The 72089-nt window shown below is 39.8% G+C and overlaps 2 protein-coding genes across 4 annotated transcripts in view; one reads left to right on the forward strand and one right to left on the reverse strand.

The window, feature by feature from the left end:
- Window positions 1-1742: 1742 nt before the first annotated feature.
- LOC120561416 (ectonucleoside triphosphate diphosphohydrolase 2-like) lies at window positions 1743-20392 on the reverse strand. Of its 2 annotated transcripts, none has more exons than XM_039804527.1 (9): window positions 20211-20392; window positions 14003-14120; window positions 10918-11068; window positions 10611-10770; window positions 5781-6008; window positions 4681-4953; window positions 2804-2923; window positions 2429-2563; window positions 1743-2268 (listed from the first exon to the last, which is right to left on the reverse strand). In XM_039804527.1, the coding sequence occupies exons 1-9, from the start codon at window positions 20325-20327 to the stop codon at window positions 2062-2064; spliced, it is 1509 nt and encodes a 502-aa protein (XP_039660461.1). In that variant the 5' UTR covers window positions 20328-20392; the 3' UTR covers window positions 1743-2061. The 2 variants fall into 2 exon arrangements, with proteins under 2 accessions (XP_039660461.1, XP_039660462.1); XM_039804528.1 differs by lacking the exon at window positions 20211-20392 and adding an exon at window positions 16370-16518.
- Window positions 20393-68911: 48519 nt separating this feature from the next.
- fgf17 (fibroblast growth factor 17) overlaps window positions 68912-72089 on the forward strand; it is a 7671-nt gene continuing 4493 nt past the window's right edge. Inside the window, exons 1-3 of one of the 2 annotated variants that reach the window (XM_039803770.1) lie at window positions 68912-69373; window positions 69480-69516; window positions 69765-69942. In XM_039803770.1, coding sequence (XP_039659704.1) covers window positions 69342-69373; window positions 69480-69516; window positions 69765-69942 — 247 coding nt within the window. In that variant the 5' untranslated portion in view covers window positions 68912-69341. The remainder of the gene's footprint in view (window positions 69374-69479; window positions 69517-69764; window positions 69943-72089) is intronic. The other variant, XM_039803771.1, reaches the window with a different exon arrangement.

Here is a 72089-nt window from a genome sequence, read left to right on the forward strand (position 1 = left end):
TTTACCACATATCCCCATATCATGTCAGAATCAGATTCAGAAAAGGTTTTATTGCCATAGTAAGTCACACTTACGTGGAATTTGCCTTGGTGATTGGTGCATACACAATAAACATTAATATGATTTAAACAATAAATATAGGAACATAAACAAATATGAAAGGAGGCAGAATGGGTTGAGTGACAATGCAAATATATATATATTATATGCAATGGGCAGGTGTATAGTCCAGGATACAGGTTAATGAAAAGTGTAGTGACAAGGAGGGTTGGGGGTGGGGGTGGTGGGGGGAGTCTGGAGCCATGTTGTTGAAGAAACTGTTTTTATGTTGTGAGATTTTGGTCCTGATGGACCGCAGCCTCCTGCCAGAAAGGAGAGGTTTAAACTGTTTGTGTTCGGGGTGAGAGGGATTCCTACACAGAAGCGACCTGGGTCCAAATTTCCAACGTTTGCAATGAATAGGTTTGGGAACAAACGCACTACTGGGTAACTGATATGGTCCAAGAATAGTTACTTTGTCAGGCAAGTTTTCTGATTTAAAATGCAACATATCAGATCTTTTTTCACACCTTTCTCTGTCACTCATCCTAAACATGACTTTTTACCACTCCTCTACATTCTACTTTCATCAAATGGAAAGACATCAACAACACCCTTTACTGGAACTCATCTATTAAGTGGGAAACATGACACCTAACTAAACTAAACTCAGTAATTTTGAGTGCACACACACACATCCAACAATAACTAAAAAATCTTTTGATATTAAGTAGTTTGACATTGTCAAGTTTGTTCTTAATCCAACTTGCGACTTTATGTTTCAACCATAGACTGTGAAAAATATTTAACAGTCTATGGTTTCAACCCACAAAACTCCAAAACTGCCCTTGCTCCCAGTTACATTCCAGCCAAGTGGACTTTTTGTCATTTTTGTTATCGTCACTGTGATTTAGAAATGGATTATTTTTTCTTCTTCTCCTCCCTGATTTCTTCCCACTGCTCCTTTTAAACTTGTCGACCTCTATCCTCTTCCTACGTCAGAGAGCCTCCCTGTTTTTTTGTTGCTGTTTGTAATTGTTTTGTCTGAATCCTGACCTTTAAATGTGTCATTCATAAGAGTATTTGTGTTTTGTGAATGATAGTTATAAACGTGTTTAGAAATTATAAGGATCATAAACAGGATTCCATAGAAATGTTTAATTGTTGTTTGGTGGCTTCAAATTACTTTAAGCATTTAGGAACTGTGTAATAATTGCTCTTAATGGTGACCAATAAGTCCTTTTGCCACTGAGAAACGAAAATAGACACAGTTAAGTCAACATTATCTTTAGAACCTATTGTCTTAGCCAGCCCCAGTGAATACAGTAAAGATATTAAATGTTAGAGCCAATAAACATCTATCTGCTCATAAAGTCCTACTGTAGTTATGCCACTAGCCGTACAAGACGTAACTGTGACAAATCTATTCAGCTGATTGAAATTAATAACTAAAATAAACTAAAACATCTGCCTCCACATAGACTGCTATGATCACAGTTCAGAACTCATTAGAATGTACATGATTTTGGTTTTGTTACTTTGTTAATATTTTTTCTTTCAGAATTTGTAGGCAGTTGTTTTTGTTAATATTGCATCAGGCCTCTTCTGAAGCACATGTGGGCTGTTCCTGTCGCAAGAAAACAGAAAAAGCCAACTTCTTTAATATGGTCATCGTAAGAAGGTGTAATATGTAACGAATTAGAAACACTTACAAAAAACATGGTTTATTCTGTAGTTTAATTTTACACACACTGACATGAGTCTTCACAAGCAAAAAAAAAGGCTGCTTTGTTGATTTCACTTACATAGAGTACATAAGGCATAAGAAGCTTTAATGTCATTGCAATACTCTTAACAGTATTACAACAAAATTACATTGGTACTCCCTGAGTATTAAAAAGCACAACAATCAAAACAAACAATAGGGCAAAAAAAAAGTTAAAAAAGAAGAAGCATTTTCTCTAAAAGAGTTACACACTAAGATGAATATGAGTTGGGCTGGGAGCTGTGTCACCCTTGCTCTTATATGATGGCTTCTTTATTTCTTGTGTGTCTGTAGACCATGAGTAGGTATCCCAGTGCAATGAGGAGGATGGCGATGAAGAGGAAGAGAATGCCAGCCCAGGGCCCTAGGGGGAGAGCCTTCATCAGTCCCAGTCCCTCTGCTGGTACCAAATTGCTCCGATGCAGCATGTACCCCAAAGCCCAGCCTACAGATGCTCCTCCCGCCTGCAAAAACACACGAGGGGACCCACTGAAAGCACACTGAAAGCACACCGTGGACAAGCCTATAGATTTCAGTGTTAACCTGAATCAATAGTTTGAACACAGACTGAAATCCCTGCAAATGGTTAACAAAAAGGTTTCATTTATTTCCTTTACTTCTGACCTTTTTCTGAAAAGAGATGGACGGAAGGGACTGCTCGTTGAATTTGTAGCCCTGCAGTAAGAGGACCTGGATGAAATTGGAGACGGCGCAGACATTCTTCATGTGTTTCTCTTTCTGATTTGTCCTTTTAGTCATCTATGGGTGGAAATACAGTCGGTTAAGATTTGTATTAGGTTATTCAAATCTCTATCAATTTGATCTTATCTACAATCACTGTAGACATTTCTAGAATATTCAATGGTATAGCAGATGACACAGGGGTCGTTGGGTTGAAATGAGAGTCTACTGGCCTATCTGTTGGTTTTAAACAGGAACATGTTTGAGAATCCTCATTTATTAGGTGCTGGGCTCAGAGAGCTGTGTTCTCAAGAGTACCTCTGAGATGGTCATGTTGCAGATGAGTCGGATTGCCGTCTCCAGTCGACTGGGGGACGTGAGAGGGATGCTGGTGAGGTTGGTGATGTAGCTGTGAGCGAAGAAGAAGGCAGAGAATGCCTGTAGGGAAGATGGGACACTGGGTTAATCCAGAGTTACACAATCGTCCTGAGATGGTAAAGATTATTTTTCAAACAAAGACACTGGAAAACAGTATGTTTTAGAAGGTTTAGACCCTCATGACAGATTTCTGCCTTTCTTTCCCTTTTTTTCCCCATTATTTTACATTCATTTCACAGGCACTTTTGTATAAAGTGACTTACAATTTTAAAGGCTGCCTGTTTTACATCTGGCTGGGGGACTACCGATGAAAATTAGCACTTTTGAGCTAACTCGGGAACATTTACATTGTTTCAATGTTGATTAATGTTCACTGTCCCCTTTCAAAAATAAAGAAATTGAAAAAAAAAATAAGTTAATTCAAATTCAAAAGGAACAATAGCTAGATGTCTTTAAAAATTGGACTTGCAACCCTCCCAAATAACCAGTTGAAAGTGTGCTACAGTAGAGACATAGGTGGAAATCGCAGGGGAGGCGGGGGGATCAGGACCCACCCCATCTGAGGGTTGTCCCCCCCCATAAAAATATCATTAAAACCACACTGTGTATTGTATATAATATATACTTCAAATAATTGTGCAAGTACTAAAACAATACAAACACAAACAAGGCGAAAATTCATTCTAAGTTTAGAAACATTTTGAGTCCCCGGTTAGGTCTACTGCTTGGTTTCTCCCTTTACATTAATGGTACACATAATTCTGGTGGGACTCGTGGGAGAGAGTAAGTCAGTAAGTAGCTAGGCAGGCAAGGCTGTTTTATTCACTTTAAACATTGCGTTAAGTGATTATTTTCTGTAATACAGATGATGCTGAACTGAGAACTGCCTGATACTGAGTCAAAATTATGTTTTTCTCCACAAGTCCACTATGTTAGCAGTTATAAAGTTACTTAGCTTGTTTGGTAGCTTATTGGATAACTAGCTTGCTAATTCCACCCACCGGTTATAGAAAATGAGCTGAACAAAGTGTCACTCATCTGGCGAGAGCGTTGTGCTTTTCTATCTTTTGTATATTGTACAGCTGGGGAAAGCACTGTCTTTAAAGATAATGTTGAACACTCCCCTATTATTGCTATCATTCCATGACCCACAAGTTTCGTGTAGGGGAATGGATGGATGGAAGCCACAGCGTACCCCCCATTACACCACTGAATGTTAAAAAAAGAGAATGGGGTAGGACAATAATATGGGGTGGAACTTTTTTAAAGTTCCTTTGGACATAGTCTCGCATTGCCAGACCTTCCTCCACAGCGTGGAGGGTCTGGCGAGTCCACGGAGCATTCCAGGATGGGAGAAAAACGTGCTCTGGTTTATTGGCATTTCTGTAAACCAGTTACAATCGTCTTGGGCGGCACTAAGCGCCGTACGGAGTAACATCGCCTGCGAAATAGCCTCGGGAAGGAAGTTGTTTTGGTTTAACGTGTACATTCAAAGATTGTTTTAGTCGTGCAACTATAAACTCAGATTCAACAGATAGTCTAGCTAGCTGTCTGGATTTACCCTGCAAGGATCTGAGGAGCAGTTAACCAAAGTCCTCATAAATCCACCGGAGTTTAAAATGCCAACACAAAGAAGGCCCAAGGCAACGGATATCCAGCCTAAATGAGTGAAATCCGGTGGAATTTCCGTTGGCAAAGGAGCAATCCCAGAAGAGGAACTACTTTGGACATAAGCTTGAGCTTCAAAATGTTTTGACTGAGAATGAATTGGACCTTTTGCTGCTTCAGCTATAGGTCTGTCTAAAAGGCTCCCTCACCATGAAGCTTCCTTTCACGTTGGGCTGGAAGACTCCATCAAAGGAGCACTTGGAATAAGAGCAGTTGTCGAAGGAGAAAATCTCTTTTACGCTGTCCAAGCATTTCTGGTAATCTCCTGTGCCCACTACTGATACAGACATCTGGGGGTCAAACTTGGCAGGTCTGTAGCTTTTAGTACACGGAGAATCAAAGACATCCTTCCCTAGCTTGATAGATGTATTGAACTGTTGTGGATAGCAGGGATTGGACACTTGAGGCTTCACACCTTCAGTCTGAAAGAGTCAAAAAAAGATAAAATTGAAACATTCTGGTAAATATGAAAGGAAAGTGCAGCATATGACAAGTATAATTCCAAGTGAACATGGTAGAATAGGGAAACATTCACAAATTGCCAGAACTTTGTAATGGTTGGTAGTATATACAGTATGTGCAATCACACTTGTATGTATTTCAGTAAAAAGCACATATTTACATTGCCAGCTTTATCTCCACCTCTTTTTAGAATAGAATTAACGGGGTTACCTTTAGAATGACAACCAACCCAAATCCAAAAAAAGAAGGTGCACTTAAGAAGATGACTTCACAACTTATATAATATCATGTTCTGAAATGTTCGAAATTTTGGGAAATACTTTAATTTGCATTTTGCCGAGAGTTTGATGAGAAGTTTGAACCTGCCAGAAATGTACAGGTGTTGATAGGTGGATTTTGTTCTTCGGACAGTGCCAGCTGCCAGGCTAGCTGTACTCCATTGCCAGTCTTTATGATAAGCTAAGCTAACCTAAATGGCTGCAGACATTAGAGTTGTATTGATCCTCTCATCTAACTCTCTGCAAGAAAATGCGTTAGCCTATTTTCCAAAATGTCTAACTATATAACTAAACTATTCCTTTGAGCACGTTTGGTGCAGCAGGTTGGTGTAGTCAATGTTGAATACACCCTTTAACCAGAGCACTCTGGATTAAACATCCTTGTACTACAGAAAGACTCTCAGATGGCAGAGAGAAAAGAGAATCCTTAAAGCAGAAATCATGAAAGTCTTGATATTTCTCAACAACAGCCATGTAACTGTTAGGCTTATAACTTTTTTTAACAGTACCATGATAAGATGAGCCAGCAGTCTCCGCAGGAACTGGTCTTGGCCGTAGCATAGGAAGCTCTGGGTGTATATTCTGTAGGTTTGTCCATAAAGCTTTAGCTCCATCGCATTATCCTTGTCCTCCACCTTTTCCGAGGTCTCAAAAGTGATCTGTGTGGAAGCTCCGCCTAAATCCAATGCTCCAATTGTCGCTCTGCCGGGATTCAGCCAACGCCCGACAAAATCATACTGAATGGCAAGAAAGGACACGTTAAGACGTAACAGTTTGAATTGATGTAGGACAATAGAAATATTCCAATTCTGAGCAGAGTTTACTCTGTGGGGAACATCCACTCAAAAACACTGACACTTTTAAAACCCCTCTGTGTGGAATTGTGTTTGTTAGCCATGCAACCAACATGAATTCATAGCAATATCCGTTGGTCACAGTCTGTCAGTCGGTCCATCACTGCGGTTCAGAGTGACACAGCTGATGCATTGCCATGGAATTTTATATAAATAGCCATGGTTCCCTGAGGATGAATCCTAATGATGTTGGTGATCCTTTGACTTTTTTTAATTAGCTCCACCATTGTGTAAAATTTCCCATTCCCTTCAGCCTCAGCTGTAGGCTACTTTGTGTTTAGTGCTAACCTAAGGATCTGTACCAGGTGTCCAAGTGCAAAACAACAGTCCACTTTGGGTGATAATGCACCCTATCAAACTTCCATGTGCTTGTGGTCTTAAAGGGTAACTACCGTTTTTTTTAACTTGGACCAACAATCTTTGAAACTTGTCCAGTATTAAGCGTGAACGCTGTAACCTGCAGCCACAGACCGGGCTGCAATGTAACCCTATGGGGCAAATGTTCAGCATCAATTTGGTGCTGTTTTTGCCACTAAAAGGCTCCGATTATTATAAGTGTGTGACAACATTATGGAAAGGATCCCTACAGAGATAGACTGTTTTAAAACCTCTTTGAGACCTTTCTGTTGAACCAGAAACAGCTCTGAGGTCGCTAAACCCACCAGTCTTCAAAACAATACTTTTAGCGTGTATAGACACAACATATTTTTACATGTAAATCGGTAAACTATGTATTTATTTCAACCAAAACTGGAGTTGTGATTGTTGGAAAAGTGGGAAGACACCCAAAACGGCTTTTCATAGTTTTATTTTGTTTCTGTCGTCTTTGAATGAAGTGTAATTTACAATGCTAAAATTACTGTTTATTTACATGGAGTCTGGTGGGTTTAGCGAACGCAATTTCGCGGATGTTTTTATGTTTAAAAAAAGCATTTAACTCTTTAACAATAAGACGACCTCCCTAGAAATCCTTTCCATAATGTTGTCAGACACTTAGAATATTAATCTGAGCCTGTCAGCGGCAAAACAAGCACTTTTGTGAAGGTAAATACAAACTGGACAATTGCCCTATTAACTTAGACACAAAAACATAGGAAAATAGGGTCCAGGTTGAAAAAAAACGGTAAATCTTTTAATGACACTTGAGCGCTGTGGACGCCCACCAAGCGCCAGGTTCAGGTCCGAGGTTTCTGCCTGAAGAAAGTTTTTAAGATAATGCTATGATTTGAAAGAAATATGTCACTCATGTAGGCACTTGACAACTTGCAAATACTTCAGGTCGGGCTTTTGGGACAGACCCTAAGATAGCAGTTTGGGGAGGACGGGATTGGACGACACATCCCACAAACTATTTATTTTTGAGCAGGGGAATCGGTCTTGGGGGGGGACAACTCACACCCTCATGTGAGGAGTGTGGATGCGGGGAGGGGCCCATGGAGAATGCCTTTCTACAGGGCCCAGAATTCTCTGCTGCGCCCCTGTTTTTGAGCAAACCACCACCTTTAAGAGCAACTCCAACCAGTGGCGGTTCTACACGGAGGCCTAGGGAGGCCAGTGCCTCCCTAGAAATGTCCCTGGCCACCCCTGTGGCCCCCCCGTGCTGACCAAATAAAAAGATTATTGATTTATTATGATTTTACACGCGAGCGCCAAAAGCGGAACTAATGTGCGACGCAACGTTCCACACGGGTAAATTAGAGCGGCGCACCCAAACACTGTAGCCTGCCTTCCACGCCCACATGTGGTGCTGCTCGTTGAATGAGACACTACTCTTGGAGAGAGGAGCTCCGATTTCTCCTGTTGCAAGAGTCGAAGGTAAGCAAATCAATTTCATCTGTAAGTGACTTGTTGTTCTTGCACATAATCGTGTTCCTTTTGTTCCTCACACTGATCATGAAATCAAGTTTGTAAATGTCTGGTCTCGATATGTTTAGAACTTAATCATATTTAAGCAAACTCATCGAAGCAGAAGTGAATATCCAAATGTCAGTATCCTTGCTAGGTCTACACAATGTTGTGATGTAAACCACGTAACTTCATCCGTCTTGGCTGTTGCATTGCAATAACAAATACATTTGAGTAAAGTAATCAACAGGCTATCTGCCCGTGTTAAGTAGGGAGGGATGGTTAGGCAACCAAATGTAATGCTTACCCCTACGTTTTTCTTCTTCTAATAGTTATCATGAAACGAGGAAGGGATATAGCGTCTTTTTCTGCCCCAGTAAACGACAAAGTGAGAAAAACAGCAGTGAGAGAAACAAATCAAGGTGTTGGAGCAGGAAGAGGGAGAGCCAGAGGAGTCGGTGGAGGTTGGAGAGAGGGCATGTGATGAAAGTGAGGGCTCTGACACAGAGAGGGAAATTCCAGAGGGTGAGGAGGATGAAGAAGAGGGTGAGGAGGATGAAAACATACAGGGACAGAGAGAGAACAGCCAGGGGGACAGCAAGTGGATCAAGTACTGCACCATCAGGTTTGTGATGAAGAAGGTTCTTACAGCTTTTGCAAAGCAGTGCAATTACTATTTCATTGTAGGCCTACTGTGTGTCCTTAAAATGCTGCTTTCTGCTGTAAATTATTTTTTTGTGTCAATGTGGCTTGGTTTCCTTTTTTTAAGTAAATACTTGGTCTACATTTTGAAATACATGCAGATATACATGCATACAGTGGTATTCATACGTTTAGAAACCCATGCTAAAGTTTACTAAAAAGAGGAATTAAAAAATATTCTTTTGGAAATTGATCTTAGTTAAAGAAAAAAATTAGGAAAATCCATCCTCCAATTTTCTTTGTGAATGAATAATGACGTAAATAAATAAATGTTCATCCTTAAAATACAGGGGGCATAAGTATACACACCCCTATGTTAAATTCCCATAGAGGCAGGCAGATGTTTACTTTTAAAGGCCAGTTATTTCATGGATCCAGGATACTATGCATCCTGATAAAGTTCCCTTGGCCTTTGGAATTAAAATAGCCCCCCCACATCATCACATACCCTTCACCATACCCCCCACATCATCACATACCCTTCACCATACCTAAAGATTGTCATGGTTTTCTGTTTTTAGTTAGCCTAATAGCTAAATGAAATTAGATCTATATCAATGCTAATAAAACCATGCCAATCTCTAGGTATGGTGAAGGGTATGTGATGATGTGGGGGGTATGGTGAAGGGTATGTGATGATGTATGAGGGTGAAGGGTATGTGATGATGTGGGGGTATGGTGAAGGGTATGTGATGATGTGGGGGTATGGTGAAGGGTATGTGATGATGTGGGGGGTATGGTGAAGGGTATGTGATGATGTGGGGGGTATGGTGAAGGGTATGTGATGATGTGGGGGGTATGGTGAAGGGTATGTGATGATGTGGGGGTATGTGATGATGTGGGGCTATTTTAATTCCAAAGGCCAAGGGAACTTCATCAGGATGCATAGTATCCTGGATCCATGAAATAACTGGTCTTTAAAAGTAAACATCTGCCTGCCTCTATGGGAATTTAACATAGGGGTGTACTGACTTATGCCCCCTGTATTTTAAGGAAGAACATTTATTTATTTACGTCATTATTCATTCACAAAGAAAATTGGTGTCCTTAAAGGTTGGATTTTTCCTTTTTTTTTTTTTTGGCAAAAGGCATTAAGATCAATTTCCAAATGATTTTTTTTTTTTATTCCTCTTTTTAGTTAACTTTAGCATGGGTGTCTAAACTCATGCATACCACTGTAAGTAAACAAATGTTGTAGTTGTGCCCTATGTTTACTGTCCATCTTTCTACAGATATCAGCAAGTCCAAGAATGATGTACCAGTACAGCCCAACTTGAATATATTCCCAACCATTTTGATGGGGGACAGAAGACGGAGCTTCAGGCCAAACTGGTCTAATCTTCATCCATGGCTCGAGTATTCTGTCATGATGGACTCTACATATTCCTATGCATGTAGACGTTTTTAATTTTTTATTGCCCTACCTCTCTTGCACCTGCACTCATTCTTGTACAAAATAAATGTTTATATGATTTTAAAGTAAAATAAAGTTTATAATCTTTAAATATAATTTGTTGCCATTTTTTTATGTGCCCCCCTGGTTAAACACTGGCCCCTCCTTGGCCCCCCTAGTAAAATTTGTCTAGAACCGCCACTGACTCAAACCAGCAACATTTGATGCTCATCAAAACACCTGCACATTGTTTTCTATATAAAACCACATGGCGACAACATCTTGAAAAGCATCATGGGTTGATGCGTGTCGACGTACACCAATGTCCTATTTCACAGCATTGCAACGCACATGCAGAAATTTGTATCACCTTTGCCTCCCAGATCAGCACATCCTGGCCACTGTTCCTTGGCTACTTCTGTCGTTACAACGCATGTCTTGCACAAGTCAGGCACTTTCAATTCCTCCACAAAGGGGTTTTAATTTAACAGGGTTCTTTCCTCTGTGACTTTCTATATGTTGAACAGAAAAGTCAGAGAGCTCACCTTGACAAAGTTTTCAAGTAAGTAGTTGACTGTGACCCAGCCGTACGCCCCCTCCTCTTGTCCACTCAGGATGGTTGCCTCTTTGAATTTGAAAGGGTAAGACCGCAGTTTGTTTTCCACTTCTTTCAGTAACCGCTGGGTCTCTGTGGCATTGACTATGCTATTAAAAAGTGGTGAGAGTTAAATAGGGAATGAAACAATATTTATTTCCTCCGGAGATCCATTTTAGTGCATTCATGCATAATTGATAAGAAATGTGATATAAATAATGGTGCAATATCCTTTCTTAATAGGAATTTCTACTGACTTCAAGAGTCTCATGCCTGCCGTAGCTCCCAGCTGGAGTGGAGTTTGGTGGTGCCTGGATTTGGGGATATCCTTCACAGCTTGTTCCATACAGGCTTTCAGACTTTCTGCTGCTCCACCATGAACACCCGCATAGCTGGATATCCCTCCACCTTGTCAGGAAGAGAAAGCAGTTCTGCTTACAAAGCACTAAGCCTGACCTTCTCAAAAGCTGGACTTCCCTGTCTTTAAGGATGAATGACTTACTGGGAGAAAGGCGAAGTTAAGGGTTTCTAAGGAAACTCTGAATACAAACAAGGAACAACTGGCATCTGGTAAGGATGTAGAGCACTTAGGAACAAATGTCTTGCACAACACATAGCGTGTTGACATTGCGTCTGTAATATTCTGATATAGTTATTGGATAAGTTTAGGATGGCATTGTGGAACTGAAAGTGAGAATGTCTTTACCACCAGGGCAGTCTGGAGTTAAAGCATTGGTTCAGGCAAATTACAAATAAACATATTTTCTCCCTTACTTAGTTTTGAAAATATATCTTTGTATATCTCTTAAGATTTTTAATGGAGGTGAATGGAATTGTTGGAAATTTAATTTTTAATTGTCATTTTTTTATTGCTGTAAAAGCATCGCAAGTTGTATTATGATGAATTTTAAGTTTCCGAGATGGATGGATCTCAAAACTTGGGCAAATTAATCCAAAGTGAACTGCCTGGCTAGATACCACAAGAGGTTAATGAAAAAATATTTGTTTTGGTTATATCAACCGTAACGGTAATTAAGGGTTAGACTGACCTAACATTAACACAGAGATCTTCAACAGAGGGTCCATGACCCATAAGGGGTCCTCAGAGTTACTTTAAAAATTTTAATATGTCTCAAAATATACATCAATATGAATCCAACATATTAATAGCAAAGATAAATTGGCCTATTTAGGATAAGCTTACTATATATGTAAGGTAGCCACTATGATAGCCAAACATTTAAGCTTAAGGATTCACTGTGCCTTCCAAATGTATGTTACATGTTAAAACATGACATACTGTATAATAACCATTTATTTTAATATTTAGTTTAATATCTACTTTAATATCTACTCAATTGTATACAATATATGCAGTAAGGGGTCTCTCGGTCTCTCTTTCAGCTAAGGGGTCCCTGGCCTAAAAAACGTTGAAGACCCCTGATTTAAAATAAGGGTACAAATCATACACTCAAGTAATGTTTAGCTAATGCATGACTCATGATGATTAAATGCATTAACTACTGCAGAATGTATCAATGAAGGATCAAGTCACTATGACTTTATGTTCAGATCACCAATTAAGGAATGTTAATTCACAGTGACTTCATACAGCCATATCAGCTGGATACCACATACATGAAAGTTTATTTCAGACCGATGCATTTGCTCCACCTTCCTGAAAGGAGAACAGTAACTATTCTCATAGAAATATAAAGCAATTTTTTCTCAATTCTAGTCTTTTCTCCTCTAATATGTCATTTGGCACCTGCTAGATGATTCTGGTTTGGTGCAGCAACATGTAAATGTTTGCATTGGACAACCAGTTTGATAATTAAAAAAAAGCTTTATATTTCCGTGAGAATAGGTATTGTTAACTTGATCGCATCAATTAATGTATTAAATAACTGTGAATTAACATTCCTCAATTGATGATCTGTTAATGTAAACTAGGCCCAGAAAGTAGTAAGTAGTAACTTTATTTGCTAATGGTGAGCAAAAGGAATTCCTGACAAATCCATCCTGCAGTAATTCATGCATTAAATCACCATGAGTCATGCATTAGTTAAAGCCACTGGAAACCCAAATCCACAATAGCCTTCTAACTATGTCATTTAGGATCTTATATACATAATAATAAGTATCTACAAGTATTACTAATTAGTTTCAATCCAAATTCGAAATAGTCATTTAAGTTTCTGTTAAAGGGTAACTACCGTTTCTTTCAACCTGGACCCTATTATCCTATGTTTTCTAATGTTGTCAGACACTTAGAATATTAATCTGAGCCTGTCAGTGGCAAAACGGCACTTTTGTGAAGGTAAAGACAAGCTGGACAATTGCCCTATTAACTAACTTACTTACAGCGATCTTGCTTATTACTGGACCAATGTCAAAGATTGTTGTTCACATCAGTTACTTAGACACAAAACCATAGGAAAATAGGGTCCAGGTTGAAAAAAAAAATGGTAGTTACCCTTTAACTTTCCTGGTATTGGGTTTTATTAATTGGGCGTGGTTATGCACAGATATTTATTACGAATTTTATGCAATAAATTCCGCGAACCAATCGCATAAAAATGTACGAGTCACGTCACTTGTACCATGCAACAAAACCACTGCTCCCGCTCAATCTGTCTCTTTCTGAGTCAACTCATCTCTCCTTAATATCAAGCCTTTCATATTTTACATTGCCTTGCTATCTATCTATCTATCTATCTATCTATCTATCTATCTATCTATCTATCTATCTATCTATCTATCTATCTATCTATCTATCTATTATCTATTTCTTTGTGCCATCATACTTGTGTGTGCTGTCTCTTGGTGCACATCCACCGGTGAAGATGACAACCTGACATTATATTATTTTCCGACCGCGGTGGACTTGAGGAAACAGTGGACCGCGTTTTTGGTGAGGTGTGGTGGAGTAGTCCACAAAACCTCCTGCATATGCAGCGCCCATTTCCCATAGACCAGTTTAAAAATTACTTATATGATTTTGTACTGTTATTATGAAGTGTTAACGATTCATCTGTGTGTTCAGGGGAGAGTGTGTTTGTCCCATGTTGGTGTTTCCACTTTAAGAACATAGTTCTAAGAAAATGCTGAATACTGGTTTCTTTTTTTTAAAAATACTTCTTTGCCCTGAACAAGACCTCTCAAGCAGTACTTCCTTCCAGACTGCAAGCTAACCACAACTAGCTTGACAATCAAATACTGACTGGACTTCCTGAATCTTGTCAGTATCAGTCTTTAAAGCCTCAACCAGGCAAACCTTATTTTAAAGCAGTGATGCAGCCTTTATTATGCCAGCCTTCTCACCCACTGGGAGCAGCTTACCTTGTGCATTACACTCGCTGTGCTGGGTAACAATACCAGTGCCATTTTGCTTGTCAGCCGGCCATTTGTAGATGTACATGGAGGTGTGGGATGAGCCTGCATCTAGAACAATTCCATACTGAAACAGACAGATTACATGTCATGTCAAAGCAACTTACAATTGCTATATACGTCAGAGGTCGCACGCCTCTGGAGCAACTAGGGGTTAAGTGTCTTGCTCAGGGACACATTGGTTGATGTATCGCAGTGGGAATCGAACCCTGGTCTCCCGCACCAAAGGCATGTGTCATATCCACTGCACCATCACCACCCCTATGGCCACAGATCATTGGATCACATAATGCTGCTTTTTTTGAAGTGTCATTCGTTTTTTGTCATGACAAGTTATGGTTAGGGTTAGAGTTAGGGTTAGGGTTAGGGTGTCATGTGTTCATGACAGTGTGTACACTCTTATGAAGATACCTTCAAGTAAAGTGTTACCGAAATTTGTTAGACTGCAAAAAAGCAGGTTTGGCGAATAATTTCTCCTAGATTGTAAGTTAATGCACGCTCCATTTCAGTTGGTGACGTTTGTTGCCTATCGTGAACACCGAAGGCCAAAACTAAAAAAGAAGAGAAGGAAGCATAACTGATAGCATCATGGAAGCACCTGGTGCAGGCTCAGCCGTCAACATGTCTCGCATTGCCAGACCTTCCTCTACAGCGCTGCGGAGGAGGGTCTGGTTAATCCACACAGCATTCCGAAATGAGAGAAAAACGTGCACAATCATCTTGGGCGGTGCTAAGCGCCGGACGGAGCCCCGGTGCTGCTGCAAAATAGCCTCGGGTGGGACTTGTTTTGGTGGAACATGTGTACGGTCTGGCGAGGGTCAGTGACTCAAATCTGTTCGGTGTGATGAGGTGACTAGAGTCTCTCAAAATCTGAGGAAAATCTTTTAAACTGACCTTTTGTTGAGCTGAAATGAAGACAGATTCAGCAACTGCATGGCCTATTTCTCGCTTAAAATGTTCTCAGAAACACGTTTCAGTGAACTATTTTAGTACGAGATATGAGATCGTATTCTGAACGGCCGCCATGACGCGTTCGTCCAATCAGCTGCAGGTTTTCATTTCTTGGGCAACATTACAGATTAGCGGGGGGGCCAGCAAATGTTTTACGTATTAAACAGAACTGACACTTCGCTGCAACACAAACAAATATATTTATTCACCTCTATTCACGCACAATGAGGCATATTTTGATTTCGTTTTGATTGCACTGTATTTTTGAGGAACTGTAGGTCTACAAAATTAATTTGACAAGAAATTCTTCATAGGGAAACCAAAACCCAAAGTAGGCTATAGTATGAAACCATTCATAATGAAACTAATTGCATATTTGCCTCAGTGGCAAAGTTGGCAGCCTTGCAGTGTGCATTTGATTTTTCTTGGCTTTTGGAAAAATAACTCCAAGGCTGGGTTACACTAGAACGGCCAGGACGGTCATTTTGAACCGTTTTGAAATTTATATGTGTAATAACTTTGCTAAATAAAAAAATACAATCCTGCTGGTACCTGGCTTTTCCTAAAAGAGTCTGTATTTTCATTTAAAATAGTTTTTATATACTGTACATTACACAAAAGGCAAAGAAAATACAATCACTTTGACCTATTTTGGCCATACACTGTCATATTGACCGCTCGGATTATCGCGGTTTTGTTTTTAATCTTTTGCGTGGTTGAAGATGCATCTTGGTTGCTTAGTAATAATCATAGTCTCTGTCAGAGAAACGTAACTAGCGGTCTCGAGTAACAAGTGTGGGCATCACCGATGGGCCGAAGGCAAAGCCAGAGTCGGTAACGTAGGCTACGGCGTGGATGGTTCGGAATCAGAAGAAAAGCACCGGGCGCTCGCTCTGTGAAAGGCGCAGTACGCCTACACGTAGACGGTAGCTGTCTACCTGTTCATATAACTTTATACATGCTACAACTGGCTGGAATCATTGCACACAGCTGAGAGCGGAGTTTATGGAGGAAAAAAAGGGCAGCGGCGCACGGTCCGAGCTGCGCTGCGCACCGCAGCAGACACCAAATCGGAGGCAGTGCCTGCCAGGTTAGGTTAGGTTATAAATGTTCAAATAGCATACTTGTAATTGTTATTTGGCTGTGGATTATATTGAATGAATTTCCCCCAATATGTTTCATGAATGTATGAAATAATCACGGTTTAGCCTACTAGGCCTATGCCATGATATGATATCAAGGGCGATGTATTGAATCAACAGCCACGTGCAATTTAGCTAGCAGGTGAAGGTGAAACTAAAATGTGCAAGAACTATAGACTAATACAGGCTTAAATGTACTGACAATATAAGTTATACGACTTACAGTTGTCAAGAATGCACACATGCCATCTCAACCGGGTCCTCCGGACAGCCTGTCTCTTTTTTCTTTCTCCCTTTTCTCCGAGTGGCGCGCGTGCCCACTCGCGTTGTGAAGCGCGTGTCTGTGCTATTCTCCGTCGACGCGCTCTTTACAATAACTGCTGATAGACGGCTTTTTGTGTATATATTTCTGATACCGTGGCGGGAGAAGTCTAACCGTGGCGTACCGCCACTTGCCAATCAACATAGAGGAAACACTGGGAACGTTGTGGATATAGACCCCACAATAACAGACGACGATTACCCCGATGATAGCGGTGAACGGGGTGGTGATGAAGATAACGTTACACACCTGTTTCTGTAGTTGCAAGAAATGTTTTTGTGCGTTGGAGTGGAAGATTCTTCCTCACAAAGAAAATTAAAATTCTGTTTCTGTTTTTCTTTATGTTAATGTCAGACTTTGAATTTTATGTTTTAGGATGTGTGGAAACCCTGAATATTATGCTTTACTATGAGATGCTTTACTATTAAAGGCTTAACCCTCTGAGGTCTAAGGGCATTTTTAGATATCTTCTTGAATTCTCCTTTAAGGTTTTTTGCATATAACCTGATCCCCATGTGTTTCATATCAAAATGTTCAGAACAAACTCAGCTTTCTGTATAGTAACGCCCCAAAATGTTCCACATCAATGTATAAATAGATAATTTGGCTCTAAAGCGGAAATAGCTCAAGTCTACTGTGAAAACTTACCCACCCTTAAAGTGATGGTTCGAGGTCTAATTCACCGGTCTTTGCAACATGATTCGCACAAACCCCAGAAAATTTTTTCACCTGGGTCTAACACTGGGCGTAGTTAAGCGTGAGTAGCGTTAGCCGCTGAGTAGCTTAACACGGGCTTATGGACCCACGTTTGTATCTCTTAAATGACCCCAGCCAATAATGCCCGAATATGTACCAAAGGTCTACACTAGTATATATGGGTTATGCTCTCATAAAACGATGGATTGGAAAGTTTGTAAGTACACCAGAAGTTTATGAACACTTGCCTGCTCTCTTCTGCTCTCTGTTGCTGTTGCTGCTGCTGCTGCTGCTGCTACCTGCAGTTAGACGAGTGCTTAGGGCCGTCTATAAATTACTACACCGAAAAGAGATACAACAAAAATATGTATTAATTTAATGATTAACTAAGGTAATGTCTCCAAACTTACATCAATTATTACTTGTCTCCTGCTAGTTATATTACAGCACTTACTTTAAAAAATAAGTTAAATAAAAAAATATTTTTGTTGCATCTCTTCGGTTTTGTAATTTGTAGATGTCCCTAAGCACTCGTCTCACAGCAGCAACAACAACAGCAGAGAGCAGAAGCCAGCAGGCAAGTGTTATTTATATAAACTTCTGGTGTACTTACAAACTTTCCAATCCATCGTTTTATGAGTGCATAACCTATATATACTAGTGTAGACCTTTGGTATCATTTCGGGCATTTTTAGTGGGGTCATTTAAGAGATACAAACGTGGGTCCATTAGCTCCTGCGCTAAGCTATTCAGCGGCTAACGCTACTCTAGCTAACTATCCCAATGTTAGACCCAGGTGAAAAAAGCTTCTGGGGGGGTGTTTGGCTCGAGGTCATGGTGCAAAGGACCCTAGGGTGAATTACTCCGAACCATCACTTTAATTGTTTTGGTGCTTGAAATGAGTTTACAAAAGTATTAGGTTCACAAAAGTAGTGTAATATATGAATAAAATAGTAAATAAATGTCTGAAATAAAAAAATGTAATATCGCTTTTTGAGTAGGACTGTTGTCACACATCGCTTGGACTTGCCGGTGTGTCTTTTGTCCACAGAGGGTTAAGTACAGTAAATATCAGATACTTTAAGACTTTTACTCAAGTCATATTGTAAAAGGTGACTTTGACTTTTACCAAAGTCATTTTTTGGTAAGATACTCATACTTTTTCTCAAGTATTGCTTTCGAGTACTTTATACAAGACTGGACATACCTCACAGCCCCTCTGATAACATAGGTTCACTGACTACACCTGTAAAAACCAAATTGGTGTTACATTTGATTTAGTGATGTATTTGTATTAGTAGTTGTAACTACTCTGTGTTGTACAACTTGCGTAGGCTTGTTCTCTTTAGTTTGCACCTTCTGTTTCTGGGCAATAGACAGGATGTGGCTAGACCTCCAACTGACAATTTTGCAACTTCTGTACATATTCTTTTAGATTATCACCTTTTTTGGTTGAACTCATTGTTTTTGCAAACACATACTTTCATGAGACTAAATGTACAGATTAACTGATTTGCTATAGAGCCCTGGGTTATGTTGTTATGTATTGTGGTGTCTTAACTCATTCTGCAATGTTGACTTTGTCTGTCTTTGTGGTCTTTTGCAATGACAACTTCAAAGCATCACGCTCTTCTGTAGGCAAAGGCAGCATAAGGCAGAATGAGACCAAGTTCTTTTCAAATATATTTCAGCAACATTAACAAAAGGATGAGCACATGAATAATGTTCTCAGAAAAAAATCTCAAATAAAACACAAACAGCTTCTTTTATCTCGCACTCTTTGTCTGTTTCTTTCTTGTCTTGTCTGCTCGGTGGTGCTTTGCATCGCTTCCTCCCTAAAACACACCTTTGAATCCGTTGAGCTTAGCAACTATCACGCAAAGTGGTAAGAGCTGCGTGTTTCATTTTGAGAATTCAGCAAACACACAGACAGCTGAGCAAGTTAAAATCAGGACACATGACGTTCAAAACTGACCATTGTCTATGATGATGACACAACAGCTGAGAGGTTTTTCAGCAACAGTAACAAGAGAAACACATATTTGAACTTGTGTTCTAATCGAACAAGCTACTTGTAAATTCACTATGTTTTAATGTAGCCTAGTTGTGGGTGGTGACATTATATGTAACCCAGAGTTAGGGAATCCATTTAAATAGTCAGTGTTTTAACTGTAACTGTAAAAAAAACAACAACAACAACAACAACGTGCCCCTAAAGCATCCCCTGCTTTATCGTCTATTTTAAAAAGAAATGGGAAAATAATTTACTAAATGAACAAACATGCTGTTTTGAAGAAGACTTGGCTTCACTTTTCAGACCTAGAAGCTTAGTCAATTATTTTTTACAGTCTATGATTTTAACATACTACACCAAAAATGATTGGGGTGGTGACCGAGGCTGAACCTTATTATTTCGCATATATGTTTCACAAGTCCCTCCCTGGGGTTATGTTTTCTTTGAGCCCTTCTCTTGACTAAAGAATGTGCAACACCCTCCCGACAACATGTTAAAATAGTATAACAGTATTTCATTTAACCCCAATTTAACAATTTAAACTTTATTATCTTAATAATGGAACTTCTAAGGTGCACAACCTATAGCCCACATTCTAAATCCCTGATGCACAAGGCGTCTTCTGCATATGACAAAGCATTATGAACAATGGTGCAAGTAAGAGATGTGCAGTATATTGCAAAGAAAGACTGCAATATAATATAAATCTAGGATGAGAACAAAAGACCCTCCCCTGTTCTCATAACAAAGTCAGACTGCCCCACCTTCAGCCAAAGGAAAATTACAAGGCAATGCAAACATTTTAATTTTCGTAAGTAAGTATGTAAACTTAATTATACCTTTCAAAACCATGGTAACAAGGTGCTGTACAGAGCAACATTAATTAAAACGGGAGGAAACAGTATGACTAAAAACAAACTTAATTAATGTAATGATAATACAGTAGAACAATCCGCATCTTTTGAAAAAAACTATACATGTAACCTGCCAATTATAAGATGATGCATAGCCTATGATAATTCTTTTCATTACCATGTATTCAGGTGGTGTCTCCATGTTTTTAGCAGGATGGACCACCAGCAGAATCCCGACTATCGCCAGTATCAGCAGCACAACCGCAGGGAGTGTTTGGGAGTAGCGGAGAGCCATACTGGAGACTGTGCGTGCGCTCGGAGGCTCCCGGCAGCTCTGCGTAAAAGCGCGGGAGCACTTAATGCTCAGTAATGAAACCCACAGAAATACAGGGCGTGCATTTAATAGTTGATGGTGTGGGTTTGGTCTGACCTTTTTTGACGTGTCATTTGGTAAGTTCCCCCCGCTTCCTCTCACTCCTGCACGAACCGTCGCGCATCCACACCCGCACTTTGATGGGTATATTTTAGATTTAAGTTATTTCTCTGACTGTATAGTTTGGAGCCCGAAAGTGTTCAATAGTAAATACCTTAACACGTAACTATTAAGTGAATATTCATACGAATACATTGTGCATAATATATAAATGAAACAATAATGTCTAAAAAGAAACTCAACGCATATTGAAGTTTTATTTAGGCTATTACACTTTTAGTATTGACATGTTTATTTCAAAATGTGGTTTTTTAAAAGTCTGTTTTTATTTAATAGTGGTATTTTCCCAATTACCTTTGATTTAATGCCTCTTTATAATTTATAATGTCACATGTCATAATGACACATATTATTTAATGCCTGTGTTGGTGTCACAACCTTCTCACATTTCCAGTATTATTAGGAATTTCTGTATGTCTACAAAATCAATAAGATTTCCAATATAACTTATTACAATAAGAATAATGAAACAACATTTCATAATAACAGCTCATTGTCTTTCTGCTGTGGCCAAAGATGGCAGCTCATCCTCTGGTAGCTAGAAAAATTAAAGACACAGTTGGCAGGGTTTAGTTCAGTTTCTCTCCAGACTGATTGATTTGTGCCACCAACCACAATTACATCTTATACTGCTCATCAGCTGCTGGACAAAGAATACTTCAGCAAACAATTGTCACCTCAAAATGATTACCAAAGAAGTATAAAAGTATAAAAATTGTTGCTGTAACAGCCCATAAAACAGCTGGCAACCACTATAGGGTTAATGCTAATGGCTGAGAAGAGAGATAATTTGGTGAAACGTTAACATTATCAAAAGCCAAAAATTCCCAAGAGCCAAACTGAGATGATTAATGAGCAGCATGCATGCCTCACTAAGTGATGTTCTGCTTAATCATTCTGGAGAAAAAAACACTTTCCTCTAGTCTGGATCAACAGAAGTAAATTTCCAGCAGTGGCGTAACAAGGCCCCTATGCAGGATTATCAAGGCAAGCCCCCCTACTACAGCACGTGATGACGGCACAATGTCCACGAGTAAGCTACCATGAATAGGACAGGAGAGGATCATAGAGACACAGCATAAAAGAGATGAGATGACTGACAAAATCAGGAGTAGCCTACGTGCACCACAACAACAAAAAAACACTGGTGAATGCGCACCATAACACATTAAAAAACACACAAGGGCAGTCCCTCCACGATTTCGCGGCCTTCTTTTGAGATTGTTGCGGCCCAATATCACGGGTGCCTTTGTAAAATATTGCGATAAAAGTTGCAATGTCTTTTTTATGTTTGTTGCAATGAAGTTGTGGAAGACAGTGAAAGTTGCAAAAAAAGTTAGCAATATTTTTGTTTAGTTCTTCACTACTGTACTTAAGTACTAAAAGGCTGTATCTGTACTCTACTTGAGTACATATTTTCGATGAGTTCAATACTTTTACTCCGCTAGATTTTTTATGTGCTGCATCGTTACTCGTTACTGTTGTGAATTCCTCATGCTCCGGAGACTGTGTAGGTTACAGTGTGTGTAGTTACGGCTACGTTAGTTACGTAAGAAATCCCTGAGATCGCATCGTGTTTCTTTTCCTTACGGTGATCGCCTGTTCAGAAGTCAGAGACGATGTAAGTTTGTACTCTTTATATTTAGTTATTGTTGCAGCAGATGAAGCTATTCCTGAGTTGTTTCAGTCTGCAGTGAGTACTGAATGTTAACCGTTGGACCCTGTGATGTGAAGCTGCTAGTTTATCTGTATTTTGCTAGCTTGCTAACTTTCCACTACATCACACATTTTATTTCAGTATGTGTTAATAAGTGATTAATAACCCACTGTTATATCAGATAATAGTAGTTATAGAAACTACTTTCATATCCAGCAATGTACAGCTTGTGACTGCCTTAATACCAAGTAAAAAGTTGAACTCCAACAATATGATATTCAAAATTTGACTGCTTTCTTTAATAACTACATAAAACAATACTTGTACTTTTACTTTTAGTACTTGAGTAGTACATTTTAAAATAACGCAGCGGCGCTGCATTAGAAAAAAATGCTGCACGTCAAGAAGCTGGCTGATGCCCATCTTTATGCAAATTAATCCGTTGAATGCGACGCGACTATCCAGTAGAAGTAGACGAAAATCTTTCAAATTTTGTTATGTTGTTGTTCAAATTTTAAATTTGTTAAAATGTTTTCAGAAACACGTTTCGGTGAACTATTTTCACCATTTTTCATTATCACCACGCTTCAGTTGTGTCGCAAAAATGGACCAGCACTGTAAGCCTGACGTAGCTCACAGCGGACGTCAGCTTGCTGTGTGTTGCCATTCTCAAAATCCTTTCGCCACGGGAAACAACCATAGAGGTAGCAAGCTACTCATTGAAAAAGGCACATTTTTAAGAATATTTGGATTGTGCAACAAGGTGGGCCTGCTTGGTTCTTTCAGTGAATGATTGTAAAGATTCACAAAGAATATATTTATGGACTGGGACGTTTTGGGACTGATTGGTGATGATTGCTGTGGGCGAAGTACACAGTGCAACAGAGGATATTACATTTAACCATTTATCCAGCTAATTTAAATAGCTCACGTTACTGTATTTAACGGTTATAACGGTTAACTTCATTTAATATTTTTTGTGGCATTTCTTTTGCAGGGTGCAAATATTCCACCAAAACAAGTTCCTTCCCAAGACCATTTTGCAGAGGCACCGTTGCTGTGTCTGGAACTTAGCGCCACCCAAGAATATTGTGATTGGTTTAAAGAAACGCAAACAATGCAGAGAGTGTCTTTCTCCTATGGCAGAATGTATGTGTGGTGTAGCCAGGGAGATAGGTCTGGCAATGCAAGACACATTTTTCTCTGATTGTATCTTAACAAAGTCCAGATCCAGTTTGACAATGTCATCTTGAGCTTGAAAAGTTGCCTTCTGACATTTTGTGGACCAAATTATTGATTGAGAAAATAATCTGCAGATTAGTCATGGTCATGTGTTGCAGCCCTTATGCTACTGTATATATGTTTGTACATGCATGTGATATTTGTTTACAGTATACTGTTTATGTAGCCTGAAATCTAGACGCACCCTAGTGGCAGCAAATGTAATTTGCAGCCAGGGTCAGTCTAGCAACTCTCCGTTGGCTTACCAGCTGGAAAAACCAAATTCTGGTCAGGCCAATCACAGTTGCGACGGTTCTGCGTGAATTCCCTACTTTTCTGCCTTTAATGTACAGGACAGTTAGGTGAGAAAGAGGAGAGAGAAGGGGAAGACATGCAGGAAATCATCACAGGTCGGAATCGAACCCTGGACCTCTGCATCGAGGCATAAACCTCCATGTGTACGTGCGCCTGGTCTACCCACTGAACCAACCCGGTATGTAGCGCATTTCATGAAACTCAAGGACGCTTTACACAAGTATAGGGGGACAAAGGAAAAGAAAATAGTAGGCCAACACAAACACGGACTGAAATGAATAACACATCCGAGCTACATGGAAGGGGGACATAAGCGCCATTTAGGCTACTTGCCGTAAATCATTTTGTTAGCCTAGAAATCTAGACGCACCCTAGCGGCAGCAAATATAATTTGCCAGGGTCAGTCTAGCAACTCTCCGTGTGCTTGCGAGCTGGAAAAAAACAAATTCTGGTCAGGCCAATCACGTCGTGTATAAAGTTGGTGGGTGGGCTTAACATGATGGCAGAGTTGCGACGGTTCCGCGTGAATTCCCTGCTACTTGAAAACAAAGAAAATGGCTGCTGCTGCTGGCGAACAGCGGTCTTTGGAATCGGCTTTGGCCGCAACTCTGGAAGACTTGGAGTTAGGCACTGAAGAAAAAAGGAAGATGTGTTTGGAGTTTTGCCGACCGGAAGTTTAATCTATCAACTAGCGTTGCTCTGGTTGGCTATGAGTGCAGAGGGAATTTGAAAGACAAGCGTTTATCCCGCCCCTCGGATTGAGCCCTGCCAATGGTGAGTTCCCAGACCCAACATCTTGATGTGGGTCTGGCTTGTCAAGCTACTGTTTATATGTCTGACTGGCCACATTGATGACCTGTATCAAGTAGTCCATGCCCCATTACCATAGAGACTCGTGTCAACAGCATCAGTCAGCTGCCCCCTAGGAAGGAACCCTTAATTTGTTAATTAGTGTGTTGTGTGACCAACTCTGATTCTCAAATATTGTACAAAAATAGGTTTGGTTTTATTACAAAGAAGTTTAAAAAATCCCAATTAAAATAGCAGGATGCATATTAGTAAAATAATAAATTAGGTGGCAGCTACATTTGGTCTTACTCTCCTCAAAGTAGGAAGGTCAGGTCAGCACGCACACCACCTCGGGAGGCGACTGTGGGAGACAGAAAGAGGAGGCAGAAGGCCCAGCACCGACAAGGACATGCACTACACACTTATTTCTACACAATTCGATACGGCATATCATGCAAGATTCACTCCATTATATCATGCAAGATTTACTACAAAATATCATGCAAGTCACTACAAAATATACTGGGTCGAGGCTACACACATCCTTACAGTGTCACCCGGTGCAGTCTCACCACAAGGAGGCAGTGTGTCGACACGGACCCAGCTTTGTACAGGTTCAGGCTGTGGATATACAGAGAGAGAAAAGAGCCACCTGTGTTAAAACTACCATCAACGATATCGCTCAGCAGACCACTTGTAAAAGCAAGCACAGAAATGCATCGACCGAGGCAAAGAAACAAAAGAAACAAAATTGTAAAATAACCGTAGAAAACAGTGACTGGACTGGTCCTCCTTTGAGAAAACAAACAAAACACATTAGTGGCCAGTCACAAAGTTACCGTGTCTTGCAAAAAATGATTAGCACCTTAATAAAAAGAGTAAAATATAAGCCTACTTTGCAAGGACACAACAAACTCCTATAGCACAGTTAATGTGGGAGGAGGGAATTTCCAAAGCAGTATTTTCCATAGCTCCACAGCCATTAGTCACGTGAGTGGTAAACTGAAACATACAAAGAAACTACAGGTTGAAGAACATCCTATAAAAAGTTTAGCCAAAACATTAATTGCTACCACATACGGCTAAAACAGCTGACAGGCATTACCGTCAATTTGCTCCAGTTCCCTTCGTGAAGGACGGGAACTTGCGTCTGGCTATCACCCCATTGGGACCAAAATCATAAATCAACCTTAAAGGTCCCATGGTATGAAAATTTCAGTTTATGAGGTTTTTTAACATTAATATGCGTTCGCCCAGCCTGCCTATGGTCCCCCAGTGGCTAGAAATGGCTATAGGTGTAAACTGAGCCCTGGGTATCCTGCTCTGCCTTTGAGAAAATGAAAGCTCAGATGGGCCGATCTGGAATCTTCTCCTTATGAGGTCATAAGGAGCAAGGTTACCTCCCCTTTCTCTGCTTTGCCCGCCCAGAGAATTTGGTCCACCCATGAGAGAGAGACATCATGGCTTTCAAACGAGCAAAGTGGCAGTTGGTCAAGGCCACACCCCCACCCTCCACCTTGCCCCCCCTCTCTCCTCCTCAATAGCTACAGACACAGAAATGGCACATCCTAAGGAAAGCTCATTGTGGGACTGGCTCTAGTGGCTGTAATTCTGCACCATGGCTGAATTTCGGGAAAGAGACTTCAGATACAGTATTAGGGGACCACTAAGGTCTATATAAAAGCATCCAAAGAGCACCATGTCATGGGACCTTTAAGCTGTACTTGTGATTGCTGCCTGAATTACCGCAGCCAAACATTGCGTACCTGCACGACAGGAGAATCCACACAACGCAGGTGCGCTCAGCTAGAGGTAAGAGACTAATGACTGAAACCTTTTTATCACTTCCTGATTGGCAATAGGTCACATGACCACGTGATGCGAGTACATGCACAAATCAGCTGGTTTCCCACACTACTTTTATCTATTAAGTTCTTCTATTTCTTTTTATTTTAACCAAACATTATTTTTATGCTTACCCCTTACCACGTGCAACTTTGCAAACCAACTCATATGCAATGGATTACAGTATGATGACATTCTTGCCATTATGACATTTTTTTCTTTATTAGTGGTGGGGGTTTACTATTTTATAGGTTGCTATCTAATTTCTGAGGCCTTGTGGCCTTAACTTTTTATATCCACTAGAGTGAGCTATAGTCTCATTTCTGAAAGGCAGTTTCAACAGAACATATAATTGACTGTTTTTTTACTTCTCCCTAACATAAGGCAAGGCAAGGCAAGGCAGCTTTATTTATATAGCACATTTCAGCAACAGGGCAATTCAAACTACATATCACACAATGTCACAACTGTTCCTTTTTAAAAGAACAGATGCTGACAACACATTAGGATAAAAGACTGAAACTGTGAAGTTATGCTAAAACTGTAATCCAAAGGCATTTCATCATCATACATAGTAAATAGCTTGAAGTTGTTGATGTGACATTTTTGTATATATACAATATTTTGCAAGGGCAATGCTAGACATTCTACACACTGTAGATGTTTATTAACACTTGATACATAATGTACTAACACTACATAATATGTAGATGTGTGCAGTAATATAGTGGTGTCTTACAGCTTAATAAACCCTGACCATGATCATTTAAATCCAAATATGTTTTAATACATAATGCAATACACAAGAGAAAAAAAAAACATGTTGCATTTAAATACCACTTTCCTCAGCAGACTAAACAGAGGTGAATTCAAGCTTGACTCTGTGTGACTGGTATTACCATTAATAGTATTTATTTTTGGCCAAGTGTGTAAGTGTGTGTACCGAACTGTAGAAGACACTGCAACTTGTCGTGGGCGGTATTCTCTGTGGTTGGTAGGGTGTGGGGGGTGGGGGTGGGTTGTGATTGCCTGAACAGAACTTGGGGGGTGACACAAATGGCAGTGAGGTGAAGAGGTCGGCAACATAATTCTGAAATGCACAGATAAATCAGAAGTGTCCAGGCCCAGTGGTAGAACCAGCCACCTGATGTTTCCTCTCCAAACACCCCCAAGAGCTACTACACTGTAAAAAATACAAAAACAACAACAAAAACACAGTAACAAAACGAAAGATCCCCCTCAACCCTTGTCTCTCTTTGCCAGACCTTCCTCCACAGCGTCAATGGAGAGATAGAGATATCTGTATTTCCCTCAGATATCTGAGGAGCTGTTAACCATAGTTAACAATTCCAACACAAAGAAAGCGGAAGGTAATGGACATCGGCGAAAAGACATGCATCTGGCGGAATTTCCTGTGGCACCCGAGCAATCTCGGAAGTGGAACGTCGTGTATATAGACTACCCTCATCCCTAATATTTTTTTGCCCATGTCTAGGTATTTTTGTTAAAGCAAGAAGCCCGTATGTAACACATTCTTCCTCTCCTCTAACTTGTATGCATAAGCAATGAAAAAAACCTAAACTCAAACCAGGGTTATTATAGTAAACTAAAACATAAACTAAAATATGCAGTGAAAAATAATAAAAAAATAAAGTAAAAAACTAAAACCCTCAAGAAAAACTACAACTAAACTGAAACTATATTGCCAGGTTAAAAAAAGAATTAAAATAAAATAAAAATGAACGCAAATCATTTCAGTGTTTTTACAGAAACTGAACGAAGATGCCGCAACTGCTTCACATCCTACACGAAAGTAGCGCAAAGATAAAAAAATTAGAATCATGGCCATCCCCATACAGAATCTCCAACCTTGTATTTTAGATGTTTATATGGCTGCATACTTTTAAGACATTATAACTGGCCCTGACAATAACAAACTTAAACTACTGTAAAAATAAATGAATAAAAACAAAAACAAAATCTTTCTGAAAAAGTTAAACTAAACTCAAACTACGAAACACACTTAAATCTCACTAAAACTAAACTAAAATGAAATTGAAAAGTCAAAACTAAAATAAAAATAAAAACAATTTGAAAATAATAATAATTTTGATTCAAACCCATGCTCAAGTCACTATACTCTGGGTTTTTGTTGCTAGAGCCTTCTTTGGTCCCGTATGACCCGTAGCTTAAAGTGACTATATGTAACTTTCACACATTTCTGAAACTGTGTAATGTTCCATCGGATGATCATAAATGACCTGTAACAGTAAACAAGACTAACAGTGAAAAGAACGCTAGTTTTTTTAATAGTTTTTATTTATGCCTCTGCCTGGGTCCGATTTTTCCCGTGAAGTCACAAAATAATTTACGGCAGGTAGAGGGCGCTACAGTAATACATTCTGACGGGTCACAGATTTCGGTGTAACAGCGAAAAGCCTGTGTTAGTGAGTATGCAGGTAAAAGGTAGCAGGATATGTCTTTATGTAGGCCAAATTGTATTTTAATTAGATTTTTGAAGTTATCTGTTGTAGTTATGGCTGATACTGGGGGCAGGACCATCACAGAAAAGAAGGAAATGAAACAAAGAACGACTAAAAGCTAAGAGGGAAAGTGAAAGCAAAAGCAAAAAAAAAAGCAAAATTGAGTCAAACTTGTTTGGCTTTCAACAGATGGAGACAATTACGGGATTGTAAATGATTCAAAAACGACCCTGAATTGGCCATCAGGTATGAAATATGTCTATTTCATTCATAAAATAACTTCAGATTGTGCAATGTGGTTGTACATCAGTAGCCAACATTGAATTATGTCCCAACATACAACAATCTCTTAATGCTCTGGCTCGTGACACAGTGACAGCGATTACGTTACCCGATTTAGCTCACAAGACATCCAAAGTAGGCTAAGTTACCGTATGCAACACTAGAAATGCAACGACGCATCTGTAACGTATTCTCTTATTTTAAATGAATGATTTTCTGTCTGAGAAAAACATTCATCACAACTATATGACCTCCTGTAACGCTAAGTCCTAGATCTTTACGATAGCAGGTGCGGTAAAAACACTACCACTTTTGTCCGTTGGGGGCGCTGAAATCAACTCAAACTGAAAGTTACAATTACCGTAAAAATACAGGATTTTTCTTACAGTAATTGACCGTTCTTCCTAAATACCGTGGAATACTGTAAATGTTAAAGCATTTGAGGAACAAAATATTAACAGCAAGCTGCTGTACAATTTTATGGTATAGTACAGTATTTTTTCAGTAGCCAGGTTGAGTCTGCCCCAGACTCTTTTAAAATCATGTGCCATCAAGTCCCCACCACTACACAAGTACAAAAAGAGGAAGAAGAGAAAGAGAGAAACAAGATAAACTTTGCCCTGATTGTGAGTGACTCTGTCGAGGTTGATGGCGCGCATCACCTACTTGGCTCACATACTACACATCCTCAGCCATCCTACTCCTAAAGGTAATTTAACAAGGTAATTGCGTTCTTATCAAATTCAGCTGTACCCTGGTTTGTCATTGTGGGTTGAATTTCCATTGTTTTAACTGTTTGTTTTTTTTCCAAGCATGCACCCTAATGTTTTGTAGGCAAGTTATTGTTAGCTAATTAGGCTAGCTAAACCGTGTTACCAGTGTCATACCAGTGGTTTAATTTGCTTTTATTTCTTCCTCATTGTGACTAATTGTGACTTTGGTTAGTGTATATGGCATTATCATTTGATGTCAGAACATTATTTTTATATTTATTTTATATGCAAATACTGTTTCAAAATAATTTAAGGATAGCATTGTTGTTGGTATTGTTATATTTGTAGTTGAGTAAGAAAAAAAAATAATTTCTACAAGTTCATAATAAGTTATATAATGATTAAAAGACAGATAGGTCATTTTCATTTTCTTTGAATGTTTATTTTGTGAATATGATGTGGTTCTGTATTAAGTGCAGATAACCCTAACCCACCACACAAAGGCCAACCAGGGGAGGGTGGTGTCAAAGAGAACGGGAGGCTGCCATAAAAAGGCAGCTAGGGTGATTCCCCATGTGGCAACTCTCATCAAAAACTTCTTGGAATTTGAGTGTTGAGTCATGTAGTCATCAACCCATCGCCACACAAGATGTTCATGTTCTTCAGTTAAGTTCTGTTCCGTCAAATTGTGCAGTACCAGGTTAGTTGTTGATTTGTTGTTCTATTAAATGAAATGTTTTATTTGAATATGAGTTGTGTTTGATTGTTCATTGGCTTAAACAAATGCCTAGTACAGCCAAAGGCCATTACTTAAAGTAATAGTAATTTTTATATTAAGCATTTTTCAGAGGGTTTTCACTTTGAAACCTACAAAATCATAAGCTTTAGCTGTGTTATACTGTGAAAATCACATTCAATAGAACTTTTAAAATGCATTTTACAGTAATAAGTTGATAATGGAGATAGGAACACTAAAATAACAGTATAATGGCAAACAAACAGATGACATCTTACTGTAAAGCTTTCTATTTATACAGTACAGTACCATAAAAAACTTTACAGTAATAAACTGTTATTATAAATTACAGTAGGCCAGTAGATATAGCCACTTTAGGTAGTTAATGTTAGCTGAAGTTAGCATGAGGTATATGTTATTATACATAAAGATATTGCTATTTAACTGACATTATTAAGTCTGTTCTATGACTTGATTCTTCTTCTTTATGTGTGCTACTACTGTTACACTGTGTTTTATCATTTGTGGTCTTCACTGTTAACCTGTTATATTTTTGGCATTGTTTATATTTTGGATTTGCACCTTACCGTTAACCAGTTAATTTAATGGCCGTTACTTACTTCTGGCATTGTGTATTGCTCCTTTTGATGATTTTTATTGTTTATATTTAGTTTTTATCCGGCTCTTTGCACTCTTTCCTACTTTGTACTGCAACTGCTGCAAAGCATGTTATCTTGTCTATCTTATCACTACTTATTATCCTGCCATTGTCATTTGTGACCACAGCGGCTGCTGTCTTGCCAAGTCTTTGCTTCAAAACATGAACTAAAATCTTTAATACATTGAAGATAAGAAAATGACACTACTTATTTTATGAATGTTTTCAGCATTGGTTGATCTCGCTGAGCCTGATCTTGCCAAGTTTTTACAAAAGTGAATCTGATTGTTTCATTGCTATATGTACAACAAATTGTGGACTGGTTCTCAACTAAGGTGTTTTTAGCCATGCTAGCAGCATGACCCTAAGGGTGACAATGTTATTTTTTTCACCAGCCTGGTCCATACTGAAATATCTCAACAATTAACATAACAATAACATTAGCAATAGAACAATTTCCATTACATTGTGTACAGATATTCATGGGCTCCAGAGGATGAATCCTACTCACTTTGGTGATCCTCTGACTTTTTCTTTAGTGCCACCACGAGGATGATATTTGTAGTTCAGAGTGAAATATCTCGACAGCTGTTGGATGCAATTTGGTTCACACATTCATGGAACTTTGGGGATCCCCTGACCTTTAATCTAGCACCATGTTCTGTTTAATCTATCTATGTGTTTGATCTTTTAATTACAATGAACAATACAGCCTTACACAGCTGCTAGCTTTAAACTCTTCTTCTCTCCAGACCAAACCCTAAGCTATCCTAAAGCCAATAAGTGTGCAAAAAATAGTATTGTTGCAAATGATTGACTCTTTTTGCGAGCTATACAAAAAATTGTGTTTTTTCTAGACTATGTATAGACGGGACTTATCGTGATAGCATCGAGGGAATGGTCTATATCAGCAATTTTTAAAAAAGCCGAGTCAATAACGATGGGTGCAGTCACCTTCTTATTCATTTTTGCACTTATTAGGCTGAACTACCTGACGCATAATCAAATCAGAAGGTGAACCCAGAAATGTATTGACTTTCCGGTTGATAATCACAAAAATGTACTCACGGCCCACTCTCACTTGAGGATGAGTATCGGCAGAGTTTCCCCAGTCTATCACCCCGGTAAGATAACAATGGACTTCAGTCCACTTGTTAACTGTCTTGCCCAAGGTGTGAATTGTGTGATAAATTGACATCAAATGAGCATTCCATCTGATCAGGTAATCCATTTAGTCAAGCTTTCAATATACAACACCTTCATCAGAGCATATATCAGTTGATCAAAAGCTTAGCATAATGGTCCTGCCCTAAACTTAACAGATTTTGGTTGAATATATCTGCCTGCCTCTCCAATGTTTATGACTAGGATATTGTACTAGACCCGTGTACTGCGGTTCTCGGCAGGACCTGTCATCTAAAAATGTTGCACCACTTACTTCGCAAGACTGTTCAATATGATTATTGCCAAACGGAATATTTAAATATTTTTGTAAAAGTGAGGATGTTCCCTCTTTTAAGACCTGGCTAGCAGAGATATCAAACTTGTTACATATGGAGAAAGTATGATTCAATGTCTCTCTCAACTTTGCAACCTTTGACGAAATGTGGCAATCAATTTTATCTTTTCTATCAAGAATGTCTTAAAATGCTTAATTTTTTGCATCTTTTCCTTGGTCTTTGGTACTTGGTGACTGGTATCAACTTGTTTTTCAGAAGCGCAACCTTCCTTTCTTTTACTCTTTTCTGTGTTCTGCTGTGCTTTTTTCTTGTTTGTAAAAAAGCCATAAAAAATAAAAATAAAAAAGAAGCTTAGCTTAATGGATGTAAATTGTGTGAATTCAAATGTGAATTGGACAGCATGGCTGGTATCTTCGTCTCAGTTGAGTGAACACACCCCCTGTGCGTTATTGGCTTATATTGTCAGAAGTAGTTCTTTTTGACTGTAAAGACAACATCTAGTCTGAATCAACATTTTTTGCAGTGTACCACAAGCCCTAAGAACTTCCACAGACTGCCCCTGCATATTGGATAGCCAGGGCACACAGAGGGCATTCACACCTTGTTAAGTTTTACAACTGGTGCATTTGTTGGTCCCAGGCTTCTATTGCTCCTGTGACTCAGTCCCTGCTTTGAAGTGACCTTCTCTGTCGACTGAGGTGATAGAGAAATTTAGGGTTTTCTCTGTGAATGTGAATGCGGCCCACCTTGGTGTGCATATGGCGTGCTGGAAAACACAGAGTGTAAACCTGGATGAGATTATCTTTAGAGACAATCAAGGGTTAATGTGGCAGTCATTTAATTACAGTCAACTAATAGTAGTCGTAGTAGTAGTAGTAGTAGTCTAGTATTTAATAAGGAGCTTGTTCTGGGACTGTAAATTAAAGGATAACAACATGTGTCATTTTTTGGTAGTTTTAGCAATCATTTTTTAAATCAGTAATAATAAGACTGTACTCACCACAATAAATGCTGAGATCTGGGAACATGGTGACATCACAAAAACAAAGTCAGATGGGACAAGAAACATGAGCAGTCAGATTATGTTGGCTATGAACAAACTAAAGCAGCGATTTACAAACTTTTTTGAAAACTACGACACCAATTCATAGGGATCAAAGGTATTTTTTAATGCCATGGGACTGAATTTTTTGTTCAGTACAAAAGTAGCCTACACAAGTACATTAGGTCAACAGCTCAGCAGTCTTTTATTTACGAAATATGAGTTTTCAGACTATGATTGACTTTCTCTGTCTTAATAAGCTTTAAACGATAATGTACTGTGAAGCACAGCTGAGCTGACAACTGCGCTCTCAGTCACCATGTGTGGAGCTCCACTGGTAGAAGCTATGATTCAGTCAATGAAATTGGTGATTGAGTATAGTAAGTTCACTTTGAAGATTCAATGATAACGATTTGTTCATACATGTGAAAACCTCTACAATAGGGTGAGATTGATTGTAAATGTTCAACCCGTTCTCACTCCCAACTCGTAAAATACGGACGCTTAGGCAGTGTTTGTCAGCGTCAGACACGACGCAAAACACACCTTCAGCGTCTGTGTAGCGTTCTACAGCGGGAAGAGCAGCAGCTCCGCGGCGCTTGAAGATGACTTAGTATTAAGAGCGCCAACGGTAGGGAAATGGTAGCCTGAAATTCCGCGTAGGGAGATTGGTTAAGGTGGTGGATGGGTCAAACAACACATGACTTTCACCCAGGAGACTTGGGTTCGTGTCCCTTTCTTCTTTTCCTAAACCCAACTGTCCCTTTCTTGTCCTGCTCTTCTTTTCCTATACCCAACTGTCCCCTTCTTGTCCTGAGTGTCACAGAAACGTACCTTTTATAAGCCTACCCACAATCTTTTCGTTAACCTAACTGCGGCAAAATCATAATTTTTTACCTCTTTAAGGGATTGGGTTGTCTTTCATATTTTTTGAGGGGGGACAAATCTACCTCTTCTTTTTCATTTTTTACTTAACCTTTATTTAATCAGGTAGGCTGATTGAGAACAAATTCTCATTTGCAACGACGACCTGGCCAAGACAAAGCATAAACACGCGAGACAACTTTAAGTTACACATTAAATATGCGTAATATAAACATACAAAATACAGTAAAGAATCTACCAAAAATACAGGTCTAATATTGAATCAATAAATAGTTTGTGCAATGTAATGTCTAAGTAGTATGGCAATTAAGCAGTACAATATAGTCCAGAGTGTAGTACAGAGTTTGTGCAGATAAGTGCAAAAGAGCATTAAACAAATATTAAACAAATATAGCAACAGTGCAAGTGAGAATGAGACTGCAATGGAGCATAACGGACAATGAAGTGAGGCTATGTTCACACTTGGCATCTTTTTTGACAAGAAAAAGTTGACTAGGGTGCTTTTGTAGTGAAAAATAAAGCTGCCAGCATTTTTATTCCAAAAAGCAGCCAAGAGGGGCTTATGTTGCTATAACAACAGCTACTGCTACAGTATCCTAACTAGAGCGTTATGTGGAGCGGCGCTAACGTTAGATAAAACAAAGCGGTGGACCGAGCTAGAGAAAGAACAGAGAGAGATAACGGAGTTGCTAACGTTATATAAAACAAAGTGAGTTCCCTGTACACGGAGCACCCGGTCATACCGTATGACTCGCTTTGCTCCGACTCAGTTTTTTCTTGTTGTCATGAAAACGACAGGTCTGGCTACTCCGCTTGTCATTGGTCGGCTGTTAAAAAAAGCACTTGACGTAGGCCTTTTTTTTTCAAAGAAGTTGAACTTTTTTTTCAACTTCCAAAAGATGCTCGGAGCTGCAAAGACGAAGTCTTCTGGGAAGTGTAAAGAAGCGCTCATGCCTTTTTTGAAAACATGGTTTACTCCATAGGATTATAATGTAAAACAGACGCTGGCAGCGTAATAAAAGACACCAAGTGTGAACATAGCCTAAGAGGGTGCAATATTGCATGAATGATGGAAAAGAGTTGGTGGATAAAACTGACAGTGTAAACAACCCCTTATAAGATCCTTCACAGGGAACTGTTCATGCACAAAACTATAATAGGTAAAAGTTGAAGAAGAAAGTCAGTTTTTAAACAGTGATGGATGTTTTCAACTGTTTGGGAATATCTAACAGTTTGCCTTTTTTCTCTTCTAAATCCTTTTGTTTGCAAAGCCTGCCTGATGTGACTATTCATATTTCTTGCACCATATGAGGAATGTTTGATACTATCACAGATTTTTGCCCCTCAAATGCTTCTGGGCACAATTGGATAGTCCTTCAACCAATCAGACCAACGATCCGGGTGACGCTGCGCTTCGGTAGCCGTCATGTTGAATGTAAATAAAAGCTGCTCCCTGTCGCTGCGCTATCGTCGTCGCGTAAAGCCCGCCTCAACGGTTGTGATTGGTGTAAAGCCTGCCTCAGCGGTTGTGATTGGTGTAAAGCCCGCCTCAGCGGTTGTGATTGGTGCCTCGATTTTGGGGACATTGGAAATGGGTTTGAATGGGCTCTTCGCCAGACTGACTTGCAGAGCAAATCTCAAATTTGCCCGGAAGTTCGTCAGGGTTTACCCAGGCTAATTATTACCTATATATACCAAACAACAAAAATAAGACCTACATTGTCAAAACTTTAATTTATTTTCATATGAAAGATGCAGGAAATGCAGTGGATTGTGAAAATGCCTTCATTTGATGTCAAACCTACAGATCAGTGAATCTGTTTGGTTTCAATGCGTCATGACTTGAGGCTAATCTTTTTCTTTGCATGTATTTAACGTAAATAGTTGGTCCTAAGAAGTGGCTGCAGTTACAGCTTGCATGGATTGCTTCACTTTTGTTTTGAGAGAATTCTTTCCCCTTTTACCTGTGCACGACAGACTGCTGTAAACTGCATGAAGGAATGCCTATTGAGGTGATTAAAGGAGCAGAAAGCAGGTGATATTTAAGAGTAGGGGGGATTTGGTATGTGAGGATGGACTTCTTGAAACAGAAAGGGAGGGGGTGGGGGGGTGAAATCCCAGCCGCTTTAGGAGGTGAAAGTATGAGGCTCAAACCACCGTGGATGAGGCTCCTGTAATCCTGTAGCACAGTGCCATCCTTTTACATGCATGGCCTACTGTTATTTGTGTCAGCCACTCATCACTCACACATACTGCAGTCAGGAATGGTATCCTGGTCAATTTGGCCTCTGTGAAAAAGCAAGCCCATTGAGAAGAGTGCCAGTGAAGGATTCGGAGGTGATCCTGACAAGGATCAGGTCCCCCGTCTACCTCGTCAAAGAAAAAAACTATAAAATATTATAATATGTTTTTTTTTGTTTTTTTTGGAGGGTGGGGTAAGGCTGGGAAGTCGACGGGAGGCACCTGAAACAGTGTTGTACCCACCTTTTCAATATGAATGACTTTTCTTGTCAGGGCTGAATGTGGGATTTAATCTTTTGAGCACACCCACTTTGTAGAAGCTGAATGTGAAATAAAGGCTGCTATTGTGTGACAGCGGCTCGCCCCCAGGGCACTCACAGCTCCCCGGCCTTCCCAGCCACCTTACACACTCTCTCAACCCTGAACCGGCAATTAGACGGTCAAATCAAGACCCTGGCACTCAGGACTAATTGTCTCTAACAGGCCTTTGTAAAGGGCCATGTTGTTTCCCATTCAGGGCAGCTTCCCTGCCTCCTTGTGTGTCAGATAGGGGAAGGCATCGTTCCAGCCGGGAGATAAGCCACAGGGTTTTTTTAATGCCCCAGAGTAGACTTAATTTTCACCTTCCTTTCACGGTTCAGGTGCACTTGTGTATTGAGGCGGTCAGAATTTGCAGTGGGTGGGTTGGCCTGTCGGATACAGTACCTCACAGGATGTCATTCATCTGCGGCTTCCGGAATGTGTTTAAAAGGGTGTATATGCATGTGTGGGGATTTCACCACTCTGCATTTTTCTCCTTTTTCTGCAATTTTGGGGATGTAAACAACTGTCAATGACATGAAAAGCATGACTTTTCTAAAGACAGTGTGCCTGTCAGTGTGTTATGACGGAGCAAAAACATTCACTTTTTTTTTCATGCAAGGAAGATGGCCTTCTGGCCTAGTTTCTGGTGCTGTTGAAGTGAATTGCATTATACAGAGAGGTGTTTCTAATATTTAGTTTACCCTCATTTATATAAATGGGGTGGACAAAATAATAGTCACTTGTCAATAAAAGTAATACAATTCAACAGCACCATAAATGATACCTCAATATTGTTGGTACAATAGCGGCTACCAGGTGTTCAATGCAAGAATTTGATCGGCCAGTGCAGCAAGTTTCCAGATGTCCAGTCTTCCACCCTCCACTGCTTTATCAGTGCAACAGAAAGCAGTGGAGGGTGAAGCTTGTATTTTGGCCTTAGTGCTGTCATCTGTGTCCACATTTACAAATATATATTAAACATTACAGTCCACATAACTCCATGCATTCATGGACATTACTCAACATCTAAAACATGTAACATTACAGTCAACATCACTCAACACATTTAAAACATACATTAAATATTACAATCAACATCACTCAACACATTTAAAGCATACATTATTCTATATGAAAAGATAAACAAAGATTCCCGAAATGCCTGGCAGTCTACAAATATGATGCTCCAAGATTTATTTTTTTTATTTCATCTTTAAATGTCGATCTCTTTGATTAATTTAGTCAATAACAATGATAAAAGAATTCCAAGTTTTCATTGATCTATAGATCATGGTACGTTTTAAGAAATTAATATTTGCCCTGGGGAGTAAAAACCGGCCTAATGTTGCCTGTCTGGTGGCATATGTATATGACTTCAAATTGTGTTTTAATTGACTATACTGATATGATGAAATGTTTGTTGATTGTAGAACTTTCCATGTTGAAAGTAGAAGGGCAGCGATTAATCTGTCTTCGACTTTTAGCCAGCTAAAATGAGAATGCATACTATTGATGTAAGCGCTGTACGGACACTGGAGAGGAAGGCGTGTCAGTTCTGTACTAGCTGAAGTTTCCTTAAATAATTTTTCGGGGCATTCACCCATATTATCTGGCAGTAATCGAGCTGGGAAAGAATAAGAGTATTAGGTACAAGTTTAGTTAAATCATTTGTACGGTATTTTCCGCATCGCCTTACTAACGCTAATGCATTGCCCATTTTATTGACAATACTGTTGATATGTTTTGACCAGGACAATGTGTTGTCTATGGTAATGCCCAATAGCTTAGTTTCTTTTACTTACTGGATTGGTGTTTTATTTAGAAAGAGTTTGAGCTCTGGCTCTCGCCCTAAAGAATGATTTGAACCAAATATTATGCTTTTTGTTTTGGCTGCATTAAGCATAAATTTGTTTTCACGGATCCATTTCCCAATAATAGCTTGTTCCCTGTTCACGATGGCAGTCAGATCTTCAGGTGTTGTTGCTGATGTATATACTGTAGTATCATCTGCATACATCGTTAATTTAGCACTTTTTTGTATTAGAGGCAAATCATTGGTAAAAATGGAATACAAAAGTGGACCTAGGCAGCTCCTTTGGGGAACTCCACATTCCACAAACACCTTGTCAGAGTAGCTACCATTAAAAAAGACTCTTTTACCAGATAGCTTTAATTCCATCCAGCTAACTGCAGATGGTCTAAATCCGTAACACTCAAGCTTTTCAAGAAGAAGCTTATGGTCTACAACATCAAATGCTGCTGTAAAATCTAAAAGGAATGCTCCACAGATCATTTTGTTGTCCAACTCTTTGTACTAGTCATCTGTCATTTGCACTGGAGCTGTACATGTAGAGTGTTCCTTTCTGTATGTATGTTGGAAGTTTGTAATTAGATTATTTACTGAGAGGTATTCTTGCATTTGATCAAATATTTTATTTTTCAAAGCTCTTACTTAGTGCTGGTAAGAAGCATTAAAGGGGCACTAAAAGACTTCTTCCTATCTTTGGGCAGTGGAATAACTTTTGCTTATTTCCATGCCTGTGGAAAAGTTGATAGTTTAATGCTGGTATTCAGTATGTGACAAACTGGGGATGCAATATGATCTATGGCCATTCAAATCAGTTTATCATCTAAATTATCAGTCCCTGGTTGTTTGTCATTACATGTTAACTTTATTATGTTAGCCACTGTTCCCACTTTTAATTCACTGAGTTAAAAATTACAAGATTTATCCCTCATATAATCTTTAATATTAGCAATGGATAAACCATTGTCTATCCCGCACGATAATTCTTTCCTTAAGTTATGTAGCTTGCTTCTGAAATAATCATTCAAGTAATTTTCTATTTTTATGGGTTTTGTGATAAAAGGGCCTCCACACTCAATACATGTGGGTGGTGGAGAAGTTTTTCTTCCCATTATGTTATTAAGTGTACTCCAAAGCTTTTTCCCAATCACTCTTTGTCCTGCTTAACTGTAGAACATAATATTGTTTCTTTTTCTTTTGATTAAGCTTTGTGACAAAATTCCTCAGTTTACAGTATTTTTTCCTGTCAGTGATACAACCACTTTTTTTGTGCCGTTTCCTTTGCCTCATTCCTCTGAGCCATATAGCCCTTTAATTCCATGTCTACCCATGGCGCTCTACAAGTCCTCACCAAAAATTTCCTAGCAGGTGCATGTTTGTCAAAAATTGGTTGAATTTTTTTAAGAAATAGTTTTAGTGCTGGCTCTGGTTCTTTTTCATCGTAAATGTTTGACCAACCTACATACATACTGTAGCTAACATCTTTAACGAAAGATTCCTTAGAGAACCCCCGATAGGATCTTTTGTACACTACTCTTGGTGTGGCCTTAAGTACTTTACTTTTCCTTGCAATCGCAACTACATTGTGATCGGTGCAGCCTATTGGGACTGATACAGCCTTGGTGTAGAAATCCTCTTCACTTAAGAAAATATGATCGATACAAGGTGATGTGTTGATGATCCTTGTTGTTAGTGCATAGTCTTGTCAGTTGTTTCGCCATTTGTTTCAAACAACATGCATCAGTTACCGTAACTAGTTGGTGTTTTAAAGGATCGTTCGTTAATAGCCAGTCAACATTCAAATCTCCTGTAAAAATAACTTCCATATTCAGTTCACATTATCTCACACTTTATCTAGCATGTTACCCATAGCTTTTACATAATTACAGTTTGAGCTTTAATGTGAGGTAAGTTAACTTGCAGCCATAATACATCAATTTCTTTACACATTATATCCTCCCTAACTTTCACTGGAATATGATTTTGAACATAACAAGCTACACCACCTCCATATCTGTTCCTGTCATTTTTCTATAAATTATACCCTTGTATGCATACAGCTTCATCTCCAAATGTCTCATCAAAATGGGTTTCAGATATTGCAAAGATGTTAATTGTGTTTAAGAACAACAGATGAGTAATTTCATCCACTTTGTTCAGTAAGCTACAGATATTCACATGAGCAATCTTCAAGCTTTTATGTGTATATATGTGTGTGTAAAGCAGTAATAGACATGAAACATGAACTATATTTCCCACCCTAATATTTAACCATAATTGTTTGTTTGTTCAAATTGTTTTTGTCATGAGTTAAAAGTTCCCTTTCTTTCTCCTTCCTGCCGTTTGTGGATGATCAGTTTGTCATACCTCAGGAAGGCAATGTCCCCTCTTTCTCTGGCAGCTTTCATCTTCGGGTGAAAGACAATTGATGGGTCTGTCTCTCTCCTTGAAGAGTTTCTAATTCTGAAAATATTTCATCAGGATTTCAGATCCACAGATCTGCACTACTACTTTTTGGTTTAAAAACTAATATCTTTTGCGACGTTTAAGCCTCACATCTACACTACTCTGGTGTTTCATAGTCCCTAAAACAGACACATTTGGAAACACTGCTGCCCCCATTTTGGTTTGAAAACTTATCGGTTAGGTAGGCTTACATACTTTTCAGTAACAGTTCCACCTTGTCCTTAGTCCAAGCAAATGGTCTTAAGGCCCTGACACACCAAGCAGACGGACAAAAACTAGTGACGTCCAAGGCCCGTTGCCTAATTAACAACCAGCCGGCCAGCAAGTTAGCTAGCTTGCTTGCTAGAGGGCTTAGTTGTCAGTAGTGCAGAGAGAGAGGTCTACGTTCTTTATATGAAGTTATACGGTATCGGCAGACATGTATAAAGTACTAGAGACCCAGACTTGAGTAAAAGTAGAAGTGCTTGAATAGAAGTTGAAGTGCTCTTTAAGCACCACACTTAAGTGGAAGTGCTAAAGTATTCAACATTTTTTTTACTTAAGTATTGCAAGTAGTTTATTTTAAAATTTACTACACAAGTACTGAAAGTAAAAGTACAAGTTACAATTGTAACTGTTGTGATTTTAACCCTGTGAATGCTTTATATTGTGTATTAGCTGCTCCAGGGCTCCTTTCTGAGCACACGAGTCACCAGGAGGAGTTCAACTTTTACTTGGTAGTAAGATGGTGCATTACAGGCAGTCACAAGCTGTACATTGCTGGATATATGAAGGAGGTTTCTGAAATAAACCCAAAAAAGGTACATTAATGTCACAGCTGTTATAATTACTATTATCTGATATAACAGTGGGTTATTAATCACTTATTAACAAATACTAAAATAAAATGTACAATTATCACACAGTGCAAGTAGAACATCCTGTCTAGCACAGTAACGATTAAATCCCCAAAAAACGTGTCACACACTAGCTAGTAACATGTGTGATGAACAGTGGAAAGTTAGGAAGCAGCTTCACATCACAGGGTCCAATGGTTAACATTCAGTAGTCATTGCAGACTGAAACAACTCAGGAATAGCTTCATCTGCTGCAACAATAGCTAAATAGAAAGAGTACAAACTTACATCGTCTCTGACTTCTGAACAGGCAACCACCGTAATGAAAAGAAACACAAGGCGATCTCTGGGATTTCTTACGTAACTTACATAATTAGCCTACGCTAATTTTAATAAACTATCTGTACACTTACAAAATTCTCAATGCTTCGGTTTACATGTAGGCACCCTCATTATGCTACCGTTGAAGTGTGATGCTATTTTGAGCCTTGTTAATAGTATAAAATAATGATTTAACCTCTGCCCCGAAAGGTAGCGTTAGCAGCTAACCACCCGTTTGCGATAGCTTGTTTAAAGCTAGAGACACATTTGATTATGTGAGAACGTTTGACTCGGTACACATTATTAACCCCTAGGTTAATTTTGCGCCGGAATTGTCCTTTAAGCTGAATAGCCGACGCGGCAGACGAGGACCGACTAGCGGCAACGGTGCGTGACACACTGCAAAAACTAAAGTGATGAATGATCACAGTGGGCCCAAATTGGACCGATGGCTGCCGCTCTCCTTGGTGTGTCAGGGCCTTTATTTTTCCCCATTGTTGTTTATATGTATTTAATACATGATTTTAAACCACTGAGTAGCATCTGACAATCTGCTTCCTGTTTACACCGGCACCTGCATGCCCAGTTTGTGTGAATGGTCATGTGGTATATGTTGTCAGACATGTTAATACGGACGGAGATTAGTTCTGCTACTGGACCTAAAACTCTCAAAACGCCGCTTGAAAAGAAAAATGTTGTGGTGTAGATGTAGCCTATGAATTAAATATCTGTAGGAAATGTAGTGCTTGAGCATTAAAATGAACAATAATCCTGTTTGTTTGTTTTTGCCGAAGTTGCCATTTAGCACCAACTGGTGTTCCCATGCTGCTCTGCAGGATAAACACACTCACTTGTTGAGCTGTCTGGAGGTGACATGCTCACCACCCCTGTGTCAGAGTGGGAGGAAGGATTGTTGCATTACGACCACATTAGTCACTGTTTAAGATTGGTGTGTGTGTGTGTGTGTGTGTGTGTGTGTGTTGGTGTTAATGTGAGCACTAACCCAATATGATGGAATTGGAAATCTCCCTACTGTTTATATCTTTTGTATTGTATATGCATATAGATATATGACATGTGATCATCATTCCAGGGCGAGCCATCTCTCCTGAGAAAGACTACCTCTGCTAGCATCATAAAAATCTATATTTTATGAAATGAAACATCTGCAACACAATTGGACTCTTTGAATTTTTCAAATTCTATGTTTGCTGCCAGAATAGAAGCCATTATCTATTTTAAAATCATCCCTCTCCCAACAGCCCTGATGGATGAGAAGTTCTCCTCGTACATCTTCTTCTTCTTGGGTGTAAAAGACAAACATTGTCAGGAGTGGGTGTCTGATTCTTTCTGTGTGTGACTGAGCTGCTGTCTGCACCCAGCCAGCCCTGAGAGCAGGGAGCTGCTTCTGTTTGAATTGGAGTGTGACTGGAGCTATACTGGGAGTGCCCCCAACACACACACACATACACACACACACACACACACACACACACCCTGCTGTGGACCCCTGTGTCTGCTGCTCAGCCTGTCAACTTGAGAGAGAGAATGAGGGAGAGGGGGCTGGAGTGCTGAAGTGAGGTATAGGCATACATTTTCTCAGGAATGCTGGGAGCTATCAGAAGTGACATGTAACCGTATCCGCTGTCAGATCTCAGGCTTTATCTCTGCTCCGCTGTTGACTGCTCCCTTAGTCTGCTGATGCCTTCTGTCTGAACCTGAGAGCCTTGCTGGGAGCGGATCCTCCCGCCTCCATCCCCACAGGAACATTTTGATCAGCACATTCGGATGAATAAACATTTGTAAGAACCCCTGTGGTTTCATTACAATTGACTGCTCCAGCAGCAATTAAGAGTCTGGGCATATTCAGGGGTACTTTAGAGGCTTCCAGGGGGTCCCACTAGGAACAGAGATATTTCTAAACTTATGTTTATTTTCATTATCAATTAATCGGTCAAGTATGTTACTGTTGTTTGGTCTTTAATATGCCATAAAATGTTTACTTTTGGCATTTTAAATAGCATGGCTGTGAGGATGGCAATGTCAGCCACCACTTTGGTCCAGGCTAAAATATCTATCTATCTATCTATCTATCTATCTATCTATCTATCTATCTATCTATCTATCTATCTATCTATCTATCTGTCTATCTATCTATCTATCTATCTATCTATCTATCTATCTATCTATCTATCTATCTATCTACCTACCTACCTGATGGATTGCCATGAAATTTTGTACAGACATTCTTGCTTTCCGGAGGATATATGGGATCATCAGGTCAACATTTCAGTTTGTCCAACACTAATGTCATTCCCAGCAGCCTCAGCTGTACTTTGTGTTCAGTGCTAATTAATGGTAGCATGCTAATACACAACACTAAGACACTATAGCTTACGTAAAGTACCATTGTGCCTAAGTACAGCCTCACCAAGGCATGGCTGTAAACTCTTGTTGCTTTTTTAATGATATAAACACGTTATTCATTATCAAAACTGTTTCATTTTCTGTCAATGGACTAATTGTTGTAGCACTAAAAATCTAAAATGAAACACTTTGGAAACCCGTGCTGCATAACCACTCCTTGTAATTTTTCCATCCAACAATTGGAGGACAAAACTCATTTGCTCATTAGAATCATTTAGATTTTTGACTTCATGTTCTTTTCTGACACAGCATGTCACCTTAATACCTTTTTTTCTCTTACCAGATATATAGTGCTTAATCCTCCCCTCCCCTCCCCCAGTAGGTGACATGTTTATCATGAAAACAGCTTTACTCAATTATAGGGTCATTAAAAAGCAATTATTCGCTGCATAATAGTGTGCTAACGCCTGTTTGAAGCTCCACTGCCTTCACCGTGATTCTTCATGCACTTGTGACCCAACTGAATTTGCTAATGGCATTACTGCAAGCGTCTTTGAACCACACCAGTGTTTGCTTTCTACTCAACCAAACAAGATCAAACGCTGTTATCAGAGCACCCTTAGATAAAGGCCACTTGACCACCGGGAACTCAAGAAGTGAGATCCAACCTTCTGAAAGCACTAATGCCATCCTGTTAAGGTATAATGGAGACAATTCTGGGATGACATGGGAGGGCAGCTCACCCACTTTACCATCAATGCTGGTGTGTTAAAGCTACTTCTATGCTTGCAGCAGCAGTGATGGGCCCTGTAGCAACTTGTTTTGGGGCTTGATGCCAGTGCTTCACAGGTGAGCAGAAACAAGAGACACACTTGTGGTTTTTTTTTTGGTTTTTTTAAGTGTTTAAGTGCTGTCTTTGAAAGTGTCCTGTTTCGTGCTCCTTCCCAGATTACCTGACCCCACCCCCTCCTCCTGCACAGGTAAGGCACTTATTCCCATTTCTAAAGGAAGAATTGTCTGGTTGGCTTTGCACTTTTCCAACAATAAAATACATTTTAAGAGAAGTGGTTTTGGTTAATGGTTTTAACTTCTAAAACCTAAAGTTGCCTAAACTTAAAGGACCCATATCATACTCACTTTCAGGTTCATAGTTGTATTTTGGCTTTCTACTACAACATGTTAACATGCTTTAATGTTCAAAAATGCTTTATTTTTCTCATACTGTCTGAAAAATGCTTTATTTTTCTCATACCGTCTGAATATACCTGTATTCACCTTCTGTCTGAAATGCTGTGTTTTAGCGCCTGTCTCTTTAAAGGAGAACTCCGGGCAATTTTTACGTTAATCTTGATCGCTATATGTATATGAGTACTGTCGATAGCAAAAACAAACGAGCCAAATCGGTGCTAGCAACATGGAGCTGCTGCAGCTAATGCCGAGAGCTCCCACTCAGCTAAAACGGCAGTTATGGGGGCATAAGATAAAGAGTGTCTTTGTGCCTCTTAACAGACACAAAATGCAATTAAAATGTCTGTGCAACATGAACAGGGCCCTTACATGACAACAAGATGCGTTTAGCAACTTAGCCATTGTTTAAATTCACCTACCCTCTTATAGCTGCTAGCTGCCGTCTGGGATGAGTGAGTGTGTTACTCCAAGCTTCTTCCCTTGTGAACACCTCCGTTCTTCACTCTTCACACACTACGCTCCGTTGTTTACCTTTTCCTGCTACAACTGAATTCCCACGGGGCTTCAGCGCAAGGCTACAGCATTCTGTAATGCTAGTTACTTTACAAGAAACAGCCATCATTTGGTCTGTTTCCATGTAGTTACATAGTCTCTGATATGATCATAACCACTACAGTGCTCAATTACCTATTTTTGAGGGGGGAATAAACTTCAATATTTCGCCGTGAAAGCATGAACTGTCCTCTGGAGGACATCCACCAGACCAGCGGGCGCCTGTGGATTGTTGTCGGCAGCGGCAGGCGAGGGAGGCGGGGAGGAAGTAGAAGGATGCCCGGTCGGGGCTGCTAGCCTGGCTAAGGAAACTACCACACAATTCGCCACTGCAGAGACTCATATTCACCAACGACAGCACACAAAATGGATATATATGCTAAAAATACACATGGAACTGCTGCGTGATGATTATTACCGGAGCCTGGCTGAACACACTCACTCATCCCAGACGGCAGCTAGCAGCTATAAGAGGGTAGGTGAATTTAAACAATGGCTAAGTTGCTAAACGCATCTTGTTGTCATGTAAGGGCCCTGTTCATGTTGCACAGACATTTTAAGTGCATTTCGTGTCTGTTAAGAGGCACAAAGGCAATCTTTATCTTATGCCCCCATAACTGCCGTTTTAGCTGAGTGGGAGCTCTCGGCATTAGCTGCAGCAGCTCCGTGTTGCTAGCACATATAGCGATCAAGATTAACGTAAAAATTGCCCGGAGTTCTCCTTTAAGCCCCATCCTGAAAAAGCCCATCCGTTCTGATTGGTCTGCGATTCCTGGTCTTCCATATCTACGCTCTCTGAGTCTCTGCACCGTCATTGCAGCCTGGGAATGGAGGTCCCGGCACTGTAGGGACACTTTCTACCTATATATAGTATAGTTGTGACATCACATCTGTACAGAAGTCCTGGCGGCTTCTTTAGAAACACAACTTCTGAATACGGGCTGTATGCATTTCTCTGTGAATTGATCGTTTTGATACTTTCAAAGTATTTATATAGCACCTCGTCCTGCTTTATTATCAAAAAAGACATGGAAATCTCACTTTTTAGAATATAGGACCTTAAAGTTCATCATGTATTCTGAAGACTACAGACAGTTAGCGAGCAGAATGATAATATACCTTTGATTGTCTTGATCCCCACATCACCACTACCACCATGCAATGGCAGTTTGCCCTCCTCTTTGTTGAATTAACACCAGGCCTTGTTTGTTTATGTCATCATGTCTGTGGAACATGTGACTGATGGCTTTCTGAGTGGCTCCATGCATTTGTCCCCTGCACAAGAGTTAGCTGCGCCACTGCTTTTGGGCCCTCATTGGCTGTGAAGGAGCCTTTGAGAGGAACAAGGGGCCGGTAGAGGCGAGACGCGAGGAGAGATTGACAGGGGTTGATGGCGGCCCTCATGGAGGTCACAGCCAGGTAAGTGGGCAGCGTTGTGTTCATTCACAACACTTGACTCTGTCACCTGGCAACAACTGGATGTATTACCTTGTAAGATAATTCTTCATATCACATTGTAAACAATACGTACATAACACAATGCAACACCATCCGCAATGCTCAAATACATTGCTAGTAGATTGCTTTGTGATTTGAACACGCTGAATTCTATCCCTTTGAAATCTTTGAGACAAAACATAAAATGATTGTCATCGTGATAACTTTCCAAAGTTGTAAAATCGGTCCTCATTGTATCATAATGCATTGTGCAGTGTTTTGGTGTCTGATAAGCCTTCAAACTCATGAATCTGTTGACAGTAGTTCATCATCTCACCTGTACCTGAAAAAACACGCCCCCACCAATGCAGCCCCTTGAGTTTAAATGCATTGTTGTTTATGATCTGAACACCTGCAAGACTGAATTGAATGAACTGATGAAGTCAGAATGAGATTCATTGCCAAAGTAATTTTTCACTTGCATGGAATTTGCCTTGGTGTGTTTGGTACATACAATAAACATGAAAATTGGATAAACAATAATAATCCCCATCTTTGTTGAGAGTCGCACATGCACAGTAACTAGGTCATCACTACAAACCAGTCAGAAGCAGAGTATGAGGGCGTGCCGCGCTAGCAGCTAGGCGAGCATTATAACGTGTTACAAAGTGACCACGTTTGCCACGGAAGTAAAGGCTGGACTACAATATAGAGAAGTTTGTGAACAGTGTTTTCTGTTGGAGATGGTAAGTGCCTTTGGGCTTTTTTTTTGCACAAAAAAGATATATGACACAATAAAGGAAAGGGAAAAAGCCAAAAAGCATAATATGAGCACTTTCAGGCTGTACGGTTTTGTGCTGGATGTGCAAAATATGAATCTAGTTGTGCAAATGTTTACAGCTCCTCTCAAAGCTCCTCTCCTGTGGAACCAGCTCCCAGTTTTGGTTCGGGAGGCACACTTTTCCACATGTCCACATTTACGAGTAAGCTTAAAACTCTTCTCTTTAATAAAGCTTATAGCTACAGGTGTAGAATGCCCGGGGACTTCCTATGACACACTGAGCTCCTCTCGCCTCCTCTCTCTCTCCATCTGTGTGCATTCATGTCACATTAAAGGGTATTTATCGTTTTTTTCAACCTGGACCCTACTTTCCTATGTTTTTGTGTCTAAGTGACTGATGGAAACAACAATCTTTGACATTGGTCCAGTATTAAGCGAGATCGCTGCAGTCGGCAGCGGCGAAACAAGCTACAATGTAAGTTAATAGGGCAATTGTCCAGCTTGTATTTACCTTCACAAAAGTGCTCGTTTTGCCACTGACAGGCTCAGATTAATATTCTAAGTGTCTGACAACATTATGGAAAGGATCCCTTCAGATATAGACCTTTTTAAAACCTCTTTGAGACTTTTCTGTTCAACCAGAAACAGCTCTGAAGTCGCTAGCGCTAAACCCACCAGACTCAATTTAAAAAAGGAATACTTTTAGCGTGTATAGAGCCAACATATTTTCACATGTAAATCAGTAAACTATGTGTTTATTTCAACCAAAGTTGAGTTGTGATGGTTGGAAAAAGATGATGCAAAATGGCTTTTCATAGTTTTATTTTGTTTTTGTCAACTTTGAATGAAGTTTATTTTACAATATAAAAATTACTGTTTATTTACATGGAGTAAAAAATCTTACTCTTTAACAGAAAGGTCGACCTCCTTAGAAATCCTTTCCATAATGTTGTCAGACATTTAGAATATTAATCTGAGCCTGTCAGTGGCAAAACAAGCACTTTTGTGAAGGTAAATATAAGACAATTGCCCCATTAACTTACATTGTAGCTTGTGTCGATGCTGCCGACTGCAGCGATCTTGCTTAATACTGGACCAATTTCAAAGATTGTTGTTCCCAGTCACTTGGTTGAAAAAAACGGTAGTTGCCCTTTAGTGCATGTTGCTAACTTAGCTTCTTCCCCGAAGTCCTAGTGCTTTCTCACCTCACAGATTTCCACGGATTGTGGTTGCACCTGCATCGTGGTTGCAGCTGCTGCCGTGGTCCAGCTTGACGCCCACTGCTACTACTACAACCTATTATTATTAGTCATAGGTCTATTCTCTTTACTGTTACTATAATTGCCGCTGTTTATTATGTCATTCCATTATACCCATTATTTCTGTATTAATTGTAGCAACACTTTCTCACTAATGGGTCCATATGATATTGTACGGAAATCTATGCACACCAAAACCTAAGATAATCATACGAAACTAGGAGACCGCCGGCTGGTCACGTAGATGTGATGTCATGTAGATGTGTTTTGCCGCTACAGATCTATGCCACGCCAGCTACGGTGCTCCGCATGGTGCTCGGTCATATCAGCGGTAGTTGGGGGGTCAGTTAACCTGAGAATAGGTGACTGTGAGCCGGGTACAGAGCACCTCGAGCTGCTGGCAGTTTCGGCGGACATTACAGTTAAGTTTAGGCCACAAAATGTGAGTGTTATGCAGCGTCAAAAGTTTATGTTTAGGCACTAAAACGACTAGTTAAGTTTAGGAAAAAGATTGTGGTTTGGATTAAAACACTCCCAAGGAACACGCATTTCCTAGGTGAAAGTCTATGTGTCAATGTGGTGCCTACACCAATAACAAACGTTACGTGCTTAACTTTTCCTTGCTTTTTGAACAATTGGTTCATGAGAACAGGCTAATTGTAGTAAGGTATACAGTATCTCTCTCTTCTCTCTCTCTGTCCGTCTGTAGAAGATGCCATGATTGATTCCTGGAGGCTGGATTTCAGTGACGTTGGAGAATTCTAAAGCAGTTACCTTATCAAACAAAGATTTTCCCATTGAACTTTTGAACAGTTTATTCCTGCATTGTGTCCCACCTAACATCCTGTAACAGGCAGAACAAGCACTCATACATTAAACAACTCAAATGACCATTACGAAATGATTTATATGAGAGTTTTTTTTTTAATCTGTCACCTTCCATGGTAGAGATTTGGTTAAGGTAAGGCAACTAAGACTACATGGCTATGGTTAAGGAAAGATAGGTGTCATGAGTAAAAGAAAGAGAAAGACAACTTTTGGTAGAAAATAGGATGCAAACAGCAGTCTCGGTGTCTAAGTGAGATGCCTTGGGTGCCCAACTATCTACTGCCAACATCTGCAACCATCTTTATTTCTGAGAAAAGACCATTTGTGCAACCACAAAAGGTTGCTTGTTAGGAAATCATAAACATAGGGCATGTTTAAGGGTTCAAATGAATGACCAATGCTGTTGCTTTCTGGTGAGGACATTCTCACAACAGTGAAGTATGGAAGCAAAAAGCATATCTTGACATTTTAGCCTTCGCAAAAACCAGTATTCGCATTATATAGAATGTCTAGTCTAAAATCTTCACATTTAAAAAATTGGCATACATCAATAACCAGGACAAAAGCTGATGAGGTATAATCATTCTGATCATTCAAGTTAACATGAAATCGAATCCTTGTAGATCCAGTAGATTTCATGTCAAAGTTGTCTCAGAAGCAAACTGTGACAAATGCTGGATATAGGCCCGTAATGCATTCTCAGTTAAATGCATATTTGTTTAGGGTAAATATGCTTATCTCTCAAAGTGAAGGTGATAATGACGTACAAGGCCAAAAGGTAAATCATAGCACCTTTACTGATATCCTTTAGCTCCCCATACTCTCCTCGCTGACGCTGATTTAGTTAGCATTTTCACTGTCTTTCATCAGACTTAACATTGGTGGCTTTAGTTAACAATAGAGGGCCAGTAACTCTCTGTTCCCTCCACAGCAACTGAGTCATGGAAGTGGGCCTGAAATACCAGACGTGCTGTTGTGTCACTGGCTGGTGTGGGTGTCGCCAAGTTGTAGGGCACCACTTGTGCTGCCGTTGGTCTGGGGGCTGTTGTATGGTGGGGGTGAGCTTTGGAGGGTGACAGAAAATAGAAAATGGAAAATTCCTGTGTGAAGTGCAGTCATTGTTGATCAGGTGTGAGCTGTAGAGTAGAGATCAGAGCAGGAAGGGGCGGAGGGAGCAGACAACTGCTGCAGCCCCACATCAAGACCTTCCACTACAGCACACCAGCTGGGACTGGGGGCCCAGCGCTCACTACCGGGGGCCCCTGCTCTCACCAGACCAGCCAGGGCAGCCATGCTTTAGGGGCGAATGCAGGGCAGGAGAACTACCGCAACTCATCTTCACTTGGACATATTTCATACATTTTGCATTTGTTTTTAATGAGTTTTTACAGTGTACATATACAGTATGGACTTCTAAAGACCATCTAATGCACACATAATGTACATACAATTGATATAATAAATGCTGTTGAATCAAACATTTTCATGATATAAGATGACATGACATGCAGTAATTTGTATTCTTGAATACAATTATAATCTATTTGTCTTTGCTATGTTCTATTTCCTGCTGCAATAGTACTGTTGAACAAAATCATTATAGAGCCATCTGATCTTATTGTAATTAGAGCTGAAACTAATAGCTCATTGATCATTACTTGATTGATAATGAATGTGCAACTATTTTGATTATTGGATTACTAGTTCAAGCTTCCAAATTGTAAGAATTTGTTGCTTATGTGAAAGTCAACTTTGGTAAAGTATATGTGGGTTTTGGACTGTCGGTCAAACAAAAAAATGTCTCATTTGATAGACCAAACAATTAATCAATGAATCGAGAAAATAATCTGCAGATTAAAACAAACATATGTTGTAGTTGCAGCCCCTGCAATAGCCCCTTGTAATAGTAACAAGCAAACACAATGTTTGAAAATTAGAATCCACATGAATACATACACACATTTGTACATTTGCGGAAAATAACATTCATAAAGTAAATTGTGAGCATCATACAACATGTGGATTGTCTTTGCTTTAAACCCATTGATAGGGACAAGAAATTCTAATGTTAAAGAAGCTTTAAAAGGAGAACGCCGGGCAATTTTTATGTTAATCTTGATCGTTATACCTATGTGAGTACTGTCTATAGAAAAAAAAACGAGCCGAATCGGTGCTAGCAACACGGAGCTGCTGCAGCTAATGCCGAGAGCTCCCACTCAGCTAAAACGGCAGTTATGGGGGCATAAGATAAAGAGTGTATCTGTGCCTCTTAACAGACACAAAATGCAATTAAAATGTCTGTGCAACATGAACCGGGCCCTTGCATGACAACAAGATGAGTTTAGCAACTTAGCCATTGTTTAAATTCACCTACCCTGTTAGCTGCTAGCTGCCGTCGGGATGAGTGAGTGTGTCCAGGCTCCGGTAATAATCATCACGCAGCAGTTCTGTGTGTATTTGTAGAATATATATCCATTTTGTGTGTGATCCATCTGGCGTTGGTGAGTAGAAGTCTTGTCAGTGTCGATCGTTGTGGTTTCCTTAGCCGGGCTAGCAAGCCCGGCCGGTGTCCCTGCTTCTGCTTCCTGCCCGCCCTCCTGGCTTCACCGGGCCGACAACAATCCAACAAGAGCCCGCTGGTCTGGTGGATGTCTTCCAGAAGACTGTTCAAGCCTTCGCGGCGATAAATGGTGTTTTAGTTCACCCTCACAAATAGGTAATTGAGCACTGTAGTGGTTATGACCATATTAATGACCATGTAACTACGTGGAAACGGACCAAATTATGTTTTTGCCCTGTACAGTAAAATAGCGTTTTAGACGGCTAGCTGTAGTCTCGCGCTGAAGGGGGTGGGGGCAGAGAGAGCAGACGTTTGGTCAGTTCACTAGCGAAATGGCTAATGTATTTACAGCAACAACAAAAAAAAAAGTAAGGTATATGTAAGGAAAAGGTATGTCATGTAATAAATCAGATATTCAACTCGCTCTATGGATAGCTGCCCATTTAGTCCCTCCGGTTTTGGACGTCTCTTCCAGTTTATTTTCGGAACAAAGAAGAAAGTGTCCAGGACTGCCTTTTGGATAAGAGCAGGAAATTCCTCTGTACAGGTGACACAGTTTTCATTACCCGGCTGTATGAGATCCCACTTTTTACAGCACAGGCTTTCTTCCTCGGTAGGTATTGGGTCACAACACCCACACAAACACCACCAGTTGCCCGAAATCCGTGTCCTTGAAGCAGATGCTTCATCTGCCAGTTGCCCCTCTGTCTGTCTCCTTCTTTCCAACTCTTCAGAGGCTAGTTCTTCGTCTGTATACTCAGGTTCGAATAAATAAGGACGACCATCAAACTCAAAGCCTCTTCCATGTGTTCAATATCTTCTGTGTTCTCCATAGTTACGTTACTCCAAGCTTCTTCCCTTGTGAACACCTCCGATCTTCACTCTTCACACACTACACTCCTCCAACCTGCACACTATTTACCTTTTTCACGCTACAACTGAATTTCCACGGGATTTCAGCGCGAGACTACAGCTAGCCGTCTAAAACACTTTTACTGTACAGGGCACAAACATAATTTGGTCCGTTTCCATGTAGTTACGTTGTCACTAATATGGTCATAACCACTACAGTGCTCAATTACATATTTGTGAGGGTGAACTAAAACACCATTTATCGCCACGAAGGCTTGAACAGTCTTCTGGAAGACATCCACCAGACCAGCGGGCTCTTGTTGGATTGTTGTCGGCCCGGTGAAGCCAGGAGGGCGGGCAGGAAGCAGAAGCAGGGACGCCGGCCGGGCTTGCTAGCCCGGCTAAGGAAACCACAACGATCGACACTGACAAGACTTCTACTCACCAACGCCAGATGGATCACACACAAAATGGATATATATTCTACAAATACACACAGAACTGCTGCGTGATGATTATTACCGGAGCCTGGCTGAACACACTCACTCATCCCAGACGGCAGCTAGCAGCTAAGAGGGTAGGTGAATTTAAACAATGGCTAAGTTGCTAAACGCATCTTGTTGTCATGCAAGGGCCCGGTTCATGTTGCAAAGACATTTTAAGTGCATTTCGTGTCTGTTAAGAGGCACAAAGGCAATCTTTATCTTATGCCCCCATAACTGCCGTTTTAGCTGAGTGGGAGCTCTCGGCATTAGCTGCAGCAGCTCCGTGTTGCTAGCACCGATTCGGCTCGTTTTTTTTTCTATAGACAGTACTCACATAGGTATAACGATCAAGATTAACGTAAAAATTGCCCGGAGTTCTCCTTTAAATGTTAGGAGGCTTTTGTATTTGGAGGGTGTAGACCCCAAAAAACACTTAAACAAATTCATCCTGGGATGTGGTATATAAAATGTCCAAAGTGCAAAAAGCCAAAACAGGGAATCCAGGGAGCAGAGATAGGCGACAGACACAGGGAAACCACAAACTGACTGGGAGCAAGTACAAAACACTCTGACAACACACAAAGGCAAACACAGGGGCTAAATACACTGGGTAAGGAGCAAACAAGGAACAGGTGGTAACATCAGGTGAAACACATTAGGAATGACAAGGCAATCAAAAAGGGCGGGAAAACACAGGAAGTAGAATCAGACAAGACAAGACAGAAAACTAGACTTTCATAATAAAACAGGAAAAAAGAAAAACCGAGAACATGACATCATCCAAACAGAAACTTGACAAAACACAAATGAGAACAGAGAACACAGGAATTAACCAAAAGATACACAATTCAGAATAGCAACAAAACAGGAAACGTACAGAAAACTACAAAGGAGCAACAGAAACAGGACAAAGGACAAGGCAACACACAGAAACCATAACAGTATTTGTTTTGTGAATACTCTGGTATAAAGTTTGACATAACGTTTCACAAGCAGCCAGAAAAGATGACTGACAGTGTGTAAATCTGCACCCAGCGGTGGAATAGTTGGCGCTTCACCCCATGCCAGGCTGGAATAAATCAGCAAACTCACAAGTAGTCATTGAAAAACAAGGAGAATACATTTTCTTCCTGATCAGATACACACTTCCTGTCAACAATTCTTCAAAAATGGCTCTATTTCTCACTCTGCTGACAATTATTGTTATGCATTTATGTTGGAAATCAATTCCCATTCCCATTTGGGTTGAACAATATAAGCATGGGGCTGACATGCTTATTAGACAATGTCTAATGAATGCTCTTTAGTGTTTAGTTATTGACTGGCTGTATGTAAAGAATTCTTGGGTGAGGGTTTAAAAAAATGTCTTTTAGCAATCGAGAAAAACTGTAATTAGGAAGTATTTAGTAGGAAAAAGTTTTCACTACAAAAATAGCCAAAAAGGATTTTGTATATCGGCTATTGGTAACTTTAATTCCAAGGTATTGATGTTGTGGAGTAGGTTAAAGCTAATAAACTAGGTTGATATTCAAAATTTCTGACATTTCCTGTTTTATTATTTGCACATTTGTAATCTTTCGTAACATTTAAAATGTATGTTTGGTGCCCTTTAATGTCTTACTCTACATAGGATTATCATTACCACCGTATGTTTTATCCATACATTTTCTGTCTTATTTTGAAAGGTTTTCTCTGAAGAATTCCTTGGAGGTCTGAGACGTGTTTTGACTGCAAGACCCAGTGACATCAGCGACCTATGTCTGTAGTCTTGCCGTCAACTGATGACATAATATATCTTGAAAATGGCTATCAATGAGTCCTTGAAATCCCAAACCAGTCAAATAGAATGGCCTGATGTGTCCTCTGGGAGCAAGAGGTCACATGTTTTTCCATCCATAACTAATTTCTAATAAATGGCCAGTTTTCCAGTGCTTGTGTTCAGAGGTCAAATTGTTTGCATGCTTTTTTTGCCACAGATTCTCAAGAGTACTTTTTGGCTTTTGTGAGGATGTTGTAGGTCACAACTAATATGGCATGTTCAACATAGTGAAACATTTTGAAATATATGACCTTTACTTTGATATCTTTTTGCTTCTTTGAGCAGCAAATAATACCACATTAGTTCTATAATAAATTAGGACATAGTATCAATTTAATGACACAGAAAGGCATCCAAAGACACATACACATTCAAATATTGCATTCGTATAAATGTATGTAATTTGTTCAAAATTAACTTACTGATTTCATTGTAGAAAAGCTGTTTTACCAAATAAAATGCGTAACAAAGGTTCTCTTTCAAGTGAGTTCATAGTCTGCTTGCAAAATGTACTATTATAAACGTATCTGATCAGTTTGGGAAATATTGTTTATTTTTTTCCTAGGACTTAGATGAGAGGATAGACAGCATTATCTCTTCTGTGCATTAAGCAGAGAGATTGGTCCAGGTAGATTTTAGCCTATGTTAGCACAAATAATTGGATTCAAAATGATTCCACAATGGGAATAGCCTGAAAGCTAGCTTCCTAAAAAAGAAGGAAAGTACACCTGACAGTTTCATAGTTGTCACTCACTCACATGGTGTAGTTTTTTCAGCTAAAGAACCTAGCTACCTGTACATTCTCATAGATATGTACGAACAAATTGGATTGGTTAGGTTTAGGCATGAGGATTGAGATTGTTTAGGTCTAGGGTAAGAATACCATGGTAATTCAATAGCGGAAGAGTAGGGCGGGTCAAGCCTTTGCCATCTTAGGAAAAGAAATATCGCTCCCTGTACAGTAGATGTTGTAGCAAACTGCATTGCACAGCAGATCCACTTCCTGGTCAATGTGCTAGCTGACTTACTTAAGATACAATCTGTGCAGTTACAATAAAGAGAGACTCCAGCTGCGGCTCCACTATTGACTCAAATACGAGTATCAAGGCACTCCATCTGGCGAACGGATCTATCTTGTAAGTAGCAAACATTTCAAAGCAGATGACTATCTACACAATGTCGGATCAAAAACACCAAAACACTTCTACTTGAAATAGAACCAGTGGATCCACTATGCTATGCAGTTCACTGCAACAACTACAAGCATTTCAGGGGACTACCTTCTCTGTTTACTTTTTATGGGACTTAAAGACAATATATTTAAGAGGATTTGTTGAAAGCTGCATGAAGCTTGTGACCTAGTGCCAGAGTCAATGTTTAGTCAACATTAGAGATTAGATTAGTCAAGCCTCAGTCATCAATTATGTTTTCGCTTAATAAATTGTTAAAGGTATCTTGTTGATGATGTGGTTTTTGTAAGTGAAATCTCTACAACAGAGGTTGTGAGTAACGTTATCATTATCAAAAGTAATAATCAAAATGGCTAGAAAATTGAGATTAACACTCAGGTTGACAAATACTAAGATCTTTAATCAGGCCCACCGTGTGTCTTCCTTGAGCCCAGGACAAGATGATCTCCAAAGCAGTGTTGCAAACCTTTTTCCAATGAAAGTAGCTGACACTAGCTCCAAAAGTCGCTAAAAGTCGCTGGATGACGTCATACTATGCTTATTTGCATATTGGTAACTTCATCACGTATAATTTGCATAAAACTTAGTGGTTGTGTCGGCTGCTGACCAATCTGAGTTTTCTGTTGCACGACCAAAACAGGTTCCTTCCCGAGGCTTGTCCCGAGTCCCAACAAAAGCCTGTCGGGCGCTAAAATGTCCCAGTTTACACCAACCACTATGAAATTGTCCCGGTTAAACAGTTAAAATGCTGACAGCTAAACAGTATAAAAGTGGGACTGTATTGTAGAGGATTCCAACAGCGGGACGTACAACAGTCTGCTGCTAAAGCTATGAGCTAAAAGACACAATCTAGCTAGCACTTGGTTACTGCTGTTGTCGGAAAAACAACACAGACGTGAATAAAGGTAGCGTTTACTAAAAAACTGGTAAAACTCGTGGTGCATTCACAGTTATTGTAAAATACCCTTTTCTCATCTGTTTTTGTCGTTTAACAGCAATTTACTGGTGAAAGAAGTTATTGTTAAAAGTGATTGTTGTTATTTTTTTAATAAATCATTTAAATTCCCACTTTTAACTGCCTTAACGACCGTTATCTACCGGACCGAATAGCAACGCGGATTTCGGTGCCTTATTTGGTGACACTTAAATGACTGCGCTTCTCCCTGATGCTCCGAAAACGGACATTAGAGGGAACTGAAACATCGCCGCACGGGACGCTAGTCAACACTACACTTGGCAGCAGGTAACGTTAGCCTACCGTTAGCTAGCAGCTGGAGTAAACTCGGTTAAAATGCTGACAGCTAGTTAAACGGTGTGCTGACAGCTAAACGGTGTAAAAGTGTGTCTGTATTTCACTGGAGAGGATTGTAACACCAGACTGTAGCTGACGTTGTCTTAAAAACACAGAAGAGATGTGTCACCTTTTTCAGAGTTAGCAGTTTTGATTTTAATATAACATTATTATAGTCATTATGGCCTTTAGAAAAAAAATTTGTGGAGGTAAGCTTTTGTCCTTAATGGCATTTTTTTCCCCTTACATTACTTTTACTTTTATACTTTAAAGTGATGGTTCGGAGTAATTCACCCTAGGGTCCTTTGCACCATGACCTCGAGCCAAACACCCCCCCAGAAGCTTTTTTCACCTGGGTCTAACATTGGGAGAGTTAGCGTAGAGTAGCTACAGCTAAATAGTAGCTTAGCGCAGGAGCTAATGGACCCACGATTGTATCTCGTAAGTTACCCCACTAATAATGCCCGAAATGATACCAAACGTCTACAAGTAGTACAAATAGGTTATGCACTCATAAAACGATGGATTGGAAAGTTTGTAAGTACACCAGAAGTTTATGTAAATAACACTTGCCTGCTCTCTTCAGCTCTCTGCTGTTGTTGCTGCTGTAAGACGAGTGCTTAGGGCCGTCTACAAATTACAACACCGAAAAGAGATGTAACAAAGATATTTATTAATTTAACTTTTTTTTTTAAGTAAGTGCTGTAGTATAACTAGCAGGAGACAAGTAATAATTGAGGTAAGTTTGGAGACATTACCTTATTTAATCATTAAATTAATAAATTAATAAATATTTTTGTTGTATCTCTTTTCGGTGTAGTAATTTATAGACGGCCCTAAGCACTCGTCTAACTGCAGGTAGCAGCAGCAGCAGCAGCAACAGCAACAGAGAGCAGAAGAGAGCAGGCAAGTGTTCATACACTTCTGGTGTACTTACAAACTTTCCAATCCATCGTTTTATGAGTACATAACCTATTTGTACTACTTGTAGACGTTTGGTATCATTTCGGGCATTATTAGTGGGGTAACTTACGAGATACAAACGTGGGTCCATTAGCCCTGCGCTAAGCTGTTCAGCTGATAACGCTACTCTAGCTAACTCTCCCAATGTTCGACCCAGGTGAAAAAAGCTTCTAGGGGGGTGTTTGGCTCGAGGTCATGGTGCAAAGGACCCTAGGGTGAATTACTCCGAACCATCACTTTAAGTAGTTTTGAAACCAGTACTTTTACACTTTTACTTGAGTAAAAAGCTTGTGTTGATACTTCAACTTCTACAGAAGTCTTTTCAAACCCTAGTATCTGTACTTCTACTTGAGTAATGAATGTGAATACTTTTAACACCTCTGTTTGAGACTCAAAACCGTGATCCAATCCAACTGTGAGTTTTGTGATCTGTTGCACCCCTATACAAAACCATTCCAAATAATCAAAGTGATGTAAGGCAAAAAAGGTTATTGAACTCATGTCAATTTCTGATGATTGATAGGATATAAAGGAATGAAGTAATGCACAAATCATGAATTAATTCATGCATTAATACATAATTCATGTACCCTTCTCGTAAAGTGTTACCATAACTTTAGTTCAAGCCTGTGGCAGCAGTTCCAAATAATTCGTTTAGTGCCATGCAATGAAAAATATCTTTTCACAAGTTCAGTGGGTGCATTTTCCAAAAGAATGCTTTAATTCTGAAAAATAAAGTTGGTCCCCCACAAAACTCACGCAATGTCTTTTAATATTATTTCTTAGATATGTAGGCTACATAAAATTCAAGAATATTAACTGAGACACCCCATTATGTTGTGAGCAGTAGGCCTACGTGTGCTGTCTGTGTCTATGTCTGACCTGGGCTGGCAAATTAAAAAGCGTGTGCGTGCACGAGCACTACGGTCGTGGACCAGACTATGTGTCCCGGTTTTAGTTCCGTGAAATCTGGTCACCCTATCCTAGCCAACACAAACTCCAGCACCGGGAGCTAACGACGCCAACGACAATAGAACCAAATGTTCTGATCCATCGGGAAGAAATTGTGCCACCACAGTGGCTAACCGAAGTTCCAGGTCCACCCTGGAGCTGCTGCTCGCCCAGGCTACTGTCCAAAGCAAGAAACTACTGTAAGAATCACAAGTTGTACTAGAAACTCCAATCGCAGTACTCCGATAAAGACACAGTAAAACACCCAGTAGTATTAATAAGGTAAGGTTTTGACTACGAAGCCTCCGTGTTATTATTTTATTATCTTCATTAGAATAAGCGCAACTCAAGCGCTTTCTTCCTTTGTGCGGTAGAGTAAGCTTATAGGAAACCAATCTAAACACCGATAGTGTCATTATTTTATAGCCGTTAACTTGTGGAATCAACATTTCCTTCATAATGATAATGATAATGATTTAAGCAAAAAACTTAAGTATATCCATAAATACATATGATAATATAAATGGTTTATTGTTTTCTGCAAACAACTGAGAGAGTGCACATGTGCACATACCAGCACAATTAATTGTAAGCTAACAATGAATTGCTCAGGAGTTTCGGTTACGACTTCAAAGCAGTAGCATGTGTGTCACTACCATTTACAACAGCGTCTGTCTTCAGAAAGCGATCTGGCTTTTGGTGTGACCTTGCATCTAACCCTGTTAGATATGTGCCTTGAGCATGTTCATTGCTCAGTGACATTTTGCTCCTTAAAAATAACACAGATGCTAGGCCCTGTCTGACTGTCCCTGTAGCCTCGGCGTAGCTGGACGTCCGGCTATTTTCATTACCACTACCCCTTGTAACCCCCCCCATACCCGACCCTCCCTCTCTCTCAGTGTCTGTGGCTCGGAGAAGGGCAGTTGTGTGAGTCACTTTATTAGTTTTGTAGTCTGACATGTTCCCAGCTTATTGGCCGGTAGATGAAGCAGTCAGAGCCTGTCTGCAACTGGCGAGCTTTAATCAGCAACTTGGGTTTCACATGTCGGACATCCCAGCGCTCAGGGACTCTGGGATTTGCACAGTCTGGTCACCCTGACAATGTTGTCTGTCACCCATAAGCTCCTACATATCCTCTTTAGTTATTCACACTCATCAGTCTGACCTGCGATGTTACATTTTTAGACATCATTACACATTTTCACACCTCTGCAGATTTACGATTTTGCGGATTGCTTGTGTCTTTCATCATATAATAAAACGTTCTCCCATGATTATCACATTAGGATTCCTGGAATGTGTGCATGAGTGTGTTTGTGTGTCTGTTCAAACGCTTTCCAGGGCAGCACTCATTATGGATAAAGGGGGTGGGGAAACTAGTTCAAATTTATTGCCTGCGTCAGCTGTGTCAAATTTGGCAAGCTCAAATGGTCAGCTTGCAAATGGCAGGGCAATACCTAAGGGTCAGCAGCCTTTGTAATAAGCACAGAGTTGTACATTTTCCCCTCTCAGTGTATAAGTTAGATGTTCATCTACATAAAAAAAAAGTGCCCAAGTACATTCACAGATGACTAATGTTCTTTTTGAGCATAACATTCCCAGGCTGCTTAATCAGTCAACTGAGAGCAGTGAAGACTGACATGATTTTGGGTTCGGGTGGCGTGAAGGACAAGAAGAGCCCTGCTGCTGCAGATGAAGAGCAGGCTTGCTCGTCCAAGTGAATCCTCCATTCTTTTTTTTTCTTTTTTTTCTTTTTTACTTTTCTCTTCTTTTGATCATTCATAAAGGGGACCACCCACTTTCTGAACCCTTGTCTCTATTTTTGCAGGGTCAGAAAGAGTGGCCAGTTGCTCTTTATGGTGGAGATTTTTACGATGTGGTCAGAGCTGTTTGGAGACCACCAGTTCTCCTTTCACTTGTCACTGGAGCTACAGTAGCCCCGAAGAAGGGTCCGAGCTGTATGGGAAATGTGTTTCACTGTTTTGAAGTCTTGGGAAATTTGGCAACTGCTCAAAGCAGTTTTTTTCCCACCCTGTATTAGTAATAAGACTACAAAATACATTTATATCCCTCATATCATTTAATTTCATAAACAGACTTATTGGGATCATCAGTTTGAAAATACTATACTGTACTATTTGTTTCCATTATAACTTGTGATAGCACCCAATATGATCACCAATATGAAGAAAAATAAACTGCATATCGGCATATACATTTTACTATGTAAAGTAAATGTAAACCAAGAAATTACTTAAGGAAATGTTTGGTGTATTTGTCTCACACCACATCGTTCAAATGAATATAAATTCACAAAACGGACTTTAAAGTGATGAAATACAAAACATGGATTAACCCACGAGGGGGCCCTGGGGCAAAAGTGAGCTGTAGTTTGCAATTAATCAAATTACCACAAATTTATAGTTTCACAGACAAACTGGGACTTTCAGGGGCAGTCTCCTGCTTCGCCTGCTTGTCAATCCGTTCTTGCCTTTGCCAAAATCTTATTATACAACATCTGCAACAGTGCAATGATGTATTTACATCCATTACTTTAATACGGTACAAGTCTACAGCCATGCTAGCGTGTCTGAGGCTATACTGGCACAGCAGTGCTTGAGCTAAATGCAAACGTTAGCATACTAACATTCTCACAATGCACTGCTAACATGCTGCAAGTTAAGCAGGTTTACCATCTTAGTTAAGCATCTATGCTAAATGTCCGACAAATTGCACGACAGTCCGTGCAATATTTTTCGATCGATATTTCAGTCTAGACCAAAGTAGTGGACTGAGCGACAGATAGACAGGCATTGCCATCCCTAAAAAACTTCACATGCTCTGCGATGGCTGGAGTCTGCATTTCTGTCATTAGCCAGGTTTTGCCACAGAGACATAGAAATAAGATCAGGTTGCATGGCAGCTCAGATCTCCGTGTCACTTGAAAACTGTGTAAAAGTGTGTGAGACTGTGCTGTGCCCCGAGCTTTCGAGGAGACATTCAGCCTCAAGTCATGTCCCATTTCTATATACATATGCTTTGTGAGTGCACAAACAAAAATCATGTTTGTTTTGGTTCAAGTGTGAGTTCTCACTAAACAAAATTCACAGCAATTGACAGCCTGGTTGATTCTGAATGAAGTTTATATACAACTAATCTGAAACAGCAACTACATTTTGAAGTAAACATATTACTAAGTGGATTATGTTTTATCAACATCATAAAGAAATGTTAATTAACGTATTTCAATTGTTATCCACCAAAATATTCAATCTTGCATTCCAATATCCGCTTGTAGTGACTACAGCATTGATAATCTGTTTTACGGTTATGTTTTTAGGCACTGCCAGTACTTGGATAAGGTTAGGGAAAGATCACAGTCTGGTTTAATAGCCTACAGAAAATGTCTGCAGTGATTTGAGACACATCGTGAAACCACAATCTCCTCCTGACCGTTACCAAAGTGCTTTTTTGGCCTAAACCGAACCACAGAAGGTCAGGGTGAGAATCCTGCACTTCGAGAGTGACCTACAAGTGATTCAGATCGCCACCTCGTGAATACACCTGTGTTCAAAGAACTCACGTTAAATAAAACACTGTGCCATTTGCTAATCATTCATTATTTTCTTTGGTATTTTGTCATATACAGATATGTAATGATAATTGCTGGGTAATATGTATGTTGATGTTGTCCAATGTCAAGTCTCTATTTGATCATGTGACACGACGATGCGATATGGCACGGTAGCTAGTTTAAGCACAAAATCTGTCAAGACTGACTGAGCACATCTGCAAGCCAAGTGTGTGTGTGTGTGTGTGTGTGTGTGTTCCTGTTTCATAACTAGTAACCAGCGTGCACTTGGGCCTGTCGTAACTACTTTACGCCACTGAGGCAGAGATTTGATTTATCAGAATGGAATTGGAATTGGGAAAACAATTTTGTACAATATTTAGAATTTCTAGGAGACGCAGTTGCTGGATCTATGCTCATGATATGTGGGTAGTACAAATGACATCACAATCATGGATACAAGCGGCCGACATTAGCTATCTTCACTCTGGCATTGAGGAAGCATCTGATCAGGATGCTCCCTGAACGCCTTGATGTGGATATATTTTAGGCACATCCAACTTGAAGGAACCATGGGGAAGACTCAGAACATACTGGAGAGATTACATGTCTCATTTGACTTGGTAACTTCTTGCGATCCCCCAGGAGGTGCTGGAGGACATCTAGGCAACCTTGCTAAGCATGCTGTCACTATGGATAAGCAGTGGAAATGGATGGAAGGATGGATGCAAAACAATAGATGGGGCTGTAGGAAAATATTCACATGCTAGAAAATGAAAGTTGATTTGTTTTACTCATAGTAAAGGAACAGTATTTCGGGTTTGTACCCCAACTTATAAATATGTGTTTTATCATAGTATGTGTTCATGTGCTCGAAATTGGCGGTAGGAGAGCTAGAGAAGCGGCATTTCTTGAGGCCTTATCTCCTCTTTTTCTTCTTTCGATATCCCATTACCTAAACATCTTGCTGACAGCCCAGCCAGAGATCTGTGAATTCCACAGTGATGATGACAGCCACTGCTGCAAAACTACTCTTCACCCACAGCCAACCCTACCCTCAAATAAAAAAAAAAGATCCTTGTTCACTCCTGCGACAGCAGGGTGAAGAGGTAATCTAGATGTCTATGTTTCAACATTTAGCAGAATGTGGCATTAATTAAGCCATCTCTTCAGAAAACTATGGGTTTTATTTTAGTTAAAAGCAATGCCAGCCATCAAATTTTCTCTGCTCAACATAAAACATTGTTCAGCTAACGTCAGAAGCTTCATCAGTCAATTAGGTAAAATCTATCATAATATACATATAAGATCGTGTACCTGTCATAGTGGAGTTGGAATACTATAAAAATGTTAAAAGCAAAGCTGGATTACAAGTGTAGCTGATGTGTGCCTCCTCAAAAAAGTAACTACGTGTCGGGCTACGGCGTCGATGGATATACTGTACCATCTGGGGACTGAAAGAACTGTGATTGGCTGCTTGTGTTTTCCCCTACATGTTTCCGATGCTGGTTGCCCCATCGCAACATCCAACCCTCCTACTTCCAACGCCCTTGCTGGGACCACACCCATTTTCAAACTGGGCCTTCATTCTGATCTCAACTACACACCTCTAAAGTTTTTTTGACTGCATCTTGCACGGTCGCGAAGCTATCGCAGTAAGAAAATCTGGCAGCAGACTTTTAAACACCTGGCAAAGAACCAGTGGTAGTTTCCGGTTCGCTAGGTAGTCTTCTATTCAGCAACGAGACACGGCAACAAAATAAGTTGCGTACCTAAGTCCATTTCTATAAATCTACGTGTCTCACTGTCGCTAGCCACAGTTACTGTGGGGAATATATAGCACGATCATATACAACACATGCATCTAGCATCGCAGAGGTGATCAAAGGCTGAAATCCAACGCTCAACTATAAATCAAAAGCTAGGCCGTAGGGACATATGGATGGACTCCCTTTTAACCCCTTGCATTGGCTATAAATCCAGCTTAATGCTTTTAGAATGTTGTCACCATGCTAACAAGACGTCAAATCACTGCTTATTAGCTACAAAAGGTAGGCATGGAAGATTAACGATCTACAGCTTTCCAACATGTAAGGGCCGCAGCACAATGTTGGACTGAAACCAGTGAAAAAGCTTGAAGCAACAGAGGATGTAGGTGATAGCATGACGTCTAGCACTTCTGCTGCTAAACTCAATGTGCTAAGTTACCTCGTTAGCTTTAATGTTAGCTGTCCATCAATGTCCTGAATACCTGACACGTTTCTTTTGAGCATAGCTGCTTTATTTGCTAGCTAATGACAAGTGGTTCCCACTACAGCTCTTAAGCCCTGATTTACACACACACACACACACACACACAGACGGTGATGACTACACTAGATGAGCGTGTTCCAGGAGCCTATTGTGCATCCTGGTTCACTGTAATGACTAACTGGGACACTTAATTTCTTCATTAATGTTATTTACTACACCTGTGCTTTTCCTGCTAAGACATGTTGAAATGTCTGCAGTGAAAAAGCCCTGTGGTGTTCTGAAGTTGCAATTTACTGCAGTACGATATACATTAATGCACACCTTTTAACACGAGGATTACGACATTGTATTTACATATATGACATTCATTTATTAGTTTGTGAATGTGTATGGGTATTGTGGCTGTAAGCAGTCCAACAAAGTGCTGCCGCAAGGTACTAAACACTGAGAGATGCATAAACACACTGTGACACGCTCGAGATTGTACTGCAATGATTCATTCCTCCACACATAAAATACAACTCGCACTGCAGTGACCAAATGTAAAGTTACTTTGTGAGTCGAAATAAGTGCGTTAGTGCGGCGGTCAACAGAAAGTGTTCACTCCCAGGCTCACCCCCCTCTCTGGCAAAGCCCATAAATCCCAGGTGAACAGGTGAAGCAAACAAATATGTTATCACTTCCGCTCGAACCGCGATGAAAATGCCCACCACCTATAATATGAGTGCACAAAATAATAATCAATGAATAATATAAATGAGACCATAAACAACATACAATATGTGGCTCCTGCAAAGTGTCAAATTATCTTACAAGCAGATTACAATGAATCAGATATGGTCATGCTAGTCACATTTTCTTTGAACAGCAAATACTCTAGGTTTTCCATATAATGGGAAGTCTGTCACCGCGGCGTCATATAGTGGCATGCGGCTATTGTGGGCCAGCTACAGTATATGCACTCTCATGCAAATAAAAACACACACACGTGCCCTACAGTAAGAAAAGAAGTGACATCAACAAGTAGACTTGGTTGCTGCTGGCTCGTGTCAGCCAGTCGAGAGCAGATCAACATGTCAGAAATGCCTAACTGCTGCACTGGACCACTTTATTGCCGTAGACGGAGGCAATGGTGGTGCTGGGGTCAAGAGAACGTGAGAAGGGTAAGATGTGAAGGCACTTGAAGCTTCAGGTTACACTGTTGTTCACAAACTCATCTGGACTCAGCAGCTACCAAAGTGTAATAATATCTATTTCATTTCTCTTCTCTCCTCTCCCGTTCTTTTCTCTCCTCTTCCCTCTTCTTTTTGCTGGTCTTCTCTTCTCTTCCTTTTTCTTCTTCTCTCCTCTCTTCTTGTTGGATCATTTTTGATTAAGAAAGCACATTTTTATTTGTTTGATAGGTTTTGTTGTGTTTGTCTTCTCTTCTCTTCTCTGTAAATTATTGTAATTATTTTTTTTGAAAGGAAGAGGAAAGACAGTATCCTGCTCGTCTCGGGATGTTGATTGGATGTTATGTAAAGATGAAACAGACCTTTTGTCTGCATGATTTGTTTCGGCCTCCTTTTACATGAGCTACAAGTGTGACCAGTTAACATAAGATAAAAGGGTATGTGTGGTGGGGGTGGGGGTGGGGGTGGAGCAATAGTCTCTTTAACACATAATTGGCACACCCATAAGGTGCCATTAGGCTACTCACTTTTAAATACAATGCTACAGTAATGGTCTACATTAAAGGCAGGCAGAGGGGCAGTCTTCAATGCAGTTTGAGCTAAAACTCTCAAAGTTGCAGTTTCGTTTTCTTTTTTTTTTGTAATTTAACTTTGGATGTGGAGTTCAATTTTTTTTCTTTTCCTATTGCTAATCTTAAAATAGGCCTATATATTGAGATCCCCCCCCCCCCTTCACATTTGAGTCTCCCTATTAAATCATCATTAGGGGTCCTGTTGCTGTGCCCACCCACAATAGGAAGATTTCAGGGAGGGCCTTTGCCTTTCAACATTTAACCAGTGAGCAGCCTGACCCCGGTGAGACAGAGGGCTTTTCAAAACCTGGAATTAACCCGAGCAGAGCTGCACCGAGCCGAGGATCCCTCTCACATTTACCCCAGTGATGTCATTCAAAAATCTAACGCGCTCGTTATAATGGATGTATCTGCTGTCGGTGCGTTGCGCGGATCTTTTGAAGAGCTCTTCAGCACTCAGTCAGCTGGATCAGGTTTTTGATAAATGTGAGGTGAAATAACTCCGAGGTGGGGGTTTTCGATCAGAGACTTGTTGCTGTGGATGGACAGGTCAGGAGTGCATATATGCAACACTGTGGGAGCTCGGTTGGATTTATTTGCCGCATTCTCCTGAGATTTATGTGCCTCAAGAATCCGTCTCTTCATCGGATGAAATAAAAAGGAGAATGTATGGAATAAACCAGCGCTGCGTTTACATGTAAGACGACTGTAAGGGCTGTAGACTTGTTTGATTGCTACATAATGACTTCTTTTCTACTTTTTTTTTTATAATAACAACTCTTAATTTATTCTTATTTCTGCAGATCATTTCATTTTTTCGTGCTGTGGTGCCACGCTCAGGTAAGCGCACTAAAAACTTGGTCGACGTTGTGAACTGTTCAATATGAGAAATAGTTGATGAAGTAGGGAAAAGTTGCAATAACTCCTTTTTTAAATATCGCATTTGAATATGAATATAACGGATAGCCTATAACTTATGTCCAGTAGGCTAGTTTTAGGGGGGGGAATCCAGATTGTCTTTAGCCAAAAGTTCCCAGATTAGAAAGAAAAAAATTATGTATTTCATTTTTCCCTTTTGCATAAAAAAGGGGGAGAATCACCCGTCTCCTAATTTTAACCAGTATGTGAGGACGCAGGGCGCAGTGACGGACCAGCTCAGCCGCAGACAGGTCAGGGTTTACCAGCTCTACAGCCGCACCAGCGGGAAACACGTCCAGATTCAGGGCAAAAGGGTCACCGCCACAGCTGAGGATGGAAATATGTACGGTAAGTGCTGACCCCGGACCTGCTGTTAACATTGGAGCACATTTGGCTATGTATTTATTTTTTTTGTTCTATGGAGTTGTACATCCAGGGAGGGGTTTCCTTATTTCACCACTGCAGGTCTTCACACTTGCATCCTTCAGCCCAGAGATATTCAACAGGGGGTCCGGGACCCCTAGAGGGTCCTCAGAGTTAGTGCAGGGGTCCACCAAATTATGTTAAAAAAAATATATATGTAAAGTTTCTTATTTCAAAAATTAAAATATACATTAATAATATGAATGCACAATTTGAATTGCAAAGATCAATTGGCCTATTTGTGAAGAAAAAAAATGATTTACACATTGAAGATAGGCTTACTATAGGTAACTATGGTAGCCATACAGTTAAGCTTAAGGGGTCACAGTTCCTGCCAGATGGATGTTTAACATTAAAACATGATGCATAAATAATATCCATTTATTTTCATCCATTCTGCCCAGTTTAATATGCAACTCAATTGTATACAATATATGTAGGGGTCCCTGGCCTAAAAGACGTTGAAGGCCCCTGCTTTAGCCTATAGGCCTACCTATAAGCAAATAAAATATAAAGCTCAGGTTAAGCCCCAGATTGTGCATCTCATGCATTACCATCTTAACTGCAGTCACAGAACTAAGCATCATATTTTCTGAGAAATAAATATCTTTATTGATCTTTGAAAAAAAAAACATGGGGGTTGTTTAAAAACAGGTTGCCTAAAAACTCTTTTAATTAAGGAAGTAACAGTGGTGGAATTACATCTACTCAAGTACTGTATTTAAGTACACATGTTGAGGTACTTTAGTCTTTTCTTTTCATGCCACTTTCTACTTCTACTCTGCTACATTTCAGAGAAAAATGTTGTACTTTATACTCCACTACATTCATCTGACAGATTTAGTTAAATACTTTACAAATTAGGATTTTTGCACACAAAACACATGTAGTTTATAAAATATGATGTTTTATCATAAATGAAGCTAGCCAACAATATACAGGCCTAAAAGTCCATCTGAAATGATTAGGATTGTTTCCAGTTTCTAAAATGTGAGGATTCTTTTGTTGTTGCATTGAGTACTTTTACTTTTAATACTTTAAGTACATTTTTCTGCCGATGCTTACATACTTTTACTTAAGTAATATTTTCAATGCAGGACTTTTACTTGTAACAGAGTATTTTCACAATGTGGTATTAGTACTTTTACTTAAGTAAAGGATCTGAATACTTCTTCCACCATAAAATGTACTTCTAAAGCACTTTTAACAGACATAAGCCACAAAGTGCTTCAAAAAGTACAAAACTAAGAACACAATACATAATGAGAACATGATACACAATTAGAATTACACAATAATACATAGAGTGCAGACCAGCTGCATCCAGGTCGACCTTCTGGCTAAAAAAAAGGTGACGTGTCCTCGCTCTTTTTGCACAACACGATCCAAAAACTCTACTTCTTAGTTTTTCTCATGAAACTATAAAATACTGACAAGTAACATCAACGTGTAGCCTACCAATATAAATGATACATTGTACATTTTCAATTTCAGTTCAATCGTACAAATTGAGCAAGGTGATATGTCATTCCATCCACCATTTGTCATAATTTTTCAGAAAATCAAGTGCTTAGCTCTGTGGCTTGTCTGTAGCCTAACGATTGAAGATAAGATGAGCCTTTATTGACTCCTATAGGAGAAATTTGTCTTGGGCAGTCGAGAGAACAAAAAATGCATCGCACATAAACACAAAATAAACATACAGTAAACATGCATAGAAACATAAGCATACATTATCTCATCAAAAATGCTTTAATGAACATCCGATAAACCTCACACAAGACCCCCCCCCCCTACCTTCCCCCACACTCACAGAAGAAAGATAAAGAGAACCCACAGCACATCCTCCCCCTCATAATGCACTCAATTCTACTCAGACTGCACATTTCCCATTAAATCATGCTGTGGTCAATAACGTATGTATTGCACAATGCCCAAATGCACAATTGCACAAACATATCAAATAAAAAAGTTTTAGAGGTACAAACTGGAGCTGGTTTGGACTGATATTTACATTATTTCTTTAAAAGTGGGAATCAGCCAGTCAGCACCATAGTATGACAAAGCTCACA

Source organism: Perca fluviatilis, chromosome 6 (assembly GCF_010015445.1).
Source record: "Perca fluviatilis chromosome 6, GENO_Pfluv_1.0, whole genome shotgun sequence".
NCBI classification, from domain to species: domain Eukaryota; kingdom Metazoa; phylum Chordata; class Actinopteri; order Perciformes; family Percidae; genus Perca; species Perca fluviatilis.

Excerpts from the sequence above, each read along its gene's own strand:
- LOC120561416 (XM_039804527.1), bottom strand. The coding sequence starts at position 20,327 with ATGGCTCTCCGCTACTCCCAAACACTCCCTGCGGTTGTGCTGCTGATA. Across the intron at positions 14,121-20,210 it reads AGACACCACCTGAATACATG|TATGGAATTGTTCTAGATGC; the intron begins GTAATGAAAAGA and ends TGTCTGTTTCAG. Across the intron at positions 6,009-10,610 it reads TACTTGAAAACTTTGTCAAG|TATGATTTTGTCGGGCGTTG; the intron begins GTGAGCTCTCTG and ends CTTGCCATTCAG.